At 38.1% G+C, this 72,089-nt stretch overlaps 1 protein-coding gene across 1 annotated transcript; it reads left to right on the top strand.

Annotated features, from left to right (window-relative positions):
* The first annotated feature begins 31,819 nt into the window (after positions 1-31,819).
* LOC149257255 (germin-like protein 1-1) lies at positions 31,820-60,509 on the top strand. Its single transcript, XM_089367150.1, has 4 exons — positions 31,820-31,937; positions 32,118-32,207; positions 59,683-59,733; positions 59,971-60,509. The coding sequence occupies exons 1-4, from the start codon at positions 31,820-31,822 to the stop codon at positions 60,507-60,509; spliced, it is 798 nt and encodes a 265-aa protein (XP_089223276.1).
* Positions 60,510-72,089: the final 11,580 nt, after the last annotated feature.

Below are 72,089 nucleotides of genomic sequence, written 5' to 3'. Positions count from 1 at the left end.
CAGCAGCAACATGTCAAGCAGTGTGGATGAGAAGAATGTTGAGGAGCTTAGGCCAAGAGCAGGCAAAAGCAACAACGATTTTTTTGTGTGACAATAGCTCAATATTGCATTATCTAAGAATTTGGTGTTTCATAAGAGAACGAAACACATCGACACAAGGTTTCACTACATTAGGGAATTGGTAAGCAATGGAGAAATTGTTTTACAACATTGCAGGACTCAGGAACATGTTGCAGACATTTTGACAAAGCCATTGGACCAGAAAAGCTTTGAATTTTTGAGGAAATTTTTGGGTATGAATGAATGCCCAGCAGTTGAAATTAAAGGGGAGTGTTGGAATATTAATTCCAACTGTCGTGCAACATTGCCAGAGGCTGCCTGTAAACGGCGACTGCAAAACCATTGAAGAAAACCACGAAGACTTCTCTGCACCGCTTATGCCGAAGAGTGGTATTCTTTAGAGGGGCTCCGAACACCCCGACCAATTGACACGTGTCCAGTGTACAACTCCGAAACCACCAATTCCCCGGACATTAAACTTCGATTAAGTTGAGTGGCTTTAGCTTGCGAAATGCGTCCGATCAAGTCAACGGACATGGATCTTTGTCAACCTGCCTGAACTTTTGTCTGACCGTCCACATGAAGAAATTAATGTGATTCATGATGTTTCATAAATTGCAGGTAAAAGTTGGTAAACGTTTTCAAGTCTTGTTTGCACGAAAGCATGGCGAATTTAAAGAATGGTATGGGCAAGTCAACACCCTACCTTTAATGCTTTTGGTATATGTTTCTTGTGCGTGCTCATTTACATATGAGTTTATTGCACATGGGATGAAAAGAGAAGGGGCTCGCGGCAGCGAAGGAGAAAAATAGGAGAGCACAGCAGTGCGAAACCAGTGCAATGAAAAATTGAAACCAGAGCAGGGATGAAATGAAGAAAGACTCCCAGCAGTGAATGAAATTTGGGATTCTTCTTACAGGTGCTTGTAGCTGTTCGTTGAAACGAATGGGAATGGAATGTAATTTTTTTATTTATTGAATATGTAATGTGAAAACCCATGAATGTAATGAAAAAAAATTTCACTCAGAAGTGAATGTGAAAGTTTTTTTTTAGCAGTAAACCCATGTAAGGAATTTTTATTTTTACAGCAGTCAATGTAAAAACTTTTCACATAGCAGTGAATGAAGATTTTACACAACAGTGTAAAATTATTTGTAAAAGAGGCAGAGTAATTTTTTTTGTGGAAGTTCTTGGTGAATCCCTCTAAGAAAGAGGATGAAATATGTAACAGGCAGTTTAGTAATGAATATGAAGTTTTTATGGGTGTGAAAAATCTTTGTTCTTAGAAAATAAGTTAGCTTCCCTGTGTAAAAGATCCTGTGGCAGAAACAAAGCATTTTCTCTGTTCTTTTGTGTTTGAAATTACCAGAAATTTCCAACAATATGGGTGTTTGAGATTTTTATCATGTTATAGTCATTTTCATTTACACCTTTCTCTTTCTGTTTAATGGACACAACACTGCCTAATATCTTCTTCATGGATCCCTGCACGGTGCATCTCATCTGATGCAAACAAAATAAAAGTATCTGTATTTGAAATTGAAACACTCTTATCATTGAAACAAATCAAAATAAAAGTATTTATAGAAACACTCCTATCATTAATCAATCAGTCCGTACTGGTGTTTGTTTGGTAGTGTGAAATTTTCGTGCTTCCTCTTCACTGTTTTGTTTAACTGACACAACATATATCATGACCTCAATACATCAACCAGGGCATCATGCCTCTCTCCCAAACAAAACGAAACACATATATGGCTGACGTGAAAAAAACAAACTCACATTATAACACATACTGCATTCATTGTGTAATATATTCGAGTAAGCAAGCAATCCGCGTCTCTAAATTTAATTTATTTGTCTCTGGTGGACGATGTGAACTTAGATTTTGTATTCCAAATCATAAAAAAAAGATGTGAAGTATTCCAAATGATAAAAAGGATATGTAGTTCCATTTTGTATTCCAAATGATAAAAAGAGATATGCTGTTCTATTTTGTATTTGAAATTATCAAAAGGATATGCATTTTGTATTTGAAATGATAAAAAGATATATGAAGTCATTTCAAAAGAAATAAACATATCACTATGCTGTTTTTAACCACATAGACATGACCATATTATTTTTAACACCAAATAATAAAGATACATATACTTATATTATATTATTTTAAAATATATACATAAACATCACCCTATTATTTAGTGAAGACTCTATAGATTATTTACTATATCTATGTCCATGTATGTTGATATTACGCATCTGTAAGGAAAGCAAGATTTTGCATGTTATTCCTTTTCACGGGTGAAATGAAGCCTTATTACTATATCCATTTTCTACATCACTTTTTTGTTTCTTTGCTTTCCCAAGATAGTAACATTAAATATTTGATGCCACAATTCTACAATGGATAAGACTTTTGTTTTCACCTCTAATTAAAAGAGAAAAGATAATGATATGAGATTGAACAACTTATTTTGGTTTTGGGAAGTCACTTTTAATTTTCCAAAAAGAAGATAGCTAACAACCAAGTTATACACGCAAGCACATGTTTTCCATGTAGCCCAATGTATCTCTACAAGACTTTGAAAATAATTCTTTAAGGTGCATATTAATGTTTTTAGATTAAGTACATTCATTATTTTCAAATTTCTTTTCCGATCTAATAGGAATCCACTTACTGAACGTTTCCAAATCAATCCTTTCATTAATTACAAAACCTTTTTTCTCCCGGACTCCTCTACATCAGTGGATGGAGTTTTCATTAATAGCTTCCTTGCATCTTTAAATCTATATTTTCAACCATGTTTATGCTTTCATTGTAAATTTAGTTCCAGCCGGATTAACTAGATGTGGGAGGTGTAGAGAAAATTAGTGCTGTTTGTTGTTCTATTACAGTAAAAGTTTCATAATCAAAAGTGTTGGATCAGACTAGGGCAACCAAGTTTAGAGAGGGGAAGGGAAGCTTTTGTACATATTTAATTAGCACCTACTTGTTCACTTTTAATATTTAGGGCCTACTTGTTCCTATTAAATCATGGGAATAATAACTCAAATGTTTCCTAGTTCTATTTTCTTACTAAGGTCTGAATTAAATCTTATTGCAATCAAATATAAATTGGAGGATGAATACTTCCCCAATTTCTGAAATATAACACAAAATAATTTCTACAAGCCATCCATATGAATAAGAATCTCTTCCAAGGGCACAACTTATGTAGTTCTAGACCACTCTACCTAGTAGGTAGGTATGGGCACAATGTATGAAATTATAAGACATGGGATTGTTTTCTTATTTAATATATTTAACTATAGTGTTTTTATTAAAGCATATAAGACGAGAAACTCTCAAGAAATCCTAAATATATACATCTTCTCTTAAGTTAAAAGAATTTAAAACTTGAGTTTAAAATTAAAGATTAAACACATTGTATTACTATTAAACAAGTAAACTCTAATACTATATTTTACATTGAAAATTTAGACTTGGAATATTTTAGAAATTAGGTTTTACATTGTGTATATTTTTAGTAAACATTTTTCTATATCAATACATTAATGTTGATTATTAATGAAAAACAGATGTTACAAATATATTAATTTATTACAAATTACTAACTAATATTAACGAAACTAATGTTAGCTATTAAAATCATTTGAGTAATAATAATAATCACATCATTACTACATCGTTTTTATTATTTTTAAGGTTAGTAATAATAATATTATTTATTAAATAACATTAACATTAAAATAACATTTAAGTATTGATATTAACATAAATAACGTTAATATTATTAACATTGAAATTATTAGTACGAACATTAGCATTATCAATATAAATAGTACTAACTGTAATATTCATAAATATCATTAATAAGGATCCTCGAAAAGGTGAACGGATTAAGAATAATAACCTTTCTAAGACAAGAGAAATAAACAAGCTAGTGGTAAAAAAAATGATTGGGCGCTACACCTTTGATGGAATTTGTGAGAGTTACACGCAAGGTAGTTGACAAGTTGCAACTAGACCATGCTTTGGTTATTGAAATAGATCCAACAAAGAGAAATAGGGTTACCTCCGCTTTTGAATAAGTTGCAGCTCATGAACTAAATGTTGCTAGGGCTTGGGACTTCAATGATGGCCGTCACAAGGCCGAGACTTCAACGATGGCCAGCACAAGGCATTGCAGACTTCACCTGGTGTATATCATGAACAAGTCTTTCAGGGCTTAGACATTGTTGTCTATGAGGCCAACAAGTATGGCATCACACTTCGGCACAAAGATTTTTGACATGGTTTGCATATGATTGCATATGTATGTTAGGATATTCCGACACATAGGAAATAGTTAAGTTCAACTTGGTCTAGTATAGAGTTAGGTATAGATTTAGGTAAAGTGTGTTTCTTTGCCATTGTACATTTTGTAACTTACAATCCGACGGTCACGATATGTAGTGATTCGACGGTTCACTCTCTCCTCGGTATTACCGACACTTGATCCGTGGCTTGACACCCGATTGGTCCATGAATTCTATTTAAAGCGCATGGAGGGTCATTGTTCGGGTAATCCGTGCATGAGAGAAGCTTATGTAAATTTTCATTCTTTGATTAATAAATTGCCTGTAGTAGCCACTTTGGCGCAAGCCGTGGACTGTTTCCCTCTTTGAGGGTTTTAACCATGTCAAAAATACTGGTGTATTGATCTGTGATCTGGTTGTGAGCGGTGTCCTTTTGGTGTTCTTTCTGAGGAACTTACCCTGTAAATTCCTAGATGGTATCAGAGCTATTTGAGGGCTGCGTCCATTGGTGATCCAAATCTGAAGCCGGTAGAACTGCATCCGACTGCCGTTTCCTAGATCTGCTATTTCTGACTGCTTTCGGGCCGAGAGGACTGCTCTGTTGTGTTCGGAGCATCTGTTCCAGTGAGGAACCCCTTTCGTTTCACGCGAAAAGGTTTCCGGTAGCCCTAGCTGCGTCATTTTTAAGATCTAGAGGTATACAGTCTTTATTTGCAGTTTACTGTTATTTTCTCTCTGCTCATTTCGGTTTCGGTTTATTTAGCTTTTTTTTAACCTGATCTATACCTTTCATTTCTGCGTATGCTCTTTGCCCTGCGACTCTGTGCGATCTGGGCAAATCAGAAACAGAAAGGAAGGATTTTTCTCATGCGTATGTTCTTTTCCCTGCACCTTAGTGTGATCTCGGAAAATCAGAAACATTGAGAAAAATATTTAGTTTTTCGGCTAAAGCTAACTTTGAGCCGCAAGGTTCATTTTTTAGAATATCTAGTTTTTTGGCTAAAGCTAACTTCGAGCCATAAGGTTCGTTTTCTTTGCATGTCCGTGTTGGGTTTTGTGTTTTGTGTTTTGTAGGGAAAAAGAGCTTTCTCAAGGCAAGCACGCAAACCAAGGCCCTCCCCTCTCTCTCTCTCTCTCTCTCTCTCTCTCTCTCTCAAATTTTTTGTATAGATCAATTGGTTCAAAGCTATTTTAAGAGAGTTGAGGTCTTTGGTTCAAGTCTCCATTTTGTGGGGGCGGATTTTTTCATTTCCGCATATTCGCGCACTTTGCCGGCAACTTCAACAATTTTTTTTCAAAAAGCCATAACTTCTTCATCTGGAAGCCTTTTTCAGAGCCATTTTTTTTAAAACCGCCTAATTTTTCGAGATCTATCCATTGGACCACTTATTTTCAGCATATTTAGCTTCAGTTTTTTAAAAAAAATGGAAAGTCCATGCCAAGTCATTCTTGACAGCACTAACTACTTCCAATGGATAGCCTACATGGAAGATTTACTTAGAAGTAAAGGTCTCTATAGAATAGCCACAGGCCAAGAGAAGAAACCAAAAGATGAAGACAAGGCTGCAAAATGGGAAAATAGACAAGATCAAGCTCGTGGTTTGATAGGGATGTCTATTTCTCCTGATCTTAGATTCCATATTGCAGAACTGGAGACTCCTCATGAAGCATTGGATCAAATCACTAAAGTTTTTGGGATTAAAAATGAAATTAGAGCCCATCAACTTGAAAATGAGTTGCTTACATTGGATCCTAATAATTTTTCTTGCATTGAAGATTTCTTGTCCAAATTCAAGACCCTTAGATATCTCTTGGAAGGTGTTAAGTTTAAGAAAGAAGATAGTAACCTTATTTATTCCATCCTTACTAAGTTGGGACTAGCCTACTCTGTATTTGTTTCCACTTTCCATTCTACAAGGGAAGCTTTCATTTGTCAAGGAAAAGACTACAAGGCCCCTTCCTTTGACTCTTTTTGTGATTCTTTAATAAGAGAACAAGAAAAACTCTTACACCTTGGTCTTCTTAATCTTGGAAACTCTTCCAAGAAAGCGTTAGCCGCCCAGAAGCAACCAAATTCAAAGAATCCTAAGAAGTCCTATCCTAAAAAGAATGGTCCTAAACCAAACAAGGGTCCTAAGCAAACTCAGCCTCAAACTGAAAGATCATTTCAACAAAATGATAAGACCAATAAAAACAAATGGAAGAAGACTGATAGACATTGTAACTTTTGTAATCGAGATGGCCACTTAGAATCTAAATGCTTTAAGAAGATGGAAGCCTTGGAAGCCGCAATGAAGAAACATAACATCCATGTGGAGCATACTTCAACTTCAACTTCAGGAATGGCACTTTCTGCATGTCGTTGTCAATCATCTCAGTCTGGTTATGCATTAAATGTATCTTCTTCTTCTCATTCTCATGAGTGGCTCATTGATTCTGGAGCCTCTTATCACATGGCCAAAAACCAAGCCATGTTTTCTTCTTTAAATGATTGTAACACCAAAAATATATATGTTGGTGATGATAGATCTCTTAATGTTGTAGGGACTGGAACTGTTCATCTAGACAATGGTCAGTTTAATGATGTATTATGTGTTCCAACCTTATCCTGCAACCTTCTATCTGTATATCAGATAACTCATTCAGGTGAAGGTAAAATTGTTGAATTTTCACCTCATGATGTTGTAATCAAGGATCTGAGAGATCCTAAACAGATTCTAGCTACTGGTATTGCTGATGATTCCACAAGGTTGTATAAGTTTCACAACTTTGGGTCATCAAATCTTCCCTCAGTATTTGTTGCTCATAATGATGAAGTGAGCAAACTTTGGCATGAGCGATTTGGTCACTTAAACTATCGCTCCCTTCAGCATCTATGTAAAGAAAATATGGTGACAGGTCTTCCTATGGTATCTTGCAGAGATGGTGTTTGTTCCGGATGTGTACTCGGAAAACATCATCGGGACAGTTTTGAAAAACGTGCCTCTTGGCACGCCTCAGCCCCTTTACAGCTTGTGCACAGTGATTTATGTGGTTCACTTCCTGTTGCTTCATTCTCTGGCTGCAAGTATTTCTTAACTTTCATTGATGATTTCTCCAGACGCACTTGGGTATACTTCTTAAAACTCAAGAGCGAAGTATTTAACACATTTTTGGCCTTCAAAGCCTTTGTTGAAAAACAATCTGGACATCAAATTCTTAAGTTAAGAACTGATAATGGTGGAGAATATGTTAAAAACACATTCATCAACTTTTGCACCGAAAATGGAATTCAAATGCAACATACTGTTCCATACACTCCTCAATAAAATGGTGTAGCTGAAAGGAAAAATCGCACCTTAAAGCAAATGGCTAATTGTATGCTGCAATCTAAAGGACTCAGTCTTAGTTTTTGGGCCGAAGCAATTAATTGTGCAAATTATATAATCAATCGCACTCCTACTAAGGTTCTAAAGAATATCACTCAAGAAGAAGCTTGGAGTTCCATTAAACCAGATGTAAGTCACTTTCGTGTTTTTGGAAGTGAAGCATGGGCCCATATTCCAGATGAAAAGCATAAAGCTTTAGAACCTAAGAGTGAGAAATGTACTTTTGTTGGATATTCTGAAGATGCAAAAGGTTATAGACTTATTCCATTTCAGTCCAAAATTGTTATCATTAGAAGAGATGTAAAATTTGATGAAAATAAATGGCCTGCGAGCCTAGTCCGGCGGATGTGCCACCTCTTCCTATCTCTTCTACTTTTGAAAACATTTCTTCTTCAGATGATGAAAGTGAGGATGACAATCCTCCCCCACCTTCTCAGGATCCTCAACTTCCAAGATGGGTCCGTGCTACCCGAGATGCAGCAGGTGATCTTGCCGGTGATCCTACAGATCAGCGACATACACATTCTCAGTTTGAAAGAGCCTCTTCTTTACTGGCTCAAGCTCCAGTAAATCATGATCCTGACACTTTTGCAGAAGCTTCAGGCCATCCACATTGGGAAGCAGCTATGAATTAAGAATATCATTCATTGTTGGCAAATGATACATGGGATCTTGTTGCTCTACCAAAGGGACGCAAACTTGTTAGATGTAAATGGGTTTACAGAACCAAGTATGGACCAGATGGGAAAGTAGATAAACATAAAGCTCGTCTTGTTGCTAAGGGCTTTTCACAGGTTGAAGGAATTAACTACACTGAAACATTCTCCCCTGTTTCCAAAATGAACTCTATCCGCCTTGTTCTTTCCCTTGCTGCCTCTTTAAAATGGGAAGTCCATCAGATGGATGTTAAATCTGCCTTCTTGCATGGGGACTTGCATGAAGAAATCTATATGGAACAACCCATTGGCTTCACCCAAATAGACTCCATCCTTGTATGTCGACTTAAGAAATCCCTTTATGGTCTCAAGCAAGCTCCTCGGGCTTGGTATGCCAAAATGGATAGCTTTCTTTTAGAATCTAGCTTTTCTAGGTGTTATTTTGACAATACTGTCTACACCAAGAAAGTGGGAAACTCTCTTATCATCCTTGTTCTTTATGTTGATGATCTTATTCTTACTGGTAGTGATCCCAACCTTATAAACCATGTGAAGTCCAGCCTTAAAAAGAAATTTGAAATGACAGACTTAGGACACTTACACTATTTTCTCGGTCTTCAAGTCTTGCAATCCAAGGAGGGTATTTCCCTTTCCCAGTCCAAGTATGCTTGTGATATTCTTCGTCATTTTCACATGGAAGACTGTAAGCCAGCCCCTTCTCCCTTTCAGTCTGGAGTCAAACTTTCAGTCTCTTGTACTTCTCCTGAAGTTGATGCTACCTTATACCGTCAACTTGTAGGAAAACTCTTGTATTTAACCCATACTCGTCCTGACCTTTCCTTTGTTGTTGGCCTTGTTGCTCGTTTTATGCAAAACCCCCGTGAAAGTCATTGGAAAGCAGCTAAAAGAATACTTTGTTATGTTCGAGGTACAGTACAGTTTTGGATTCATTACAGTGCCAAAGCAGCTCCTCTATTAGTTGGTTTCACTAATTCTGATTGGGCTGGTGACCCTGATGATCGGAAGTCTACTGCCGGTTATGTCTTCACTCTTGGTTCAGGACCTATTACATGGGCTTGTAAGAAACAGGCTGCCATTTCTCTTTCGTCAGCAGAAGCAAAGTATCGTGGTGCCGTGGAAGCTAGTAAAGAAGCCTTGTGGCTTCGTCAGATCCTATCAGAGTTTGGCTTTGAGTAGCAGCATCCAACCACACTTTGGTGTGATAATCAAAGTGCCATTCAGCTATGCAAAGATCCAGTCCAGCATCAGCGCAACAAACACATTGAACTACACATGCACTTCATCAGAAAGCTCATTCGTGACCATGTTCTTGAAGTGAAATATTGTTCAACAGATGATCAGGTTGCAGACATCTTCACAAAGGCTCTCACAGAGGCGAAGTTCACTAAACTTCGATATATGCTTGGAGTTCAGGAAGTTGTCACTAAGGGGGGATAGGCTCTAGTGCCTCCTTCCTTCTCCTATTGTGTCATATTTGTAAATCCTTCAATCCTATCCCAAGTTGTTCTTAAGGGGGGATGTTAGGATATTCCGACACATAGGAAATAGTTAAGTTCAACTTGGTCTAGTATAGAGTTAGGTATAGAGTTAGGTAAAGTGTGTTTCTTTACCGTTGTACATTTTGTAACTTACAATCCGACGGTCACGATATGTAGTGATCCGACGGTTCACTCTCTCCTCGGTATTACCGACACTTGATCCGTGGCTTGACACCCGATTGGTCCATGAATTCTATTTAAAGCGCATGGAGGGTCATTGTTCGGGTAATCCGTGCATGAGAGAAGCTTATGTAAATTTTCATTCTTTGATTAATAAATTGCCTGTAGTAGCCACGTTGGCGCAGGCCGTGGACTGTTTCCCTCTTTGAGGATTTTAACCACGTCAAAAATACTGGTGTATTGATCTGTGATCTGGTTGTGAGCGGTGTCCTTTTGGTGTTCTTTCTGAGGAACTTACCCTCTAAATTCCTACAATGTATTAGTTGATGCAGGAGATTCTTGGGAAGTGAAATATGTTTGCCTATATGGTGGCTATCTACTATATCATGTAATTTAAACCATGTCACTAGAACTCATAGATAATTATGAAGTTTTATTGCCTTACCTTCAAGTGAATTTTACATTCACTCAGATAGCAAAACAATGTCATTCTGAAGAACATTTAGGTTTAGAAAATGTTTAAGAGGTTCACTACAAAGACACGGGTTTCTACAATTTGGGTTGTATAATATTGGGTCGAGAAATTGGAGTGGGGGTTAGTTTATTGAATTCGTTTATTTCTAGTTCAATACCAAACCAACTTCACAAAGATATCATAAAGATTTCCCGGAAAAAGCATCTCATGACATTATATTGAGTGCCAAAAAGGTCAATCTCTTTGCATGGTGTATTCCTATTTGGGTAACATGTTTAATTTATGCGGCTGTCTTTGCATGGTGTTCTACTTTCATCATCAAACTAGCATCACAATGGTTAGTCATACTATTGGACATATTAATAAAGATCCATCATGCGTCCTTTCAAAGTTTCATATTCTTGAGTATTCTTGTGTTATGCCCATGTATAATTGGATCTTTGTTACACTAGCCAAGACATTTACAAGTCTCAGGCACGACATGAGGATGCTCCAAAGGATAGCATTTGGGACATTCATTTACGTTCTTGGCATGATAGTTGTGTCGCTAGCAGAACTCGGAAGACTTAAACCAGACTCTTCAGATTTATTTGATTTATACAATCATTCTTTCTTATCTCTTTGAATCTTAGTTGTTGATGAAAAAAAATTGTTGTCATAGGTAGTTTTACAATGCATCCACCAAGTATTTTTCTCACTTAAGTCACATCTTTCATGCATTCCTATTTAAATTAATTGTTACTTACATCTTTGAAAGTTGACCCTAACCAGGGAAAAATATTTATTGAGCTCACCTTCACTCTTGATTGTTTACAGACAGTCTCAAATTGAGTCTTGAGTGTGTTGATCATCTCAGAGTACACATATTTATTAATTCGGTAGAAGCATATATCCATTAGGGACACCCCGTGTGACTAGAATAATATCAATCAGATTGGAGAAACATGCCAAATATGACAAGGGTTGGTTTTCTTATAATTGTTGAGCGGAATTCCTTGTATGGGTTTGCATGACAACAACTCAATAATTGGAAAATTGCAAAGGAACACAAATCATTCCTCCAACCTTGCCCACAACACCTAAAACCTTGAATCTTTACATGACTCAAAGATTTAACTAAGCACTGATTGAATGCAAAATTTTAAATAAAATATCCACAACTGACTAGCACATGCCAGTGAGAGCACAACGAGCATAACTTACACGCAATAAACCACACAGGTTGATGATCTAAGCATAAATGCCTCAAACAAAATGAAAACCCCCTTTCAAGTTGAAAAGACGAAATTAACTATTACAATAAAATTTGTCACCATGTGATCCAGGTGGATATTGGTGGCCACCTGCCAGGTCCACCTGGACCCCCACCATTGTCTTTCTCAGCATTTTCAGTTTCCTTAATTGTAGCACAGTTTACTATTTTTAGCAGTTTTTCGGGTCCTGAACTTCCGGAGCCGTTTTGAGGCCCTAAACGACGTTTTTTTGGAATTCTGGGGCGACCGAGCCCTATGTTGCCTCCCAAAGTGGTAGTACTCGGATAGATCTTTCTAACGAGCTATCGTACGCGTCAAACGGAGATCGTATGCCAAAGTTACGACCCCGGGAAATTGATGTACCAATTTACCCAAACGGGGCCCACAATTTGGCGTTTCATCTTCTAGGGTTAGGTTTCGGTATGTGAAGGGTTTTCCATTGTTTCTCAACAATAAATAGGCCTTCGAGCCTCATTGTAATACAATTCAGAACAGTTCAGAGGCATGTAGCCATCACATCTCTTCTCAGAGATAAGCTACCATCGCCCTAGCTAGTTTATTGCCATTTCTGTTTGTAAGCATATGTCAGTATTTTCCATTAATGAAATGAAGTATTATTTCCGCTGCATCTTTGTGTATATGGTTATCTCTGTAATTTGTTGCGTTCCTGTTTAAATCTGGATCAGTGGTATCAGAGCGGTCTGCTTTTTCTCTGTTTTTCTTTGCATGTCCCCAACAAGGTCGGGATATAAGGAGTTAGGGCTTGAACTGGTTGAACCTTTGCAAGACCAGCCTCGCAAATCCCGACGGCCTCCCATGGCGGACGAGAAGAAAGACGAGGGGGCAGGAGATCCCATCAAAATCTTGCTCGAAGAAGCGCTCGAGCGACAACGGAACGCGATGATGGACAGCTTTGCGCAGATCCTTCAGCGGCTACCCAGAAGCGGCGCATCGGCTTCCAGCAGCTCCTCTGGAAATGCCACACCCTTTAAGGTACAAGTTAATTTTGAAATCCCCATATTCGAGGGTCAGATAGACGCCGATGCCGTAGATAAATGGTTAAATCTGCTAGAGGGTTATTTTTCTGTTCATGAATTTTCGAGTCGGGAAAAGATTGTTTTTGCTCTTCTCAAAGCAGCCCCCCACGTCAAGGACTGGTGGGAAACCTACTGCGAGCAGAAGGATGAAAGTACTGGCTCACTATTTTCAGCCGCACCCACCTGGGATTCGTTCCGGGATGCCATCAAGGAGCAGTACTACCCTGTCGGAAGCTATGAGGATGAATACATAAAGTGGACCACGCTGCGGCAGGGAAGGGACCAAGATGTGCCGGAGTTCACCAATCTTTTCCATACCCTTCGCACAAAGTTGGGTATCAAGGATTCGGAGCAACATTTGATACTCAAATACCGTGGCTGCCTGCACAAGTACATCCAGGAAGAAATACAGTTCCTAAACATCCCCTCGCTCGGCGCAGCATACCGGTATGCCGTCAAAGTCGAGCAGAAGTTTAAACAAAAGAAGCGAGACTTTGGATCTGCGAATCCAAAGCAGGGGAAAGGTGCCCCTAAACCACAGAACAAAGGACAAAGCCAAGGCGGGACAGCCCAAGACAACCAGCTGAAGCTGCAAGCAAAGAGCAACGCCGCGAAGCCGAGAAAGGACACTGGAAAATGGTGCGAGTTCCATAAGAGCTCCACTCACAACACAAGTGAGTGTCGGGCCAAACAGTCACTGGTGGCTGAGCTAAAGGTTTCAGAATCAGATGCATGTTTCGACTCTGAGTCAGAACCCGATAAGGGGTATGAAAAAGGGAAGCAGATCATTGATGCGGATCCCAGCGCCACTGTTGCTACCGCAAAGATCCAGAAAAATGAACCCGAAGATCCAGAGGAGGAGGAGCGTCTCTTCCACTCCCAGATGTGGGTCAAGGGCTCCCCGATACAGTTCATTGTTGATAGCGGGAGTCAAAAGAACCTCATTTTGGCAGAGGTCGTGAAGCGGTTGGGCTTACCGACCACAGCACATCCACAACCATACACCATTGGGTGGCTTTACCAAGGGCGAGATCTTCGCGTGAGCCAGCAGTGTCGCCTTCCATACAACATCAAGCCCTTCACGGATGAGGTATTGTGTGACATTGCTCCCCTTGAAGTTTGTGATGTATTACTAGGACAACCATACTTGTGGAAGCGACATGCTGTGTATGAATCAAGGCCCCGTGCTGTTATTATTACATTGGGAAATAAGTTGTTCAGGATACCAGAGGTACCACCACCTGCCGCCATCTCTTTGATTACTGCAAAACAATGCAGTAAGATCATTTCCAAAACCAGGAAATTTGTTTTCCTGATGATACGCCCTCAAGGGAAGAAGAAGACAGTGGCCGCGGCCTCCAAACGAGGTCCCTCTGCACGGCAGCTACAAATGGACAAGATTGTGGAGGAGTACAAAGACATCTTCACCTCCCCGGCAGGGGTTCCTCTGCACTGTCAAGTCAAGCACTCCATTGATCTGACCCCAGGTGCGCCGCTACCCAATGGACCAATTTATCGGCGCTCCGTTCTGGAGAACAATGAAATCAAGAGGCAGATTCAGGAGCTCCTACAGAAAGGTCACATCCGTCCGAGTTCTTCGCCCTGTGGGAGCCCGATAGTGTTGGTACAGAAGAAGGATGGGACGTGGAGACTCTGTATTGACTATCGGGCGCTGAACAAGATCACTGTCCGTAATAGGTACCCGATCCCGCGGATTGATGACCTCCTAGACCAACTAAAGGGGGCGAAATATTTCAGCAAGATCGATCTGAAGTCAGGATATCACCAGGTACCAATTGAACCCTCAGATGTGTGGAAGACTGCCTTCAAATCCAAGGAGGGCCTCTTCGAATGGTTGGTCATGCCTTTCGGATTGACGAATGCTCCTGCAACCTTTATGAGGCTAATGGATGACATCTTGCGGCCATTCACCAACTCCTTTGTAGTAGTATACTTGGATGACATTCTGATCTTCAGCCAGAGTTGGGAAGAGCACCTCCACCACATCCGACAGGTTCTCCAAACACTGCGGCAACACAAGCTATGTGCCAATTTGGAGAAATGCACTTTTGGCATGACCGAGGTCCAGTATCTGGGATACATCATTGATGAACAGGGGGTGCATGTCGATCCAGCCAAGGTCCAAGTCATTCGGGATTGGCCCTCTCCAACCACTCTAACAGAGCTCCGCAGCTTTCTAGGTCTTGCCAACTTCTACCGCAGGTTTGTGTTGGGATTTTCTCATATTTCTTGGCCCTTGAGTCAAGTCACCAAGGGCGGGGCGAAAGCAAAATTCTTTTGGTCTGAATCTCAACAGAAGGCATTCAGGGAGTTGAAGGATCGCCTCTGCACGGCACCAGTGCTCGCGTTACCAGATTTACAACAACCATTTGAGGTCGAGACAGATGCCTCTGACTATGCTATTGGGGCAGTCCTTACTCAACATGGACATCCAGTGGCATATCACAGTGAAACACTTTCAGACACAGTCCGGAAGTACCCCACTTATGATAAAGAGATGTATTCCATTGTACAGGCCTGCCGACAATGGAAGCATTACATTTTGGGGAAGGAAACGGTCATCCACACAGACCACCGACCTCTGCAATTCATACAGACCCAAGGGAAATTGCAGAATGATCGCCATCAGAAGTGGTCTACATACCTGCAACAATTTCACTTGAATATCAAGTATAAAAAGGGCAGCACCAATAATGTTGCAGATTGCCTCAGTCGACCACCGATCATGGCGCTAACCACCGTGCTCAACTCTTGCGGGCACGAGACTTCTGATTGGCCACTTCTCTACAAAAGCGACCCAGAATTCGGCCACACATACTAGACACTCTTGGAGGGTCGGCAGGTTGCAGATTTTCACCTCCAGGATGCCCTATTATGCCACCTCGGTCACCTTTGTGTTCCTTCAAGCGAGCGTGCCAAGATGATTTGGGAAGCACACTACAGTCGGGCTGCTGGGCATTTCGGGGTCGAGAAAACAGTGGCAGTACTGCAAAACTATTTCTATTGGCCGAATCTTCGACAGGATGTTGGGAAGTACATCCGATCATGTACTGCCTGTGCCATTGCCAAACCGACCATTAAGAAGCAAGGCCTCTATACCCCGTTGCCTACCCCTAGTCGACCTTGGGAATCCATCTCCATGGATTACATGTCAGGCCTTCCTTCCACTAAGCATGGAAATGACTGTGTTTTTGTGGTCGTCGACAGGTTCTCAAAGATGGCCATTATGATGGCCTGCAAGAAGAATATCACAGCAGAAGCCACTGCTAAACTCTTCTTTGAACGAGTGTGGGTGCACTTTGGGATCCCACAGTCTATCATCTCAGATCGGGACAGTCGGTTTCTCAGCACATTTTGGTCCAGTCTCTGGTCAATGCTGGACACCAAACTCACGAAGTCCACAGCCTTCCATCCTCAAACTGATGGCCAGACAGAGGTTGTCAACAGGATGATTGTGCACATTCTGCGCATGTATAACTCAAAGCATCCACGCACATGGGACGAGAGCCTCCCCTATGTTCAGCACAGCTACAACCGAGCTCTTCACAGCTCCACTGGCCATAGCCCTTTTCAGGTGGGTTTAGGATTCCAGCCACTATGCCCCATTGATGTGGCCATGCCACTTGCAGCTACTCACATGAATTCAGCTCATGTCCAGTCCGAAACAGATAAGGCCACCAGCTTCATTGAGCGCATCCAACATATTCGCCAGCAGGTCCATGACATTCTTGAGAAATCAAATGCCAAGTACAAGCAGCGACATGATCAACACCGGGTGCCACACAAGTTTCAGGTGGGCGACAAAGTCTGGTTGCATTTGCAAAAGGAACGCCTTACTGGAGCCTATCGGAAATTGAGACCACTTCGATATGGTCCTTACACCATTACTAAGGCTATGGGAGACAATGCATTTGAGCTCAGCATTCCCCCATTCCTTGGCCTGCACCCAGTGTTCAATGTGGACCGCCTTCGGCCATACTTTCCACCATTGCTAGACACATCCGACATTGCAGAACAGCTCAAACCCACAGAATTAAATCCAGATTGCATGGAACAAGCTGCAACTGATCGGATCATGGACACACAGATCAAGAACACTTGCCGACAGCATATCCAACTGTATCGAGTTGTCAAAGCAGGCCAACTCCTTCAGCAGGGCAAGTGGCTCACCAGGGAACAAGTTCAGCAGAGGTTTCCTCATCTCATGGAGGAGCTCAACGCAATGGGGACCATTGCTTCCTAAGGGGGGAGGAATGATCCAGGTGGATATTGGTGGCCACCTTCCAGGTCCACCTGGACCCCCACCATTGTCTTTCCCAGCATTTTCAGTTTCCTTAATTGTAGCACAGTTTACTATTTTTAGCAGTTTTTCGGGTCCTGAACTTCCGGAGCCGTTTTGAGGCCCTAAACGATGTTTTTTTGGAATTCTGGGGCAATCGAGACCTATGTTGCCTCCCAAAGTGGTAGTACTCGGATAGATCTTTCTAACGAGCTATCGTACGCGTCAAACGGAGATCGTATGCCAAAGTTACGACCTCGGGAAATTGATGTACCAATTTACCCAAACGGGGCCCACAATTTGGCGTTTCATCTTCTAGGGTTAGGTTTCGGTATGTGAAGGGTTTTCCATTGTTTCTCAACAATAAATAGGCCTTCGAGCCTCATTGTAATACAGTTCAGAACAGTTCAGAGGCATGTAGCCATCACATCTCTTCTCAGAGATAAGCTACCATCGCCCTAGCTAGTTTATTGCCATTTCTGTTTGTAAGCATATGTCAGTATTTTCCATTAATGAAATGAAGTATTATTTCCGCTGCATCTTTGTGTATATGGTTATCTCTGTAATTTGTTGCGTTCCTGTTTAAATCTGGATCACCATGACTATTTGCAGTCAGTATGGCTCCATCAATTGTCATACTGTCCTCCTTGGCAAGCCTTATACCTCTGCTCCTCATGTCAAACTCCAAGAAAGAGAGAAAGTCTTTAAAAAGTCAATATAACTCTGGTTACGCAGTTTCTCTTACCCTTACCTGCGTGTACGCACCTCAAGTTCATAATACCTGCGTACTTGTACGCTCTGTCTGTAAAGCGGTGGGTGCGTACTCCTGTAAAGGTCCAAAGGCGCAAGTTTTACTTCAAAAAAGTTACTTGTGGTCGAATCTAGAGCATTCTAGAAGATGGTTTGACGTGGATTGAGCGCCTCCAGATGGTTCATGCATCCCAATGAAAGAGGAACTTATCCCATGAAGAGGGGAGCTATCCCTTTGAAAGAGGTGCTTATCCCATTCATGGTAGACCTGATTAACTTCCTCCAAAGCATTATAAATACAAGCATTGGGCCAGAGGGAGGGGAGGTTGAAAGCTGAACATTCCTAAGGGTAGATGTTGCTGAAATAGGGACTCCCTTATAGAGCTTGAGAGGAGAGATTCCAATCCTTTCTTAGCTTCATTTGTAAGTGGGTGAGCTGATCAAAGTAAAGGAGAACTCTTGCTGGACCCTGGGAGGGACCTGCACTACACCAAGGCACTGGTTGTAATGGTTTCTTTTGGTTCCAATTAATACAATTAAGTTCATTTTTCTCAACAAGTTGTTATATATAATTTGTTTCATAAAATCCTTGGTCTTTATGATGAATATGTTTTATTATATGAGTTATTCAGGTGCTATGTAATCGTTTTCTTGTTAGTGAATGCAGGCTTCAAGGAGAAGGAGGAGCTCATCTGGATCGGAGAGGCTTGGCTGCTACAAACAGCGTTGGACTAAAGGTAAGACTTGAACACCTGGTTGTTTTTATTTTAAATGCATATTTAGGGAAAGATAGTGCTTGATTGTCTTGTTTGTCACTAGAAAGCCTTAGCTTCTAGGGAGGTCGGTTTTGTCCGCAAAATTGACTCTTTCCGCATGACAAAATGGCGACTCCACTGGGGAATCCATGGATTTGATTGATTTCTCTTTTGATTGATACTTTGATTTGAGAAACGTTGATTTCTTTCTAGTTTTTGACTGATTGACTGTGAATTTGGGTGGAATAGCTTAGGGTTGAGTTAGTTTTTATTTTTCTTGGTTTTGAGAGTAGTACGCACCCTCTACGTTAAGCACAGTGCGTACCTGTACGCACTTCTGCTTTGTACACAGAGCGTGGCCGCACCTGTGCAAACAGGCTGCCTGCGTACCCTGTCAAAAGTTTAGAAAATTTCCATTTTTTCCTTTTTACCTATTAGATTTTGTTTATAGCTTATTTTTTGCTACCCAGATCCATTGGTTACCTGTCAAAAGTTTTCATCTAAGCTTGTTTCGTTAGCATCAAGGGTTTTAGTGAAGTTCATAGAAATTCTAGCCCTAGGTTTGATTTTTGTATTGGTCTTGTAGTGGCTTTGGCTTTAGAAGTTGTAAAAACCTTGGATATCCCTGGTCTTTTCAGTCCTCTTAGGAGTCGGACCTTTCGTAAAATCCACCTTTATGAGAAACCTACCTTTGTGTTGTCTCTTTGCGGAATTTCGAGAAGGCTTGTTGGTTAAGTTGTGAATTTCATTCTTAAGAAAAAGAACAAAAGATTTTTATTTTTGTTTTTGACTGGTTTATGATTCTGCACGAATTAGTCCTTGGTTGAATTGTAACCGAGTAAAACATCCTGGAATTATATTTTGTAGGATTTTACCTCATTAGATTTGCTTTTAGGTAAATTTCTCTTAGATTTGCTTTTAGGTAAATTTCACCATTGGGATGGTCTTAGTTCAGGAAGACGAATATGGAATGGAACATGTGATATATTACCTTAGTCGGACATTAAATCCAACTGAGCTAAAATATTCACATGTGGAGAAATTGGCATTGGCAGCCGTTCAAGCTGTCCAACGTTTTCGTCACTACATTTTACTCCGTAAAACTACAGTCATTTCGGATTGCAACCCTATGATCTACATTTTGACCAAACAATTGTTAGGGGGCAAGTACTCTAAATGGATTGTTATCCTGCAGGAGTTCGACTTGGAGTTTGAGAAATCTAAGTCTAAGAAATCTTTAGATTTCGCGGAGTTAATGTGTGACTTCCCGCGTGCTGACACGGAAACTGTGGCAGAGGAGCCCATTGCGGACAAATCTTTGTTTCTAATCAGCACTTTAGATCCGTGGTATGGGGATATCATCGTCTATCTCCAGACCCAATCCTTTCGGCCCGATGTTTCAAAGTCAGAACGTCGGAAAATTCAATTCCAGTCCCAACAATACAAAATTATTGGAGATACTCTTTATCGCCGTGGGGCGGACTCTATTTTTTGACGTTGCTTAACTCACGAAGAGGCTGAGAGGGTTCTAAATGACTGTCACTCTGGAGCGTGTGGCGGTTATATGTCTGGGTATGCCACAACCCAAAAGATATTGCGCGTTGGCTACTTCTGGCCGTCCTTGTTTAAAGATTGTATTACTACGGTCAGAAAATGCCACAACTGTCAAGTGTTTGATCGAAAGATGCGCACTCCACCTGCTCCTCTCCACCCTATAATTGTCGTTGGTCCTTTTGCCAAATGGGGTATCGATTTTATTACATGTAACCCTCACTTGGCCAGGGGGCATGCGTATATCATCCTTGCGGTAGATTATATTACTAAGTGGGCCGAGGCGATGCCTACATTCGAGGCAGACGGCAAGACAGCTGCAATTTTCGTGTTCAATCATACAATTGCTAGGTTTGGTGTCCCACAACCGATAATCACTGACCATGGGCGCCATTTTCGAAATGTTATGATGACAGAACTTACATGCCAGCTTGGTTTGCATCACGATAGCTCAACTCCTTATTATCCACAAGCGAATGGTCTGGTTGAGTCCATCAACAAATTTTTAGTTATCATGATCCGACGAATCATTGGTATTCATCGGTCGAATTGGCACAACATGTTATTTTCAGCACTTTGGGCATACCGAACCTCAGTGAAAACATCAATAGGGTTCACTCCTTTCCAACTAGTTTATGGTTTGGAAGCTGTGCTACCCATTGAATGCGAAATCCCGTCACTACAAATGGCCATCGAGTTACTTCCAGCTACTTCCGAAGAGGAAAAGCGTTTATTATACTTAGCTCAATTAGATGAGAATCGACGTGATGCCGCATTGGCGATCGAGACTCACGCAACACGTATGAAAGCTCAGTATGATCGAAATGTGACCCCTCGAAATTTTTCAGAAGGAGACCTAGTGTTATTATATGATCAAGCTAATGATAAATTAGGTGCTGGAAAATTCGTTACTGTGTGGCATGGGCCCTATATTGTCAAGCGAAAGCTGGCAAAAGGGGCCTATGAGTTGGTAGACTTTGACGGGGACTCTTTGGGTAAACCCAGAAATGGTATTTACTTGAAGAGGTATTATGCTTAAATGATGGGTATGGAGAATTTTTAGTTAGGTTAGTTTTTCTTTCTAGCTGGTGTGTTTGTTAGTTTAGACAATGTGCTTAGCTTAAAGAGTGTGTTTTCGTCGTTATTCTGGCTTATCTTGGTTTTACTCTTGATATTGCAGATGTCGATGCCTCTCCAAACATACATTGGATTTGCTGATGGTGCTTGTCGTAGTACACGGAATATCTCTTCCGTTGCTTGGGTTATCTATTCGCCCTCTGAAGAGTTAGTTTCTATGCATGGGGTGAGCCTCGGTCAAACAACAAACAACATTGCCGAATACAGTGTAGTGATTGAGTTATTGTCTGAATCTATTTCATTTGGGATTCAGAGTTTGATAGTGAGGTTAGATTCTGAACTCGTTGTGTTACAGCTTAATAGAGTGTATGCCATTAGAAATCCAGTGTTATTAAGGTTATTTTTGAGAGTGCGTCTCTTGGAACGTGAGTTTGATTACATCGAATATCAACATATTCCAAGGTCTTTAAATACATTAGCAGATGCAATTGCTTCTCGAATGTTAAATAGACATTTGCAATAATCATACATGTAAATTTAAAAACATTTCATCACACATGTTTAACAAGATAAGCCGGTAATAATGATATATATAGATAGGAGTGTGCCAAAAAATACATCGTCTTCGATCATAGGTTGAAAAACACCTTATGATCGGCAAAAATGATAAGTACAAAAAACCAAAATGTCACATGTGTCTACAAGGATGACCATCCAATCACTGGTGATGATCTCTATATGACACCACTGCATGGGCCACCCTACACAAGAACCTCCTAAAAGGTCTTAGGACCCCGACTACATAGCGCTGAAGCCTGATAGGAATATCATCTATGGTAGTCTCTGGTATATCTGCTGTAAGACGCTCTAGGTCATGTTCCAACTCAACTAAAGTCTCTGTGGCCTCGTCCTGTGGGGCCGGTACCGCTGCAACTGGTAGTCTCCTCTCGAAAGGCCGGAGATTGGTTAGACGACATGGGCCTACATCTGCATTTTTGAAAATTATTACTATCAGTTTTCAGACGATATAAAAACAAACAAAAAATAGATAGTTTAAAAACTTGTGGAAAATGAAGTTATCTGTATCATCCATTGTTCTCCCGGTGGAAGAACCATGTCCGGATCTCCACGAAAATCAACTCTGGCATAAGGAAAATCTTGTATAGAAAAGACCTGGTCCTCTAACCAGTGAAAGTACTCCGGAATAAATTGAACAACCTCCGTCCCCTCGTCAGGATGACGGGCCATAACTACAACCCATCGCATCAATTTGGGCTCTCGAGGAAGCCCAACACCAACAGTGAGCTGCTGCGGGATCAACATCGGAACCCTCTCTAAGCCAAAACTCACAACTAAAGGCCCATAACCAAAAGTCTTTAGCTGTCCGTTTCTGGCTCTAGTCAGTTGGCCTTTGATATTGGCGAACACAGCATCACACCAATTGAAAATGGTACCTCGATAGCAATCAATCACCATCCGCATCTGGGATCCAGTGGAAATGTGTAAAGCGGCAGCCCCGCAAAGTCTGGTAACTGTAAAGGCAATCACCATAAGTTCAGGACGGGATATAGTTTTGATCTCTATCCCCTTCTCCTGAGTCTGAGTGTTACACCACTCTAATCGGAGACTGGCGATGGACTGGCCACCCGGCCTAGTCCCGAATAGAGTCAAGTGTTCGCCTCTCTTGGGCAAACCAGTGAGAAAGTAGATATCTGCGGGCTCCATCTCGAGCTGGTGCCCTCCAATATAAAAACACTGGTCCTGAACGTTCCGTCTTTCTACCAGCCACTCTAGAAATCTCACTTGGGCCCTCATGCCAGGTATGGCCCAGTATTTATAAAGGCCGCATGCCTTCAAAGCATCAATTGACGATTGATGATTAATGGCGGCCAAATCAACATCTTCGTGCTCTCTCTCGTGCCAATCAGGCATGGTGAACAATCTACACACCAGAAAACATCCATTAGATTCCATAAAATCAAAAGTTTTTGGTCCATTTTGGAGAATTTGGGGTTTAAAAACTTGTTGCGCGGAGTACGCACCCCGCCTTTAGGAACAGAGCGTGGGTACGCAGGTTCCCTTAAGGCAAGGTGCGTACTCCTGACATTTTTCTAATTGAAAAAATTTCGGGGCACGCGGGTCCCTAGTGTGATGCCTGCGTACGCCGAGAGGCGGTTTTTGAAACCCCAAAACCTCTAAAAAATGAAATCTGGGGCCTAAAAAAGAATTCTAAACGGATGAAATTGAAGAGGAGGATGTTCAAAATTACCTGGAAGAGACGGCGTTCGATTTCGACGGTCGGATTCTCCGCAATGTCCACGAGAAGTTTCTTGCCAAAAGCCCTTTTTCTCTCCTCAACAGTAAAATGGTAAAAATGAATTGGTAAAAGCCCTTTTTATAGGTTTTTTGGGTAAATAAATGGTAAATTTCTTTATTTTTCACCATGAAAAGGTATTTTTCAAAGTATTTTTATCTATCTTCAACAGGTATGAGTAATGTGTTGGTTTTTGTGCAGGATAAGGGATTTTCAGGGAAAATTGTCATTTTTTACAAACAAAAACATCAGAGTCATCTTTAAGCCCTTTTCTGACTCCTAAAACATGAAAAGATTGCCGAGCGTTTCTTTTACACTCGTTAAAACGGAATTAAAAGATGGTCCTCTTACAACCCTTTTCTGACCGTAAAAACACGAAAAGATTGCCGAATTTTTGTCGTTTCAAATTCGATATTGGAAATAAAACGACATGTCCTTGATCGCTTTTTACTTTTCAGATCAGAGACACTAATCATGAAAGTACTCCTTGGTCGTAAAGATCAAGCGGTTCTCTCAAGTATTATTTTATACTTTTTCGGGCTTGGGAGACACAAATTTACGAAAAAGGTCAACCCTGGAGTCTTCTTAAGTTTTTTTAGACTCTCTAAAATTGAAAAACGCCGAGTTTCTCCTATACTGGACTCGTTAAAATTTCACAGTAAAGGACCTGTTTGATTACAAACAGGAATGGACCACTCCTTCTTAGGGTTCGAATCTAAACTAAGTTGGACTCATCCAAAGGATGAGCTTATAATCAAGCAAATGTTATCCTCCTCAAGCTTGTAAAAAAATAAAGAGGTACTTGCCCTAAATGGTGGGGGAAAAGAGAGAAAAATGAGCCTATTTGTTATCCTTTGTCTCGGAAAAACCTTATCACCACTCTTGAACACGACACTTTTCATTCACCTGGGTTGGGAAATCCTTTGCCTAACAGTTGATCAAACCACATTGAAAATCTTCAGCCGGTTTCTGGGTATTAACTTTGGGTCAATTGTCACCAAGCCATCTGTTGTGTCGTTATGTGTTCAAGAGGTCACTGCAAATAAACCATTCATCTGCAAAATACCTGTCATCCATCTTGACCATCCTTGAGTCAGTCCTTACAGCTACATTTCTTCAACTTGATTTATGATTTCGTGTTGTGGGCTTGCCTGCAATGGATCGCTTTCTATCGACATCAGCACATTATCTAGACAGATGATCTAGAAATCGTCAGTACCTTGAAATTTGCATGCATCAATGGCAGGTTTCTCGCCTTTGATGACAGTTTACATCATTGACTTTTGATCGAAGGATTCTGTGACATGTTCGACATCAACACATTCATTCACATATCATGGATTGTACTGGGTACTTTGAGAACCATTGACATCACTGGTGGTCTCTCTCACACTTGTTAACAGTTTACATCATTGACTGGTAATCAAGTGGTTTCTACCATGTTCGACATCAACTCATTTATTCGCATGGATAGAATCGTACTATTTCGGGAAATAGAAATGAAGACCCTAGATCTAGTTTCCGCCATCCAGGCTGCGAGGAGTTTTGTATTCATTATATAGTAGACTAATTATAAACAGATGGCTGCGTCCATACTGTGTCTACATGTGTCTATGATTATGATGTACTGCAAAATCATTCCTATATCAGAGCAGTAGTTAGTTTGTTAGTTAAGTTTTTGATCTGAGTATGGGAATGCCTACCTCAGCGATGATATGATCTCATATATGTATTTTGTGTTGAATATTTGTAGGTTCCGACCGGGCTCTCCACAAGATAATCCTTGAAATGATAAAGTACTTCACCCTTCCTAGATGATATGAAACCCTAATCTACTACAGGCTTCGCACTTTAGGGGGCAATCTGTTACACTAAAATTTGTCACCATGACTATTTGCAGTCAGTATGGCTCCATCAATTGTCATACTGTCCTCCTTGGCAAGTCTTATACCTCTGCTCCTCATGTCAAACTCCAAGAAAGAGAGAAAGTCTTTAAAAAGTCAATATAACTCTGGTTACACAGTTTCTCTTACCCTTACCTGCGTGTACGCACCTCAAGTTCATAGTACCTGTGTACTTGTATGCTCTGTCTGTAAAGGGGTGGGTGCGTACTCCTGTAAAGGTCAAAAGCCGCAAGTTTTACTTCAAAAAAGTTACTTGTGGTCGAATCTAGAGCATTCTAGAATATGGTTTGACGTGGATTGAGCGCCTCCAGATGGTTCATGCATCCCAATGAAAGAGGAACTTATCCCATGAAGAGGGGAGCTATCCCTTTGAAAGAGGGGCTTATCCCATTCATGGTGGACCTGATTAACTTCCTCCAAAGCATTATAAATACAGGCATTAGGCCAGAGGGAGGGGAGGTTGAAAGCTGAACATTCCTAAGGGTAGATGCTGCTGAAATAGGGACTCCCTTATAGAGCTTGAGAGGAGAGATTCCAATCCTTTCTTAGCTTCATTTGGAAGTGGGTGAGCTGACAAAAGTAAAGGAGAACTCTTGCTGGACCCTGGGAGGGACCTGCACAACACCAAGGCACTGGTTGTAATGGTTTCTTTTGTTTCCAATTAATACAATTAAGTTCATTTCTCTCAACAAGTTGTTATATATAATTTGTTTCATAAACTCCTTGGTCTTTATGATGAATATGTTTTATTATATGAGTTATTCAGGTGCTATGTAATCGTTTGCTTGTTAGTGAATGCAGGCTTCAAGGAGAAGGAGGAGCTCATCTGGATCAGAGAGGCTTGGCTGCTACAAACAACGTTGGACTAAAGGTAAGACTTGAACACCTGGTTGCTTTTATTTTAAATGCATATTTAGGGAAAGATAGTGCTTGATTGTCTTGTTTGTCACTAGAAAGCCTTAGCTTCTAGGGAGGTCGGTTTTGTCCGCAAAATTGACTCTTTCCGCATGACATTAAAATAAAGCCAACAATACATCAACAAAGAGGCCCTAAATGGCCTATAGAGTCCAAAAATAATCATGCTACAACAAATAACTAATACTACATATCATCAAAATCATTGCCTATATTAGGATCTTCATCGTCAATGTCACCCTCTAAAGCATTAAAATAAGATAGATAAAGCTTAGCATGGCCAATCGAGATTATATTTGAGTGACGGGTACATTTATACTAGGGTCGTGATAGATGATTTCAATGATCACTGCCACTAACATCGAGGTACGTAGAGGGATTGATCCTCTTAATTAAATGTTATCATTGTTATATCACCTACGTTAAAATTTCCCTAGGGCTTGATATAGTACAAGAAAAAAATTGCATTATTCTAGGATCACGGAACTATTTTCAAATCTTACAAATAAGAATAATGTTAATTCCAATAACGAAAGTAACCAGCGTTCAATTTCATCAATAACTCAGGCACATGATACCATTCCAACAATAAAAAATGGTTTATAAACCCAATCCTTCACATTACAAATTTAGGTCCAAAACATATGTTAACGACCCTACTACCCTAATTTTGTCCTTCAATAAGCTTCATTACCAGAAAATCAATAAAAGAAAGTATGGTACAACAAGACATTTTCTCGCAGGTAAAAAAAAATTATTCAAAGAGTGACAATGGTCATTCCTCTCTAATAGAGCATTGCTATCAATGCACCATTCAAATTTCAGAGTAATCTCTAAATAGTAAAATTAATGTGCCAAAAAAATTTATGTGGGATGTAACAAAAGAAGGATTGGTATCTACTACCCATGCTAAATATCTCAAAACCAAAGAAAGAGGATGGGGTAAAATAAGTGTTCTAGGAACCAAGGCTCCAACAACCAACCTCTTCTCGAGGATCCCATCTGGATCAAATACTTTGTGGAATATGATAATGCAAGGAAAACATCTTTTAAAAAAAGTACTTATGAGATTCTTGTTGTGTGTGGAGCATGATTGTTCGGAGGTCTTTGTTTCAGCCGGATGTATACCCCAGGAAATTTGTACACCCCTCCACACGGGGGGGTGCGGGGGGGACTTGTCCCCCCCGGCTGGGGGTCCGAGGGCCAGCGGTCCCTCGGCGGGGGTTAAGGGGCAGCGCCCCCGAAGCTAAAAATAGTTGTAAAATTGCCTTGTAAAAGTATAGTAATTTCTATTCAATCTGGGCCGTTCATTAGGCAGATGATCTGACGGTAGAACTTATGTTTAGTTTAGGGTTTTTTGCCCTAGAAGGAAACCCCTCTCTTTGTATGAGGGCATTGTATTGGAGGCTGAGATATAGATGTGTATTCTGTGAGCGAGAAACTGAGAGGTGAGACTGTGAGAGAAAACAGAGGATATTACATCGGATTTGCTGTACGTTGTGTCTCTTCATTTTGCTGGATAATAGAAAGGAAGGACTGGCTGTTCGGGGTGGACGTAGCCCAGACTGGGTGAACCACATATATCTGTGTCTCTCTTGTTTTATGCGTTCTCTGTGTTTATATTTCTGCAATATTTTATGTGTTCCATTGCTCCGTAATATATAATTTTCTAACAATTCTGCAAGATAAGAACTTCCGAAGGGATCTTCAATCGGGAACAACATTGTCAAAGGATTTTGGTGCATAACAGATAAATTGTCTTAGAAGATTGGAGAAGGAGAGGAGGTGTCATTTTGGATAAAGATTATAATGGGAAAACACCATTTAAAGAAACCGAAGGATCATCAAGAATCAAGGAAGCAATAATCAGTACAGGATGAATGAAATCCATTGGAAATATGCCATAGATTATTGGTCCCTTTTCATGAATGGAAGAAGACTAGAGAGTAGACTATTGCGGCTAGTGAGGAGGAAAAGATAATTTTGGTTAAAAACTTATATTGTAGAAGAATTTTTATAAAGGAATATAGTGATTCACTTAGATGAAACAAGGATGGGGCGAAGAGTCATAACATCTGAGAGTATTACAAACCAATCTTGAATCAAGAGATCTCCAATAAATAAAAACTTCAGAAAAAAAAAAAATTCATTCCCAGCATTTGGAATACCTTCTAGGATAACCCAACTTATCTTTGGTTATAAATAGAAAACATCCTAGTAGAAAAGCTCTGAAAATGAGGGGGGATATTGGGCCAACAAGCTGAAACAATCCATGAGAGATGTTAAAATCAGCCAACACCTACTGTTGAAATGCGAAATGATCAATAAAGTATGGTACTTTATTGAGACTGGTGAAAAAAAAAGGGTTTTCAAGGACTAATCAGGTGAAGTATCTCTCAAAGAAAATGAGGGAAACCTCCCTCAAAATCTCCCATTTTGAAAACAGTTTTTCCTTGAAAAATCATCCGAGGATTTGTAATCTCATTCAGTTGAAAAGATATAAATGGTGGGATGTTTGAAGATTAAAATCTATGCCCATGAGATATTTGGTTTTAGGTCAAGAAAGTGATAGTAGAGACATCCAAATCTAATAAGAAAATCTCCTTGGCCATAATCCTAGCTTATTTGAAAATTTTCCTCGGAAAAGAAATCTCTATTTAGAAGAAAATAGGAAAAGCAATATTTTAATAATAAGAGCAGCGGTAGAAATCATTACCCTCGGTATTCGTAAAAGTTAATATCGAAGGGGATTTTAAAGGAAATCTAGGAATATATAGCATGGGTGGATTTATCAAAGATAAATCATTAAATTGTTGGGAGATTTTTGCAAGTGTCAAACTATAAGGATGAGAGGCAAGCGCTAATCAAAAGAATAAAATGTGTTAAATAAAATGAAATATTCCAAAGTTATCACAAAAGGAAACTCGAAGCTCCTAAAAAATTTCATGAATGAACACGTTGTAAGCATTTATTGGGAAAATCACATGTTGTGTGGAATGGTGCTGGAAGTAAAAGAAATCATTTCAGAGTATTGAAGTTGTTCATGTTAGAGGAGAACCCAACCGGATGTTGGATTGGCTAGAAAACATTGCAATGAAGAAGAAGATGTGGGACACAATTGACATGACATAGGAATCATGATGATGTGTCAAAAAAGTTGGAAAGAATGTCTGGAGAAAGTACTTTTGGAGAAGTTCAGATAGGGATCAGCCATAAATGATGAATGTTTTGGGAGAAGAATAACACAACTATGGATTGTCGACATATGTATCATTCATACCTCATAACTCTAATACGAGGAGAGCAAAAAACGATTACATCCTAACAGTATATTTGATGGCACAAAGATAGTTAGGTGTTTGTGTAATTAAAGCTCAAATGAGGAAATTTCCCCTCCCAATGAATTTAACCTTGTCATAGATATGGTGTTTCCTCCTTTCAGAAAATGAATGTCTTTGGCCAAGATCTATAAGACCCTCTCATTTAAGGGAAGGACTCAACAAAAGACAACCTCTAGCTATTCACCTACGACAGACTCCCTCTTTCCTATCCTTAGATTATAGGAGATGCTTTCGCACTCCTTATGTATGTCACTAATGGATTGTCCTTTTGGGTTCCAATGAAATTGGCCATTTATAGACATTATTAAAATTATATTATCTTAGCAGTTAGTTTCAGTCCTTTGAGCTTTGCTTATAATTATGTTCCAAGTATAATCTATGTTTTTGCTTGATAGCCTTAAACTGAACATGATATTTACAGTTTTTTTGATGTGTGGGTAGCTTAGAATAGGGAGAATTGATGAAGGATTACACTATCTCCATAAACCCGAAGTAAATCACCACACCTTTATTTCTGTAGTAAATGTAAATTGGGATCCCATTGATACAGCGAGTCATAAATAAAGAAAAATAATTGGGAGAACTGAGCGAGTAACTTCCGTGCAGAAAAGAAAGAAAAATATAGTAAAACCAAAATCACACATGGTTTCAAGCAAACTTAATTTATGCGCAACCCAACATATGGGAAGGAAAAGTTAATTAATCAGGGATTGTCGTAAGAGTATGGGCATAAGCTATGCATGAAAATTGTGGTGGGGTTCTCCTGACAGGAAACTCAAGAAGAGACTATTTGAGGTCTCTCTCATGGGCCTCACAAATTAACTCTGCAACATCGCAGATACTCGTTATACCATTGATAAATTGCTCTTGGGCTTTATTCTACAAGAGGAAATGGGGATGACAAACCCATTAAACCTATCTGAGAAAAGAGAGAAGTTCGACATTTAGTAGAGAAGGGAGTAGAGAATGTGTAATACATGCTTCATTATCTCCCTAAAGATGCATTTGCGAGCATTCCACATTTGCGAATGAGGCGTAGATGAAGAAGATGGTATTGGGTCTTTAATGGAGGTGATTGCGGATGTACATCATCTATGCAACAATTGGGAAAGTGATTCCCAATTGTTTTAAATCAAATTATCTGCCTAACACACATATTTTATCACAAAAATATTAATTTAAATTTTACAAATTAACTCTAAAAAACATGAAAATTTTAAATAAACTTAAAGTAAAACAAAATTGAAATGTGAATACGAAAGATAAATTTGCAAATTATTTTTTTATCACGGAAACAATTTAAATTTAAAGATGACAAAATATCCATAGAAACCACAAGCCCCGAAATGAAGTTGTTGTTTTTCAAAGTAAGGATTAGGGTAATTTGCGTAAACCGTGGTTGTTTTTATCTTATTGAACAAAGTTTGAACGGCTCTTCATACCGATATATGTTATGTTTGGAGATGGGAAGATGGAGATTGTTTGGGCCACTAGATGCGCGTGATAAATACATAATAGTATGTTAAACATCACATCGATTGATAAATATTGCTTTTTTCCCCTGGTGGAGGACTTGCTGCAATGTTTATATATAATTTATTTAAAAGAAATATTTCTAACGAAATACTATTCTATTCTGTTTAACAAATAAATGAAAAACAGAGACGAGTAGACAGAGTGACCAAGTCTGCTCGAAGAAACACGAAATTGTTGACAGCATCTAAAACATATATCCCTTCAACCAATCTTGGTTGAGACGCAACCAGAATCAGTATCAATGAGGACGCGGTCATATGTGGCAGACCGGATTGGGTAGCTAATGACTGCGTCATTTTCAATTTTAATTTCTGAACAGACAACCGCGTCCAAGTAGAAGACGGAGTCCATCAAGCAAGCAAATTTAGCTCAAGAACTTGGCGTTGGCGTTGGCGTTTGTGTTGTTATAAAAAGGAAGAATGCTCTTCATATTTCACCAAACTCCATCTATCATATCATCTAAGGATCTGATCAGATAAGAGAGAGCATCTACTCGAATCGAATAGAACCGAAGGATAGTTGCCTGAGTTAGCTGCAGTCCAGTCATGAAATCCTTTCTAGTGCTAGCGCTTCTAGTACTAGTGGCGCATAATATTGTTATTGTGCGTGCAAGTGATGCAGATCCTTTACAAGACATTTGCGTGGCTGACAAGACGAGCAGAGGTATGTAAGACTTTGAGTTTGAGGCCTTGATCATGTGTTTGCTAATCAGGGTTTCGTTTTGTTTCATACGATGTGAATAACAATATAATATGATCATGCGATTAGGGTTTCGATTCGTTTCATGTGATGTGAATCTGATCATATATATATATATATATGTTTATTTGACTATAATTGCAGTTAATGTGAACGGGTTCCCGTGTACGGATGCAAGCATGGTTACTGCAGATGACTTCATGTTCAGGGGCCTAGATATTGCAGGGGATACAGGTAAGATGATGGGATCCAACGTCACTCCAGCCAATGTAATGCAGATACCAAGCTTAAACACCTTGGGAATCTCCTTGGCTCGGATTGATTTCGCTGCTCCTCTCGGCCTTAATCTCCCTCACACTCATCCGCAGGCCACAGATATCTTGGTGGTCATGGAGGGTACTCTCTCATTCGGCTTTATCACCACTGCCAATAAATTGTTCAACAAAACGCTTGAGAAGGGAGACGTGTTCGTGTTCCCAAAATGTCTGGTGCACTTCCAATAGAACGTGGGCTATGGCAACGCTTGTTGGAAATTTCTGGTAATTTCAAACACAAATTAACTGAACACAGAGCAATGCTCTGTTTTTCTCCTCAGGATCTTTTGCACAGGGAAGCCCCAAAATAAATTTGAGCAAGACAGAGTTTCTAAGCCAAAACAAACTTGTATTAATTTATAAATTGCTTAATACAATTTTCTTCCTCTCTCTCAGAGGGATTCACCAAAAATAAATACTCTGCCTCTTTTACAAATGATTTTTACACTGCTGTGTAAAATCTTCATACACTTTTACTGCTGTAAAAGGAGCTTTTACATTTACTGTTGTAGAATAAATTTACATGGATTTACTGCTGTAAAAGAAATCCTTCACATTCACCCCTGTGTGAAATTTTCATTACATTGAAGCTCCTGATCATTCACATTACATATTCAATTAAAGAAAAATACATTTGGGCTAGCACCATACATTTCTTTTCAATGCATTTCAATGCATATTCTTTTCAATTTTTTGTTCGCACTGCTGTGCTCTCCTGGTTTGTTATTTGTTGCAGCTGCAACTCACCTTCATCCCCATGTGGTTTTTTTCAAGTTTTTTAAGTCAACACTTCAAAACCAAAACATATCACTTACGATACCTTACCCATACTTCCGTAAATTAAAAAAAAAATAAAAATTAAAAACGTTTACCAACTTTTACCTATGACTATGACAGTGCATTAAATACATTAAATAAAAAAAACGACGGTAAAAACAAAACTAATGTTCTGGCAGGTTGAATAAGATCTTTGTCCGTTGACCTGATCGGACGCAATTCGCACACCAACCTCACACAAGCCAAACGACTTTTAACGTCCGGGGAGTTGGTGGTTTCGGAGTTGTACACTGGACGCGTGGCAGCAACGGATTGTGTTGGAGTCCCTCTGACGAAAACAACCTTTTGCGAATAGTGGTGCGGGGAATTCTAGGTGGTTTTGCCAAACCACGCTGCAGTAAATGCGGTTGAAATTAATATTTCAACACTCCCCTTTAATTTCAACTGCTGGTTTATCAGTCATACGCAAACATTTTCTCAAAAATTCAAAACTTTTATGATCCAATGGCTTTGTCAAAATGTTTGCTACCTTTTCTTGAGTCCTGCAATGTTCTAAGATAATTTCTCCATTGTTCACCAATTCTGTGATGTAGTGAAACCTTGTATCAATGTGTTTCGTTCTCTTATGAAACACTGAATTCTTTGACAATGCAATAGCTGAGCTATTGTCACAAAAAATCACTGTTGCTTTTGCCTGCTCTTGGCCTAAACTCCTCAACATTCTTCGCATCCAAACTGCTTGACATGCTGCTGCTGTAGCTGCCACATATTCAGCCTCTGCCGTAGACAATGCTACAATGGACTGCTTCTTAGAAACCCATGAAATGTCTCTTGAACCCATGTGAAAAACATAACCGGAAGTGCTTTTCCGATCATCTACACTTCCAGCCCAATCACTATCAGTGTATCCAACCAAATCTGAATGTTCTGAGACAGTATATAAAATGCCAAACATTTTGGTACCTTTGACATACCTTAAAATTCTTTTTGTTACCTGCCAATGTGCCTCCTTTGGCCTCTCCATGAATCTGGAAATTAAACTAACAGCAAACATAATGTCAGGCCTAGTAGCTGTTAAATACATAAGGCTGCCAACAATACTCTTGTACAAAATAGAATCAAAATCCTAGCTGTTGTCCTCTCTGCTGAGTTTTAATCCCATTACTGTGGGAGTGATCGCTGCTTTGCATTCTTGCATGTTAAATCTTCCCAACACTTGATTTACATATCTAGCTTGTGAGATAAAAATTCCTTTTTCATTTTGATCTACTTCTATGCCTAAGAAGTATCTCAAGAAACCCATGTCAGTCATTTCAAATTCCTCTTTCATGACTGATTTAAAATTCTCAATGAGCTGATCATCATTACCTGTGAAAATAACATCATCAACATATAAGACAACAATTAAAATTTTACCATCTTTTCCTTTGATGTAGACGGTGGGTTTTCCTTCGCACTTGTCAAATTCATTATCCAATAGATAGGAATCTATCCTGCTGTACCATGCTCTTGGTGCTTGCTTCAGCCCATAAAGATCCTTCTTCAATTTGCACACTTTGTGCTCTTCACCTTTCTTCTCATAGCCTAGAGGCTGTTCAACATAAACCTCTTCCTTTAACACTCCATTTAGGAATGCTGACTTCACGTCCATTTGGTAGACTTTCCATTTGTTTTGTGCTGCTATGGACAGCACTGCTCTCACGGTTTCCATTCTTGCAACCGGTGCGAAAGTCTCCTCATAGTCTCTCCCATATTGCTGCTTGTACCCTTTGACAACCAGCCTTGCCTTATGTCTTTCTATTTTGCCTTCAGCATTGCTCTTGGTCTTGTAAACCCATTTAACTCCTATGACCTCTTTACCTTTTGGTAGCTCTACCAAATCCCATGTTTTGTTTCTCTCTATGGCATTCATCTCCTCATCCATAGCTTCTATCCATTTCTTATCTTTAATTGCATCTTCGAAATGAATAGGATCATCAACATGACAATACAAGGCAAATAAGGAATTCATTCCTTCATCATAAATGTCACTTAGATTTCTAAATTTCTTACCTCTTTCACTTGGTGTGCAAGTGCTTGAAGATGCACTTGAATTTCCACCTTCTGGTGTGCTTGGAGAAGTACTTTCATTTATCCTCAATGGTGTTCCTTGCTGTCCTTGTGTTGGCGCTGCTGTTTGGGGATGTATTTCAGCCACTTCCTCATCATCTTCTTCATGAGACAAACAATTTTTAACATTCACTGTTTTCTCTATGCTTCCATCCCAAGCTTCCTCTTCAATGAACTGAGCATCTCTGCTGAAAAAAAAAATCTTGGTGGATGGGATATACAACCTGTAGGCTTTGGATTCCTCACTGTATCCAATGAAAATACATTTCTCCCCTTTGCTGTCCAACTTCCTCCTTAGCTGATCCAGAATGTGTGCATAGGCCACACATCCAAAAACTTTCAAGTGGGTGACACCTTGCTTTCTCCCGCTCCATGCTTCTTCTGGCACTTTGTTCAACACTGCTTTTGTAGGACACCTGTTCAAAATATACACTGCACAATTTACAGCTTCAGCCCAATAATCATTTGGCAAATGCTTTGCCTTCAGCATGCTCCTCGCCATATCCATGATGGTCCTGTTCTTCCTTTCAGCAACTCCATTTCGCTGTGGGGTGTACCTAGCTATAAATTGTTTGTGAATTCCATTTTCTCTACAAAACCGTAGGAACTCCTTGGAGATATACTCACCTCCTCTGTCAGTTCTCAAAACTTTTATATGCAGCCCGCTTTGGTTCTCCACAAGTGCTTTGAAATTTCGGAATTTTTCAAACACTTCACTTTTGTTTTTAAGAAAATATACCCAAGTTTTTCTTGTAAAGTAATCAATAAATGTTAGGAAATATTGGCTGCCTGCTAATGATGGATTTTGTATTGGTCCACATAAGTCTGAGTGGACAATCTCTAAGGGTGCCTTTGCCCTTATGCTTTTACCTGATGGAAAACTTTCTCTATGTTGTTTCCCCAAAATGCAACCTTCACAAAGGCTGTCCAGTTTCTCTATCAATGGTAATCCTCTTACCATTCCTTTTCTACTCAACAAGTTAAGGCCTCCAAAGTTGAATGTCCAAATCTCAAGTGCCACAACCAATTTTCATCCTTTGGCACGATTTGGAAAGCCTCTTGGGTGACTGCTGCAATTTCTCCTTTGTTTTTCAAATCTGCCCTTATTCTAAGAGGGAACATCCTGTTCCTTGTCATCTTCACTTCAACAATGCATCGTTTTCTGGGTGCTATATCCATGATGGTGCACACATCATTCACAAAGAAAACATTATAACCCCTTTGAACAAGCTGTCCAATACTCAAGAGGTTACATCTCATTCCAGGGACATAGTAGAAATCTGCTATGGTTTTCCTTTCTCCTTGCTTTGTAAATATTTTTACCTCTCCTTTTCCCATAACATAAATTTTGCTATCAGTTCCTAGTGTGACTTCTGATTTCATATTTTTATCTAGGGCAGAAAAGAGGGATATGTTTCCTGTCATATGGTTGCTGCAACCTGAGTCTAAAAACCATATGTCCTCACTGTTTGTTTTAGCCATGTTACAAGCTAACAACACATTATCTTGGCTGATGTTTTCTCTAGTGACATTTTCATTTTGTCTTTTACTCATATCATGTTGCTTCTTCCTACATTCACTGGCATAATGCCCATATTTTTTACAATAATAGCATTGGACATTGGATTTTTCATACCTTTGTCCTTGAGCATGATGTTGTCCTCTTTGTTGGCTGCTGCCTTGGCCTTGGTTCTGATTTGGATTGTTGCCTCTTCCTTGAGCATTTCCTGGACTGTTCCTTCCACCTCTATTCTGGCTTCTGCCTCTTCCTCTCTTGTTTCCTCTGCCTTGACCTCTTCCTCTTCCAAAAGACATATGGGTCTTAAAGGCTTGCTCTAGAGATGAGTTTTCATTTCTACTCAACCTCTGCTCATGTGTTATCAGTGATGCATGAAGCTCATCAACTGAAAAGTTTGAGAGATCCTTTGTCTCTTCTATGGTGGCGACAATCGCATCAAACTTTGAGGGTAGGACCCTCAACAGTTTCTCCACAATCCTCCTTTCTTCAAGGGTTTCTCCATGAGTCCTCATCTATGTGACCAGACCAATTACATGTGTGAAAAATGAGTCAATGGTGTATGACTCCTTCATGCTCAGATTTTCAAAATCTTTCCTCAACAGTTGTAGTTTTGCTATCTTCACTTTCTCCATGCCTTGATAGGCTATTTTGAGGGTTTGCCATGCTTCATTGGATGTCTTAGCTGCTGCTATCCTTGGAAACACACTCTGGTCCACTGCTTGATACAACAATACAATGGCTTTTGCATCCTTCTTCCTATTTCTCTTCAGCAGATCTCTCTCTCCCTGAGTTAAGTTGTTAAATTGATTTTCATCTGTTGGTTCTTCAAACCCAGATTCAACTAATTCCCATAAATCTTGAGAGATAAATAAAGCTCTCATGGTTATTGACCAGTAGTCATAGATCTTCCCATTAAACTGTGGGAACTGGGTATTAAACATACCCATGCTAGTGCTTGTGCTAGCCATTCCTTGCATCCTCAACTATGCTTCAATTTCTTGACTGTGTATTTTAAAACACTGACTGTTTCTTCAACAATAACTCAAAAAAAAACTTTGAGGAATACCTGAATCTTTTGCCTAAGACTTCACTTTGCTGGAGAAGATTTGCTGCTGCAACAAAAGACTCCTCCCTTCAGCTTCTTGAACACCTTCAAAGAGCCTAAGCCTGCTCTGATACCACTGTTGGAAATTTCTGGTAATTTCAAACACAAATTAACTGAACACAGAGCAATGCTCTGTTTTTCTCCTCAGGATCTTTTGCACAGGGAAGCCCCAAAAAAAATTTGAGCAAGACAGAGTTTCTAAGCCAAAACAAACTTGTATTAATTTATAAACTGCTTAATACAATTTTCTTCCTCTCTCTCAGAGGGATTCACCAAAAATAAATACTCTGCCTCTTTTACAAATGATTTTTACACTGCTGTGTAAAATCTTCATACACTTTTACTGCTGTAAAAGGAGCTTTTACATTTACTGCTGTAGAATAAATTTACATGGATTTACTGCTGTAAAAGAAATCCTTCACATTCACCCCTGTGTGAAATTTTCATTACATTGAAGCGCCTGATCATTCACATTACATATTCAATTAAAAAAAAATACATTTGCGCTAGCACCATACATTTCTTTTCAATGCATTTCAATTCATATGTTTTTCAATTTTTTGTTCGCACTGCTGTGCTCTCCTGGTTTGTTATTTGCTGCAGCTGCAACTCACCTTCATCCCCATGTGTTTTTTTCAAGTTTTCAAGTCAACACTTCAAAACCAAAACATATCACTTACGATACCTTACCCATACTTCCGTAAATTTAAAAAACAATAAAATTAAAAACGTTTACCAACTTTTACCTATGACTATGACAGTGCATTAAATACATTAAATAAAAAAAACGACGGTAAAAACAAAACTAATGTTCTGGCAGGTTGAATAAGATCTTTGTCCGTTGACCTGATCGGACGCAATTCGCACACCAACCTCACACAAGCCAAACGACTTTTAACGTCCGGGGAGTTGGTGGTTTCGGAGTTGTACACTGGACGCGTGGCAGCAACGGATTGTGTCGGAGGCCCTCTGACGAAAACAACCTTTTGCGAATGGTGGTGCGGGGAAGTCTGGGTGGTTTTGCCAAACCACGCTGCAGTAAATGCGGTTGAAATTAATATTTCAACAACGTTGTGGTCGTCTCTGCACTGAGCAGCCAGCTTCCAGGAACCCAATAGGTCGCCCAATCCTTGTTTGGAGCCTCTCCCCCGGTTGATGCCTCCCTTCTGGCCAAATCTTTCCCGATCGACGCCTCCCTTTTGCAACTTCTCCAAAGGAAATTCTTGGCTTGATGCCCACTCATCTAATTCATTCATTCATTCATGCCACGAGTGAGTCACTCACCAGTCATTTGGCTGTTATGCGGTTAACCGAATAAATAGATAAAACCACTCTTTCCCTCACATGTATAGTGATCTATATGCAATAAAGTAAAATTTTAGGAAAAATTCTCACCATTCCAATATGGATGTTTGAGATTTTTATCATGTTATAGTCATTTTCATCTACACCTTTCTCTTTCTGTTTAATGGACACAACACTACCTAATATCTTCTTCATGGAGCCCTGAACGGTGCATCTCATTTGATGCAAACAAAATAAAAGTATCTATATTTGACATTGAAACAAAACAAAATAAAAGTATTTATAGAAACAGTCCTATCATTAATCAATCAACCCGTACTGGTGTCTGTTTGGTAGTGTGAGATTTCCATGCTTCCTCTTCACTGTTTTGTTTAACTGACACAACATATATCATGACCTCAATACATTGACCAGGGCATCATGCCTCTCTTCCAAACAAAACGAAACACATATATGGCTTACGTGAAAAAAACACACTCACATTATAACACCTACTGCATTCATTGTGTAATCTATTCGAGTAAGCAAGCAATCCGCGTCTCTAAATTTAATTTATTTTTGTCTCTGGTGGACGATGTGAACTTAGATTTTGTATTCCAAATCATAAAAAAAGATGTGAAGTATTTCAAATGATAAAAAAGGATATAAAAAAAAGTATGTGAAGTATTTCAAATGATAAAAAGGATATGGAGTTCCATTTTGTATTCCAAATGATAAAAAGAGATATGCTGTTCTATTTTGTATTTGAAATTATCAAAAGGATATGCATTTTGTATTTGAAATGATAAAAATATATATGAAGTCATTTCAAAAGAAATAAACATATCACTATGTTGTTTTTAATCGCATAGACATCACCATATTATTTTTAACACCCAATAATAAAGATACATATACTTATGTTATATTATTTTAAAATATATACATAAACATCACCCTATTATTTAGTGAAGACTCTATAGATTATTTAATATATCTATGTCCATGTATGTTGATATTATCCATCGCTGCAAGGAAAGCAAGATTTTGCGTGTTATTCCTTTTCACGGGTGAAATGAAGCCTTATTACTATATCCATTTTCTACATCACTTTTTTGTTTCTTTGCTTTCCCAAGATAGTAGCATTAAATATTTGATGCCACAAGTCTACAATGGATAAGAATTTTGTTTTCACCTCTAATTAAAAGATAAAAGATAATGATATGAGATTGAACAACTTATTTTGGTTTTGGGAAGTCACTTTTAACTTTCCAAAAAGAAGATAGCTAACAACCAAGTTATACACGCAAGCATATGTTTTCCATGTAGCCCAATGTATCTCTACAAGTTTTTGAAAATAATTCTTTAAGGTGCATATTAATGTTTTTAGATTAAGTACATTCAAGCATATGTTTTCCATGTAGCCCAATGTATCTCTACAAGACTTTGAAAATAATTCTTTAAGGTGCATATTAATGTTTTTAGATTAAGTACATTCATTATTTTCAAATTTCTTTTCCAATCTAATAGGAATCCACTTACTGAACGTTTCCAAATCAATCCTTTCGTTAATTACAAAGCCTTTTTTCTCCCGGACTCCTCTACATCAGTGGATGGAGTTTTCACTAATAGCTTCCTTGCATCTTTAAATCTATATTTTCAACCATGCTTATATTTTCATTGTAAATTTAGTTCCAGCCGGATTGACTAGATGTGGGAGGTGTAGAGAAAATTAGTGTTGTTTGTTGTTCTATTACAGTAAAAGTTTCATAATGAAAAGTGTTGGATCAGACTGGGACAACCAAGTTTAGAGAGGGCAAGGGAAGCCTTTGTACATATTTAATTAGCACCTACTTGTTCACTTTTACTATTTAGGGCCTACTTGTTCCTATTAAATCATGGGAATAATAACTCAAATGTTTCCTAATTGTATTTTCTTACTAAGGTCCGAATTAAATCTTATTGCAATCAAATATAAACTGGAGGATGAATACTTCCCCAATTTTTGAAATATAACACAAAATAATTTCTACAAGCCACCCATATGAATAAGAATCTCTTCCAAGGGCACAACTTATGCAGTTCTAGACCACTCTACCTAGTAGGTAGGTATGGGCACAATGTATGAAATTATAAGACATGGGATTGTTTTCTTATTGAATATATTTAACTATAGTGTTTTTATTAGCATATAAGACCAGAAACTCTCAAGAAATCCTAAATATATACATCTTCTCTTAAGTTAAAAGAATTTAAAACTTGAGTTTAAAATTAAAGATTAAGCAAATTGTATTACTATTAAACAAATAAACTCTAATACTATATTTTACATTGAAAATTTAGACTTGGAATATTTTAGAAATTAGGTTTTACATTGTGTATATTTTTAGTAAACACTTTTTTTATATCAATACGTTAATGTTGATTATTAATGAAAAACAGATGTTACAAATATATTAATTTATTACAAATTACTAACTAATATTAACGAAACTAATGTTAGCTATTAAAATCATTTGAGTAATAATAATAATCACATCATTACTACATCGTTTTTATTATTTTTAATGTTAGTAATAATAATATTATTTATTAAATAACATTAACATTACAATAACATTTAAGTATTGATATTAACATAAATAACGTTAATATTATTAACATTGAAATTATTAGTACGAACATTAGCATTATCAATATAAATAGTACTAACTTTAATATTGATAAATATCATTAATAAGGATCCTTGAAAAGGTGAACGGATTAAGAATAATAGCCTTTCTAAGACAACAGAAATAAACAAGCTAGTGGTAAAAAAAATGATTGGGGGCTACACCTTTGATGGAATTCGTGAGAGTTACACGCAAGGTAGTTGACAAGTTGCAACTAGACCATGCTTTGGTTATGGAAATAGATCCAACAGAGAGAAATAGGGTTACCTCCACTTTTGAATAAGTTGCAGCTCATGAACTAAATGTTGCTAGGGCCTGGGACTTCAATGATGGCCGTCACAAGGCCGAGACTTCAACGATGGCCAGCACAAGGCATTGCAGACTTCACCTGGTGTATATCGTGAACAAGTCTTTCAGGGCTTAGACATTGTTGTCTATGAGGCCAACAAGTATGGCATCACACTTCGGCACAAAGAGTTTTGACATGGTCTGCAGAGGATTGCATATGTATGAGTTGATGCAGGAGATTCTTGGGAAGTGAAATATGTTTGCCTATATGGTGGCTATCTACTATATCATGTAATTTAAACCATGTCACTAGAACCCATAGATAATTATGAAGTTCTATTGCCTTACCTTCAAGTGAATTTTACATTCGCTCAGATAGCAAAACAATGTCATTCTGAAGAACATTTAGGTTTAGAAAATGTTTAAGAGGTTCACTACAAAGACATGGGTTTCTACAATTTGGGTTGTATAATATTGGGTCGAGAAATTGGAGTGGGGGTTAGTTTATTGAATTCGTTTATTTCTAATTCAATACCAAACCAACTTCACAAAGATATCATAAAGATTTCTCGGAAAAATCATCTCATGACATTATATTGAGTGCCAGAAAGGTCAATCTCTTTGCATGGTGTATTCCTATTTGGGTAACATGTTTAATGTATGCGGTTGTCTTTGCATGGTGTTCTACTTTCATCATGAAACTAGCATCACAATGGCTAGTCATACTATTGGACATATTAATAAAGATCCATCATGCGTCCTTTCAAAGTTTCATATTCTTGAGTATTCTTGTGTTATGCCCATGTATAATTGGATCTTTGTTACACTAGCCAAAACATTTACAAGTCTCAGGCACGACATGAGGATGCTCTAAAGGATAGCATTTGGGACATTCATTTATGTTCTTGGCATGATAGTTGTGTCGCTAGCAGAACTCGGAAGACTTAAACCACCAAAGGATAATGGTTTAGTATACATAACTAATTAAATGATTCCAATGACCATCTTTTGGTTGCTTCAACCATACATTCTTAATGGTCTATCAAAAATATTTGCAATCAGGTCAAGTACAAGCAACAATGAAGTTTATGGAATTTGGGGAAAAACCAAAAGCCTTCTACATTAAAGAAGCTACCAGAGGCAATGGAAAGGGGAAACCTTATATACAAGATTTATATCTTATTCAAATCATGCATCTTTCATGATTGGAAGGATTCAATCATCACGTTGCATACAACCAAGGCTCTCTTCCCTTCATCTAAAGATATTTAAATTGTTAATTGATGCATTAAAATAATTGCATGCTTAGCAATGGTGGATCCGTCAAAGGTAAAATGGTATTACAACCACATTATTGGAAAAAATTATTATAAGACATCTGATAGCGTTTTGAGCCCTTCATTTAATGAACTTCATATCCCGAGATACTACTTTTCTCCAAAAGAGTGGTGGGCAAAAGATATTGATGAGCTAAAAATAGATTTGTATTGGAGAGTTATGTTGGCCATCAAAACAGCTTGCAATGTTTTTTCTCTATTGATTGGAGAAGCATTGTGAGTGTACACGTCACGTTGGTTGTGGGGTATGTCCAAGGAAAAATCCAAGGCAGAAAAGGGAAATGCAAATGAAAGGAATGATTAGAATGATAAATTTGCAGAGATTACTACAGAATATTGGCATTTTTGGAGACAATTATGTCTTTGTTTCTAACAGAGAAGAGTTCAACCTCATGCGAGTTTTTAATCAAGTTTCTCCATGAAGCAACCATTTTAGAAAATACTCGAGCACTTAGTGTTGAAATAGTAGAGTTCTCCAACCAGCCCATTCCAGCAAAGACATAAAAATGAAAAGAGGATAACGTTGTCAGCAGAAATCCTAGAATTTGAAGAAAGTAGAATATCATCTTCTACAACACACAACCTAAATCTTAAAAGTTATAAATTTTATTGATGCATATTTGGTAAAGATTGTTAGATATGTGAATCTATCAATTTCAAGATTCACCTCACTTACAGAAGCTATTAACAAGTATCAACAAAAGCATTGACATGGGTAACAATGCCTTGACTGAGCACTCAGTTGAACATGGGCGATCAAGGTAAACTCAAAGGAACAAAAGATCTATATTAATTCAAAGATATGTGTGTTGGAAGAAAGGATTGAAGTCAAAAGGAAAGAAAAACTAATCAAATAGGTGGCAGGGATTCCTCATATTATACGAAGCTCAGGATCAAGAATTCCTTGAAGCTGCACCGAAATTTTTCCAAATAAAAACAATGCACCATGGAAGGGAGAGAAGGGGGCAGCTCCACTCCCTCCTACAGTCATGTTGTATCAAATTGCTTCAAGAAGCCCATGGAAGGCGAATCCGGGGATACAGAAAGAGGAAAACAGGAAACACCAGAGCACAGAGGCAGGCAAAAACGCAGGAGGAATGCAGAAGAGAGAAGTGTAAAGGAGTAGACATTCAGAAAACTGACACCAATAGTCGGACAGGAGCATGTAAACATAAGGCATCCATCACACCCCGAGTGGTGTTAAGTGATCCAGCGCTACAGGCGCACCGGGAGCACATGGCGACTTATGCAGTGATATGTAAATTCATGGGGTTTTGGCCAATGGAGAAAGCCCTACACGTATGGATAAAGAACCATTGGAAACCTAAGGGAGAAATAGATTTACATCTTGGATCCAAGGGTTTCTTCACAGTTGTGTTTACAAACCTAGTAGATAAAGACAGGGTGTTTGAAGGAGGACCTTACTTCTATGCGGCTGCAGGCCTCTATATGAGGCCATGGGTTATGAACTTTGTTCCAGAGTGAGAAACATTTACTTCGGTGCCGGTATGGGTAAGACTATATTCCCTACCTCTAGATTACTAGTTGCCAGAATCATTAAAAGCCATAGGTAATAAACTAGGGCATTTTTTTAAAATATCAGAGGCCACTCTGCGTAGAAAATATACCTCCTTTGCTAGAATATGCGTGGAAATGGACCTTTCTGGAGCTTTGCCAAATGAAATAATTCTAGAAGTATATGATGAAGAATGGGTACAGGCAGTGGATTATGAGCACATACCCTTCAGATGTCGCAAATAACATGAACACGGGCACCTCTTCAGAGATTGCCCTTTAAGAAAAATGGAGACCAGTATCAAAGCAGCCTCAGGTAAAGAGACTGAAAGCTTTACCAAGGTGGGGGGTAGAGGAAAAGGAGGAAGGAAAAACCAAAAAAAAATCTATGAGGAAAAATAGCCTAGTCATAATAGGTTCAAGATATTAGAAGAAGAAGAGGGGGATGAAAGAATGAATAAAGTAATGAAGGACAATCCTTTAGAGAAGGAAAAGGATGACAGCATGGAGGATAGACCTGATAAAAGCTAGAAAAGGGAGGATCAAACAAGCACTATGGAACTTGATAGGGACCAAGAAATGACCCCAAGCGAAGTGGGAACGGAGGATAATGAACTACAGGACATACTGGAAGGGGAGCATCTCGATCTAGAAAAGTTCATAGAGGAAGGAACAATCAAAGGAGTGGATTTGCTACCTCCGGATGAATTTAACAGAGTATAACAGCTCTTCCTCTAGATAACGTAGGAAAAGGGTGTAGGAGTCAAAAGAAACTATGATAGTTAGGATAATGGAGGGGTTAAAACTATGGAGGCAACCGGAGGACAACCTCCCAAGAACCCAAGAAGGAAAAGAGGAAGGAAAAAACAGAATGAGTTGCTAATTGAGTGTGGAAAACTCATGATCAACTCAGGTAAGATGAAATACCTCACTAGTTACTCATTTACAAATTTTTATTAATGAAGCTTACAACATGGAATATTAGGGGTCTAGGAAGCAAAAGGAAACAAAGAAATCTCAGCAATAGAATGAAAGAAGAAAAACCAGATATGATATTTATCCAGGAAACAAAATGTTCAATAGACAAAATAAGAGAAATACATAGCACATGGTTGATTAAATATGAATATCTAGAAGTTAAAGCAAACAAAACAACAAGAGGAATTCTCACACTTTGGAACCCTCAGAAACTAGGAATCCTAGATGCTGAAGCATCTAGGAACTACCTATCAGTGGTTATCCAACCTTTGGGGGACAAGGAAATTTATTTGATCAGAAATGTTTATGGTCCACAGAAGCCTGAAGACAAACTCAGGCTTCTTACCTCACTGGAGGAACTAAGAGACAGACATTTGGGCATCCCCTGGATTTTGGGAGGGGACTTTAACATGATCAGGTCCCTGTCCGAAAAAAAAAAGGTGGAACCAAATCACTAGGCAGATATTCCATAGCATTTTATAATTTTATAAACAATATGAGACTAGTAGACACAAAGACAAGTAATGGTATCTTTAGCTGGAATAATAAAAGGGGAGGAGAGTCTCAGGTGGCCTCAAAACTAGATAGATTTATTATCTCGGAGGACCTTATCCTTATAGGCCTTGACTTATCAACTATGATACTTCCTTTTGGTGGCTCGGATCACTGGCCTGTTCAACTTGAAACATCCTTCATAGGAACTCCAAGAAACAGACCTTTCAGGTTTGAAACATTTGGCTTACCCATCCTGACTTTATCAGCAATATTGAAAAATGGTGGACAGAGGATATGCAAGTTCAGGGCACTAAAATGTTCCTCCTGCATAAAATATTGAAACACATCAAACTCAGGCTTAAAGATTGGAATAAGAATGAGTTTGACAACATTTTTGAAGCCAAAAAGGTTGTTGAATGGAAGATACATGAAATTAACTAGATCCTCATTACATATGGCTTCAATGAGGAAAGAAAGGAACAAGCTGACTACCATCAACGGGAATGGGAAGAATTATGCAAGCAAGAGGAGATATTCTAAAAACATAAATCGAGGGTACAATGGTTAAAAGAAGGAGAAATGAATACAAGGTTTTTTCACAAATCTACCATGGATCGCAGGTCTCATAACAAGATTTCAAAAATCAAATATTCTCGAGGAAATCAACTCAATACCCACAAGGAAATAGAAGCTGCTCTGGTTCAACATTTCCAAGGCATAGATGAGGAACCTCACTTAGACAGATCACAGTCCATCAATGACTTTACAAAGCACATTCCTAAGCTTGTGACAAGAGAAGAAAATCATAATCTAAACAGGCCAGTGAATGAAGAGGAGGTCAGCAAAGTCATCAAAGAGATGCAAAATGGGAAGGCGCCAGGTCCGGATGGTTTTAATGTTGACTTCTTTAAAGCATGTTGGGGAATAGTCAAGCATGATATCCTTGATGTGGTGGAGGACTCAAGGAAAAACAAAATTGTTTTGAAGGCACTCAATACCTCTTTCATATCCTTGATTCCAAAGCAGGATAATGCTATGATACCAGACAGATTTAGACCAATAGCATTATGCAATGTGGTGGACAAAATTATCTCCAAAATAATTGCCAACAGGTTTAAGACCCTTCCTCCAACTCTCGTGTCTGAGGAACAAACTAGATATGTGGAACGCAGGCAAATTCTCAACAACATAATTCAAGCTCACGAGGCGGTTCACTCACTTAAGAGAAATAGGCAGGCAGGAATGATTATGCAACTTGACCTAGAAAAGGCTTATGATAAGCTAAGTTGGGCTTACATCAGGAGAGTTCTTATAGCATATGGCTTTGACCATAACTGGGTAAGATGGGTAATGGCCCTTGTAACTACCTCCAATTTTTCAATCATGTTAAATGGTTCACCATCCAAAACCTTTAAACCTATGAGAGGACTCAGACAAGGAGATCCACTCTCACCCTTCCTCTTTATTCTCATGATGGAAGGGCTAAGAAATGCTATCAAATCTACCAAAGTAGAAGGAAAAATCCAGGGTCTCAAACTCACCATGAATGGAGATGCTTTGACCCATCAACAGTTTGTGGACGATACCATGCTGCAGGGTACACCCACGGTCAGGGAAGCTCTAGCCTACAAACAAATCCTGAAAGACTTTGCAATGGTTGCGAGTACCAAGGTAAGCCTTACCAAATCAAAGATTTTCTTTTTTAATACTGACATTGCTATATAGAGAAATATATCTAGAATTCTAGGCTTTCAAAGAGATATGCTTCCCTCCAAATATTTGGGAGTGTCGCTAACAGACAAACCTCTGAGCAAGAGTTGGGAAACTGTGACTAATAAGCTCCAGGACAAAATCCGGAAATGGACAAACAGGTCTTTGAATTTAGCAGGACAACTAGTGCTCACAAAATTTGTCCTACAAACTGACCCCATCTTTATGTTTTCAGCCCTTCCAGCTCCTAAAGGAGTCATGCAACAATGCAGAAATATCCAAAGAGATTTTCTTCGAGGCAAAGGGGAAGAGAAAAAAATGGGCCTTGGTAGCCTGGGAAAAGATCTGTAAACCTAAGACACATGGAGGTTTGGGACTTGATGACCCTGAAATGCTAATCAAATTTTTGGGGGAAAAACTATGGTGGAGATGGCTAAAAGATTCGGCTTCCCCTTAGGCCAAAATTTGGAAACAAAAATATGCAAACAATTGGCAAGAAAGGGATCATATTAGAATGTCTGAGCTCATCAAAAGCTCCCACATTTGGAACAAAGCTTGGGAGAATAGAGCCATTTTTCATAACACGGTTTCTGGGAAATCAAAGATGGGAACCTTGCTTGGTTTTGGGAAGATAATTAGCAACATGAACCTAAACTATTAAGAGAAGAATTGGCAAATCTTAAGAATGATATTGACAACAAAGGGTTACTCAGAGTAAATGACTTCTGGGATCAGGAAAGAAGCGAAGGAAAATAGAGAATATGGAAGAACCTGGTATACAGTGATGACTTCCCGTTGAAGGCACAGGCAAAAGCTTTAACAGCGATCCTGGAAGCGAGAAAGATTCTAACATCCGCAGATTCAGACCAACTAAGATGGGGAAAAAACAATGAAGGCACCTTTAACCTCAAAGAGGCCAAGCGCATAGCCCTTGGGCTTGACTTTCCAAACCCTAATTGGGTATGGAAGGACCTATGGCAGAACCAAAGCTGGATGAAAATCAAACTGTTCATGTGGTTAGTGCAGCATAAACAAATTCTTACTTGGAAAACCTTAGGAAAATAGGGGTATCTGGTCCATCTAGATGCCAACTATGTGAATTACAAGAAGAAACTATGGATCACCTACTCAACCTCTGCCCATTCACATCCACCTTGTGGAATTGGATAGCTTCAATATTCAGACAAACAGACAGGGACATGGGCAACATTACCAGCACTTTGAAGAAGTGGAGGAAAAATTTCTCTGATAATGAAATAGTCAACAAAGCTTGGGCTTTAGCACCAGGCTTTCTAATCTAGGATGTCTAGAAATAACGAAAAAACAGAATATTCAAGAACAGGAAAGGTTCTTCCCAGAGCATCATGGCTCAGATTTTAAGACAACTCAATGAGACGGTAGGAACCCTCATTAAAAACCCCCCTGAGGACCAACCTAAAGATACGGATGTGCAGATACTACTACATTTGGGTCTTCAGGGGCTTGTACCACAGGGCAAAAACAAGAATGCAAGTCATATAATAACTGATAAGGATTTCTGGCAACCTCCCCCTCAGGGTTTTATGAAATGCAATATAGATGGGGCCTCAAAAGGAAACCTGGGCATGGCTGGGTATGGAGGAGTGATAAGAGATGAAAAGGATTTCATAAAAACCATCTTTCATAGTCATTTGGGGAAAGACACTAATAATATGGCAGAGCTCATGGCCCTTGAGCAATGCTTAGAAATCTTGAGAGATTTAAACCTTCATAATACCATAATTGAAGTTGATTCCGAATTGATTACTAATTCGGTCAAGAAAATTTGTTATGGCTCCACTCCGGACAAAGTATCGAGACATTGGCAGCTTCTGCAAGTTTATCAATGGATTCAATCTCACCTGCAGAACATGAGAACCCTGAGTTTCACTCATGTGCGCCAAACAACGAACAAATTAGCGATATCTTAGCTAATGAAGGCGTACTCAGTGCTAAAAGCAACAAAAAATATGAATGGATAGAGACCCCCCAAGGTAGATTAAGGGAAGAGTGTCTCAGACAGGCGAACACAGACAGGGAGTTCTATCAGAGCAGGGGAAACTAGCAGGTTGTAGACTAATGGAAACAGAAGAATTTTGGTCTATATGGTGCAGCAGTGCAAGGATATATACGTACGGGATGTCCGGTCTTTGGGCGGGAATATGTACCTAGAACTCTACAAACCCAAGGTTCTCGGGCGGGATTCAATATATAGAACAAGTCTTTTCAAGAATATGAAATACACTACAGATCGCCTTTTCATTGGCTATTAAGGGAGCTTTGTTAAAGTGCGGGCAGATAGACAAAATAGAGGCAATCTTACTAATTTCGCGTGGCAAATAGCAACGTGGTTACCATGCCAAATGGACACAAAATTAACTTTAATGGTGGCTTTATTAGGCTAGAACCCATAGATAATTATGAAGTTCTATTGCCTTACATTAAAGTGAATTTTACATTCGCTCAGATAGCAAAACAATGTCATTATGAAGAAAATTAAGGTTTAGAAAATGTTTAAGAGGGTCACTACAAAGACACGGGTTTCTATAACATGGGTTATATAATATTGGGTCGAGAAATTGGAGTGGGGTTAATTTATTTAATTCGTTTATTTCTAGTTCAATACTAAACCAACTTCACAAAGATATCATAAAGATTGCCCGGAAAAAGCGTCTCATGACATCATATTGAGTGCCAAAAAGGTGAATCTCTTTGCATGGCGTATTCCTATTTGGGTAACATGTTTAATGTATGCGGTTGTCTTTGCATGGTGCTCTACTTTCTTCATGAAACTAGCAGCACAATGGTTAGTCATACTATTGGACATATTAATTAAGATCCATCATGCGTCCTTTCAAAGTTTCATATTCTTGAGTATTCTTGTGTGTGTGCCCACGTATAATTGGATATTTGTTACGCTAGCCAAAACATTTACAAGTCTCAGGCACAACATGAGGATGCTCCAAAGGATAGCATTTGGGACATTCATTTATGTTCTTGGCATGATAGTTGTGTCACTAGTAGAACTCGAAAGACTTGAACCACCAAAGGATAATGGTTTAGTATACATTTCTAATGAAATGATTCCAATGACCATATTTTGGTTGCTTCAACCATATATTCTTAATGTTGAATCAAAAATATTTGCAATCAGGTCAAGTACAAGCAATAATGAATTTTATGGAATTTGGGGAAAAACCAGAAGAATTCTACATTAAATAAGCTACCAGAGGCAATGGAAAGGGGAAACCTTATATACAAGATTTATATCTTATTAAAATCATGCATCTTTCACGATTGGAAGGATTCAATCATCACGTTACATACAACCAAGGCTCTCTTCCCCTGATCTAAAGATCTTTAAATTATTAATTGATGCATTAAAACAATTGCATGCTTAGCAATGGTGGATCCATCAAATGTAAAATAGTATTACAACCACATTATTGGCCAAAATTATTATAAGACATCAGAGAGCGTTTCAAGCCCTTCAATTAATGAAATTCATATCCAGAGATACTACTTTTCTCCAAAAGAGTGGTGGGAAAAAGATATTGATGAGCTAAAAATAGATTTGTATTGGAGAGTTATGTTGGCCATCAAAAAAACTGGCAAGGTTTTTTGTCTATTGGTTGGAGAAACATTGTGAGTGTACACATCACGTTGGTTGCAGGGTATGTCCAAGGAAAAATCCAAGGAAGAAAATGGAAAAGGAAATGCAAGGAATGATTCTAATGATAAATTTGTAGAGATTACTACAAAATATTGGCTTTTTTGGAGACAATTATGTCTTTGTTTCTAACAGAAAAGAGTTCAACCTCATGCTAGTTTTTAATCAAGTTTCTCCAGGAAGCAACCATTTTAGAAAATACTCGAGCACTTAATGTTGAAATAGTAGAGTTCCCCAACCAGCCCATTCCAACAAAGACATAAAAATGAAAAGAGCATGACATTGTCAGCAGAAATACTAGAATTTGTAGAAAGTAGAATATCATCTTCTGCAACACACAACCTAAATCTTAAAAGTTAGAAATCTAATTGATGCATATTTGGTAAAGATTGTTAGAGATGTGAATCTATCAATTTCAAGATTCACCTCACTCACAGAAGCTATTAACAAGTATCAACAAAAGCATTGACATGGGTAACAATGCCTTCATTGAGAACTCAGTTGAACATGGGCGATCAAGGTAAACTCAATGGAACAAAAGATCTATATTAATTCAAAGATATATGTGTTGGAAGAAAGGATTGAAGTCAAAAAAAAGATCAACTAGTCAAATAGGTGGCAGGATTCCTCATATCATACAAAGCTCAGCATCAGGAATTCCTTGAAGTTGCACCAAAATTTTTCAAAATAAAAACATTGCACGAGGTAGTGATAAAAGATTGCACAATTACAAAACTACAATAAGCACAAATATATGTGATCTTTAAAAAAAAGAGGCATTGGAATTCAACACGCAGTGAAAAGGCACAAGTGGCAACATTGACTTAAGAAATATAGAAAAGATTGTCACCCAATTTATAATACAAAATGGTGAAGAAAAAAATACACCAATGTGTGCATTTAAGTTTTATGAAAAATTTTAGAACAATCACAAGTCAAATTTGCACATGATACTAGTTGGAATTCTGCAGAAAACGTATAAAATTTATACCTGGGTACATTATGGATTAAATTCATAGCTTCTTGTAATCGATACATTTTTGAACAATTGTACCACAACTAAAGATTCATATCTATATATATATATATATATATATATATATATATATATATATATATATATATATATATATATATATATATATATATATATATATATATATATATATGATGATGATGATGATGATGATTTACGTACCTTCAAAAGTTAATTTTTACACGTCTCTTGTATGGTTTGGAGATGATTTTGTATGCCACTGTCAAAACTGTTGTTCAATCATAAACGCTTATAGGGTTGGATCAAGTTTTTCATATTTTTCAAGTTTCCTTTATCCACAAAGATTTTATATGTTTCTTTCAATGGATGTAACCTTATTTTACTATTTCAGAAGCTCAATGTCATGTTGAGATATAATAACATGACCTAGGGAAAAGCAACATTTTTCCTGAATTGATTAAGACAACAATGGGAGAGTCATGGCACTTACATGAGATACAATATACATATAACTTTGAATAAAAAGGGCTCTAAATTTATATTGTTTTCTAGTGTTTTAGCATTAGCATATTTGTTGTAGGGATTATGATGATTATGTTTCACTTACATGAGCTCCTTTAGATATATGAAGATGGATATGCTTTTAAGTTTCAACAGACCTATTTATTGGATAGTATCTACCCTTGCAGCATTAAAATTTAGATAAGAAACTCGAATTTTTAATAATAATCTTCTTCGGAAAACATGTCAAATTTAGTATTATCAGCTTGCTATAACAACAACACTAGTCTTTTCTTGAAATTGTAACAAAAAATATTTGACAGTGTCTTTCAAATAATGAAAAAATAATAAATGTCATGCACAATCTATAAAAACAAAGGACTTATTCCCAAGTCATTAAAAGTAAATATAATAAAAAAGAGATTGAAAAGGATTACATACTTCTTCTTGTGTTTGACATTTTGTCATATTGTATCTCGCAGTAGGATCTGTGTCATTTATAACAATTTCTCTAACTAATATCTATAAGAACGAATAATTGAGTCAAACCCCTTAGTAAGAACACTTGTTAACTCTAAAAACAGTTATAAACACAAGTAGTGGGGGGATGAAAGAAACAACAACATCCCTAATTCATCCTTTGGATAGTAGTTAAACTTGACATCAAATAGCAGGTTGACAACTGGTAAATTAAGGAAAAAACAATTACTTAGAAACAGTTAGAAGAGGTTGATCCTCTTGTTTTGGATAGGCATCATGCTTGACGATTTTTTTCCATAATAATCATGACAATGCTGAAAACATTAGCCTCAAAAAAAAAAAAAGTTTCAAAATAGCAACAGAACTCGGTTGTCTACCATGCAAAGGATGACCAAAATGGCATGTTTTTTTGCTTCCCTTCGAAAGAAGTAGGGAAAATTCATCCCCTTAATGGTCTTCCCTTTATATACAGGTTTGAAAGGAGGTCAAAAGGTTGTATATTGGTTTTCTCTAGACAATGTAGTAGCAGCAAAAAACTCTTCATTCTTTCACTCCTTCGAACCTCAGACCACTGCCTTCACTGCAAGTAAGGCTTCATCTGTAGCCTGTCATTTGTGGCTCACTATGATGCAGCCAGACTCTTGAGATTTATTTGATTTATAAAATCATGCTTTCTGATCTCTTTGAATCTTAGTTGTTGATGACAAAATTGTTGTCGTGATAGGTAGTTTTATTATGCATCCACAAAGTATTTTTCTCACTTAAGCGACATCTTTCATGCATTCCCATTTAAATTAATTGTTACTTACATCTTTGAAAGTTGATCCTGACCAATCAAAATTATTTATTGAACTCACCTTCACTCTTGATTGTTTACAAACAGTCTCAAAGTGAGTCTTGAGTGTGTTGATCATCTTGGAGTACACATATTTATTAATTAGGTAGAAGCATATATCCATTAGGGACACCCCGTGTGACTAGAATAATATCAGTCGAATTGGAGAAACATTCCAAATATGACAAGGGTTGGTTTGCTTATAATTGTTGAGCGGAATTCCTTGTATGGGTTTGCATGACAACAACTCAATAATTGGAAAATTTCAAAGAAACACAGATCATTCCTCCAACCTCCCCCACAACACCTAAAACCTTGAATCTTTACATGACTCAAAGATTTAACTAAGCAATGATTGAATGCAAAATTTTAGATAAAATATCCACAATTGACTAGCACATGCCAGTGAGAGCACAACGAGCATAACTTACACGCAATAAACCACACAGGTTGATGATCTAAGCATAAATGCCTCAAACAAAATGCAGACCTCCTTTAAAGTTGAAAAGAGGAAATTAACATAAAGCCAAGAATACATCAACAAAGAGGCCCTAAATGGCCTTAGAGTCCAAAAATAATCATGCTACGACAAATAACTAGTACTACATATCATCGAAATCATTGCCTATATTAGGATCCTCATTGTCAAATTATGTCACCTTCTAAAGCATTAAAATAAGATAGATAAAGCTTAACATGGCCAATCGAGATTATATTTGAGTGGCAGGTACATTTATACTAGGTTCATGATAGATGATTTCAATGATCATTGCCACTAACATCGAGGTACATAGAGGGCTTGGTCCTCTTAATTAAATGTTATCATTGTTATATCCCCCAGGTTAAAATTTCCCTAGGGCTTGATATAGTACAAGAAAAAATTGCATTATTCTAGGATCACGAGACTATTTTCAAATCTTACAAATAAGAATAATGTTAATTCCAATAAAGAAAGTAACCGGCGTTCAATTTCATCAATAACTCAGGCACATGATACCATTCCAAAAATAAAAAATGGTTTATAAACACAATCCTTCACATTACAAATTTAGGTCCAAAACATATGTTAACAACCCTACTACCCTAATTTTGACCTTCAACCAGCTTCATTACCAGAAAATCAATAAAATAAAGTATGGTACAATAAGACATTTTTGCACAGGTAAAAGAAAATTATTCAAAGAGTGACAATGGTCATTCCTCTTTATTAGAGCATTGCTATCAATGCACCATTCAAATTTCAGAGTAATCTCTAAATAGTAAAATTAATCTGCCAAAAAAATTTCTATGGGATGTAACAAAAAGAAGATTGGCATCTACTACCCAGGCTAAAAATCTCAAAACCGAAGAAAGTGGATGGGGTAAAATAAGTGTTCTAGCAACCAAGGCTCCAACAACCAACCTCTTTTGGAGGATCCCATCTGGATCAGATACTTTGTGGAATATAATAATGCAAGGAAAATATCTTTTAAAAAAAATACTTATAAGATTCTGCAAGATAGGAACTTCCAAAGGGATCTTCAATTGGGAACAACATTGTCAAAGGATTTTGGTGCATAACAGATAAATTGTCTTAGGAGAATGGAGAAGGAGAGGAGGTGTCATTTTGGATAAAGATTATAATGGGCAAAACCCATTTAAAGAAACCGAAGGATCATCAAGAATGAAGGAAGCAATAATCAATACAGGATGAATGAAATCCATTGGAAATATGCCATAGATTATTGGTCCCTTTTCACGAATGGAAGAAGACTAGAGATTAGAATATTACGACTAGTGAGGAGGAAAAGATAATTTTGGATAAAAACTTATATCAGAGAAGAATTTTGATAATGGAATATAGTGATTCACTTAGACGAAACAAGGATGGGGCGAAGAGTCATAACATCCGAGAGTATTACAAGCCAATCCCGAATCAACAGATCTCCAAAAAAAAAAACTTCAGGAAAAAAAAATAAAAAAATAAATAAAAAATAAAATAAAATTTCATTCTCAGCATTTGGAATAACTTCTAGGATATCCCAACTTACCTTTGGTTGTAAATAGAAAAAATCCTAATAGAATAAGCTCTGAAAATGTGGGGGAATATTGGGCCAGCATGGTGAAACAAGCGCATGAGAGATGTTGAAATTATCCAACACCTACTGTTGAAATGTGAAATGATAAATAAAGTATGGTACTTTATTGAGACTGGTGAAAAAAAAAAAAAATTCAAGGGCTAACTAGGTGGAGTATCTATGCAACAATTGGGAAAGTGATTCCCAATTGTTTTAAATCAAATTATCTCCCTAACACACATATTTTATCACAAAAATCTTAATTTAAATTTTATAAATAAACTCTAAAACACATGAAAATTTTAAATAAACTTAAATTAAAACAAAATTGAAATGTGAATACGAAAGATGAATTTGCAAATTATTTTTTAATCACGGAAACAATTTAAATTTAAAGATGACAAAATATCCATACAAACCACAAGACCCGAAATGAAGTTGTTTTTCAAAGTAAGGATTAGGGTAATTTGCGTAAAGAGTGGTTTTTTTTATCTTATTGAACAAAGTTTGAACGTCTCCTCATATCGATATATGTTATGTTTGGACATGGGAAGATGGAGATTGTTTAGTACACTAGATGTGCATGATAAATACATAATAATAATGTTAAACATCACATCGATTGATAAACATTATTTTTTTCCCATGGTGTAGGACTTGCTGCAATGTTTATATAGAAGAAAGAAAGAAAGAAATTATTTTTACATCCACGAGGCTAAAGATAGCCTATGGGACAAATTGCTTCTTCATCTGCTAGATGTATTCAGCCCTTTTTCTGTGAATCTTCACAATAAATGCTTCCAGTTTCTCGACAAACCCCTCACTAAATAGATTATCCCAAGAGCTATTTTCTAGCATATCTGCATAAATTTCCCTGTTGTCTTTGAAGGCCTCACATTCTAAAATGAAATTTTTTTTTGTTTCCACTTTTCCAGAAGAACAGACAATGCATACCCTTTCCTCCCACGCTTCCTTTGGCCTTTTCCAACGCCCTGTTTCACAACGGAGTTGATGAGAATTAGTCCTTAGCTGAGCAATAAGAATTTTGGCTCTCCAAGAGATATTGGCCTCTATGTATGCTTTTGGTCGATGATTATGAGTGGGATTAAACACTTTAATATAGTAATTTTTCTTTCTTCCTAGCTCCTTATCCCAAGTACGTTTGTGGAACTTTTCCATAACAAAGGCGTTTATCTCTTTGTTGTTTATAGGGCACGCATTCAAGCAAATACCCCATTACTAAACCATTTGTTATTTTGTTGCATCCAAGTTTTTTTTCTCTTGCACAATCTATCATTAAAGACAACCTTAGGCAATCTACCCTCTTCCATTTGCTCAATTTTTTTAAATACCTTATCACTCGCACCATAGCAGTTGCTTCAATAGGAAAAGTCATTGTTTCACTTAACAAGATACCATAAGGAACTTCACTTTTAAACTTAAATTTGTTTGTAATCAAACGCTTCTGAATTTTCTCAATTTGTCTCCACTGCATGTTGGAGGTACTTCTAGCCCACAATTCACAACCATAGAGAATCACCGGAATCAATAGAAGCCCAAAAAGAGTTTGAGTGGTCTTCCAGTCCCATAACTCTGCCCAAATGGGTTTTTTATTAGCATCTGAAACGTCATAGAAAAAAATTTATAGCGCAAATGCCATGATGACCTGTTTGGAGCAGTGAAACCCTAGAATCCAAAGCTCTGATACCAAATGTTATGAAACCAGCTCACAAAAAGATAGAAAAGATCAACGCCTTAGAATTCAGTCTCTTCGAGGGGGCAACCTCCTTTACATTACATAAATGAACAATTCTTCGATGATACAAATGACAAGACCTCCTTTCTATATATAGAAGTCTAAGGGGTCATAATATAATCAGAGCCGAAATAACAATAACAATGTAAGGGCACAATAATAACAATAGTGGGCTTCTATGGGGCACAATAGTAACAATATGGGGACTACATGGGTACAACAATATAATAAGGGGGTTGTACTAATAACAATAAGGGGTTACACTAGTAGTATAGGGGCCTAACATTTTCCAATACCCAACTTCTTGATACCCATCTCTACCTCTTGTACTGTGAAGAGTTCAATATCAGTGTTGTCCAAGGGGGCAGGGTCAACCTTGGGAACCTGCTCATAGAGTTGTCTTGCATAGTCAAACCATTTAGAATCTGTAATATTATTTCCAATTTGTATCTTTTTTGGTTGGAGTTCCTTCCAAACTAATATAGGATTATTTTTTCCGATGAAGATTAGTTCTTCCCTCCTTGAAACCATGAAATCAGCCTTTTTCTTGCTTAATAATTGCTTGTAAGATTTGAGCTTTATCTTATCCTTGTTTGACTCTTTCCACATTCTCCTTGCCTTTTTGCATTCCTCGTCAATCAAGCATTAACTAGAGAACATCAATTTGTTTCAGACTTCTTAATTTTTGTTGTTAATTTATTTAAAAGAAATATTTCGAACGAAATGGAAAAGGTGCGCTCACACTGCTGTTTTTGTGTGTTGTGCATTACTATTCTATTCTGTTTAACAAATAAATGAAAAACAGAGACGAGTAGACAAAGTGACCAAGTCTTCTTGAAGAAACATGAAATTTTTTACAGCATCTAAAACATAATCCCTTCAACCAATCTTGGTTGAGACGCAACCAGAATCAGAATCAATGAGGACACTGTCATATGTGGCAGACGGGATTGGGTAGCTAATGACTGCACGTCATTTTCAATTTTAATTTCTGAACAGACAACCACGTCCAAGTAGAAGACACAGTCCATCAAGCAAGCAAATTTAGCTCAAGAACTTGGTGTTGGTGTTGGCGTGTGTGTTGTTATAAAAAGGAAAAATTCTCTTCATATTTCACCAAACTCCATCTATCATATCATCTAAGGATCTGATCAGATAAGAGAAAGCATCTACTCGAATCGAATAGAATCGAAGAATAGTTGCCTGAGTTAGCTGTAGTCCAGTCATGAAATCCTTTCTAGCACTAGCGCTTGTAGTACTAGTGGCGCATAATATTGTTATTGTGCATGCAGGTGATGCAGATCCTTTACGAGACGTTTGCGTGGCTCACAAGACGAGTAGAGGTATGTAAGAGTTTGAGTTTGAGACCGTGATCATGTGTTTGCTAATCAAGGTTTCCTTTCGTTTCATGCAATGTGAATAATAATATAATCTGATCATGTGATTAGGGTTTCGATTCGTTTCATGCGATGTGAATAATACTCTAATCTGATCATATATATATATATATATATATATATATATATATATATATATATATATATATATATATATATATGTTTATTTGACTGTAATTGCAGTTAATGTGAATGGGTTCTCGTGTACGGATGCAAGCATGGTTATTGTAGATGACTTCATGTTCAAGGGCCTAGATATTGCAGGGGATACAAGTAACATGATGGGATCCAACGTCACTCCAGCCAATGTAATGCAGATACCAGGCTTAAACAGCTTGGGAATCTCCTTGGCTCGGATTGATTTCGCTGCTCCTCTCGGCGTTAATCCCCCTCACACTCATCCACGGGCCACAGAAATCTTGGTGGTCGTGGAGGGTACTCTCTCAGTCGGCTTTATCACCACTGCCAATAAATTGTTCAGCAAAACGCTTGAGAAGGGAGATGTGTGCGTGTTCCCCAAAGGTCTGATGCACTTCCAACATAACGTGGGCTATGGCAACGTAGTGGCCATCTCTACATTGAGCAACCAGCTTCCGGGAACCCAGCAAGTTGCCCAATCCTTGTTTGGAGCCTCTCCCCCGATTGATGCCTCCCTTCTGGCCAAAGCTTTCAAGATCGACGCCTCCCTAGTGCAACTTCTCCAAAGGAAATTCTTGGCTTGATGCCCACTCATCTAATTCATTCATTCATGCCACGAGTGAGTCACTCACTAGTCATTCAGCTATTATGCGGTTAACCGAATAAATAAATAAAACCACTCTTTCCCTCACGTGTATAGTGATCTATGTGCAATAAAGTAAAATTCTACACCACATGTATAGTGATGTATACGCAATAAAGGGAAATTTTTCACCATTCCAACATGGGTGTTTGAGATTTTTATCATGTTATAGTCATTTTCATTTACGCCTTTCTCTTTCTCTTTAATGGACACCACACTGCCTAATATCTTCTTCATGGATCCCTGCACAGTGCGTCTCATCTGATGCAAACAGAAGAAAATTATCTAAATTTGACATTGAAACACTCTTATCATTGAAACAAAACAAAATAAAAGTATTTATACAAACATTCCTGTCATTTAATCAATCAATCTGTACTGGTGTCTGTTTGGTAGTGTGAAATTTGTGTTTCCTCTTCACTGTTTTGTTTAACTGACATAACATATATTATCACCTGAATACATCAACCAAGGCATCATGCCTCTCTTCCAAACAAAACAAAACACATATATGGCTAACGTTAAAAAAACACACTCACATTATAACACCTACTGCATTCATTGTGTAATCTATTCGATTAAGCAAGCAATCCGCGTCTCTAAATTTAATTTTTGTCTCTGGTGGACGATGTGAACTTAGATTTTGTATTCCAAATCATAAAAAAAGGATGTGAAGTATTTCAAATGGTGAAAAAGATATGTAGTTCCATTTTGTATTCCAAATGATAAAAAAATATATGCTCTTCTATTTTGTATTTGAAATGATCAAAAGGGTATGGATTTTGTATTTGAAATGATAAAAAATAGGGATATGAAGTTCTCTTTTGTATTTGAAATGATAAAAAGATATATGAAGTCCTTTCGAAAGAAATAAACATATCACTATGCTATTTTTAACCACATAGACATCACCATATTATTTTTAACACCAAATAATAAATATACATGATCTGTTTATGAGATCTTAGACTAATATTAAGGTATTACAGACTCATGTGCATGGATTTGCCTATATCATTTAGTGCAACGTATCAATAAGATTGCGAATAATATAGACCATGACATAATAGACACACACACACATAACACAACAAAATAATCAAGGAGTTCACCCAACACTCCTGGGCTACGTCTCCTAGTCCAGTCTTTAGTGGTAACCTCTCTATTATGTCTTCAAGAACATATTTTTACAAAAGTGAGTTCAATTTGAGTCTCACACAATAGATACAAAACAACAAGGCTTTACTTGGATACACAGACTCTCCTCACTGACTCTTTGTCTCTGTTTTCTCTCTGTTTCAGCACTTCTTGCCTCTGTGTCTATCATTCTGTGGCTTTTAAGCCAATCGGCACTGCCTGTTCGTTTCCTCTTCTGGGCTCTCTGGCTTTCGCCTCTGTCCGCTCAGATCCCCTCTGAGCGTTAAGTAATCATTGCTAAACGTCTTCAGGAATGGTAGTCGTCTGTTCTGCAACAAAAGGGACCATTGGCGCTTTAGAAATCCCCAAAACAATCGTTCTCTGTTTACATAGAGAAATACACAAAAACACAGGAAATCTGTCCAAATCTCTTTTCTCGGACCTGAAATATTATTAATTATGCCTTTATAATCCTTTCAGATCCATCTTTGGGCGCTAAGTGATCGTCAATCCAACAATTATTATTGATTTTGGGTGGCTCATGCGCCCGAAGGTTACCTGCCCAAAAAGGGTGGTTTTCTCTCTCCGGCGCCTAGCCATGTGGAAGCCAATGTATGGGCTCAGGCGGAGCCCGGCCAATACCACTTACCGCGTACGGCCCTCTCGAAATCCCGCTCTTTTCAGAACTCAAAACATATATCGTTGTGTCTAAAAACCCTTTCAAGTCCGTTATATCGCCCAATTCCCATTTCCTTTGGTTTTCATTTATTTAACGAAAACGCAAATTTACATTAAAAAACGCTTTTTTACAGAACTCAAAATATATTAAATTTCATCCATAATCCTATCAGGTCTGGCTATCACAGTCGCACTTGTTATTGGCCCCTTGTAATGTTGCGATGCGATATTGCGATCGCATATCGGTGATCCTTCGGGCCGCGGTTAAGTCTATATCTATAGAGAGAGAGAGAGAAAGAGAAAGAGAAAGAGAAAGAGAGAGAGAGAGATATTAGCGAGGCGATAGCACGGTTGAATCTAGACCGTTGATCTGTGCGCATAGATCAATGGCCCTTGTTTAATCGTACTTCCCATAAAGCCGCCTCCCATAGACTCTGACTATCATCGCCGATTGCGATATGCCAATCAGATCTAGACCGTTGATCGGCTAGATCTGACGGCTCATGTGCATTGTTCCTTTGACCTCCGATAACTCTGTTTTTGGCCATTTCTTCATGTTTTTCACTCCCAATAGTGTAATCTGCCTTTGTAAGGCCTTTCCTTTTGCGATAGTTTTTGGATTTTGAAGACTTAGAGGGTTTTTAGGATCCATTTTAGATCAATGCATATACTTATATTATATTATTTTAAAATATATACATAAACATCACCCTATTATTCATTGAAGACTCTATAGATGATTTACTATATCAATGTCCATGTATGTTTATAATATGCATGGCTGCAAGAAAAGCAAGATTTTGCATGTTATTCCTTTTTAGGGGTAAAATGAAGCCTTATTACTATATCCATTTTCTACATCACTTTTTTGTTTCTTTGCTTTCCCAAGATAGTAACATTAAATATTTGATGCCACAAGTCTACAATGCATAAGGCTTTTGTTTTCACCTCTAATTAAAAGAGAAAAGATAATGATATGAGATTGGAAAACTTATTTTGGTTTTGGGAAGTCACTTTTAATTTTCCATAAAGAAGATGATAAAGCCTTGGTTAAGCTAACAACCAAGTTATACACGCAAGCATATGTTTTCCATGTAGCACAATGTATCTCTACAAGATTTTGAAAATAATTCTTTAAGGTGGATAGTCATGTTTTTAGATTAAGTACATTCATTATTTTTAAATTTCTTTTCGGACCTAATAGGAATCCACTTATTGAACGTTTCCAAATCAATCCTTTTGTTAATTAGAAAGTCTTTTTCTCCAGGACTCCTCTACATCAGTGGATGGAGTTTTCACTAATAGCTTCCTTGCATCTTTAAATCTATATTTTCAACCATGCTTGTATTTTCATAGTAAATTTAGTTCCACCCAGATTGACTAGAAGTGGGAGGTGTACAGAAAATTAGTGTTGTTTGTTGTTCTATTACAGTAAAAGTTTCATAATGAAAAGTATTGGAAAAACTAGGACAACCAGGTTTAGAGAAAATTAGTGTTGTTTGTTGTTCTATTACAGTAGAAGTTTCATAATGAAAAGTATTGGAGAGACTAGGACAACCAAGTTAGAGAGGAGAAGGGAAGCTTTTGTACATATTTAATTAGCACCTACGTGTTCACTTTAATATTTAGGGCCTACTTGTTCCTCTTAAATCAAGGGAATAATAATTGTGTTTTCTTACAAAGGTCCGAATTAAATCTTATTGCAATCAAATATAAATTGGAGGATGAATACTTCCCCGATTTCTGAAATATAACACAAAATAATTTCTATAGGCCATCCATATGAATAAGAATCTTTTCCAAGGGCACAACTTATGCAGTTCTAGACCATTCTACCTAGTAGCTAGGTATGGGCACAATGTATGAAATTATAAGGCATGGGATTGTTTTCTTATTGAATATATTTAACTATAGTGTTTTTATTAGCATATAAGAGAAGAAAATCTCAAGAAATCCTAAATATTTACATCTTCTCTTAAGTTAAATTAGAATTTAAAATTTGAGTTTAAAAATAAAGATTAAGCCAATTGTATTACTATTAAACAAATAAACTCTAATACTATTATTTACATTGAAAATTTATACTTGGAATATTTTAGAAATTAGATTTTACATTGTGTATATTTTTAGTAAACAAATTTTTTATATTAATACATTAATGTTGTTTATTAATGAAAAACAGATGTTACAAATACATTAATTTATTACAAATTACTAACTAATATTAACAACACTAATGTTAGTTATTAAAATCATTTGAGTAATAATAATAATCACATCATTCCTACATGGTTTTTATTATTTTTAATGTTAGTAATAATAATATTATTTATTAAATAACATTAATATTACAAATAACATTTAAGTATTGATATTAACATAAATAACATTAATATTATTAACATTGAAATTATTAGTATGAACATTAGCATTATCAATATAAATAGTACTAACTGTAATATTGATAAATATCATTAATAATATTTCAATCCTAATCATTAAAAAGGATGACGATGATGGGGGGATTCTGATTGCTAAAAATGCCTTTGGGGGGGAAGGTATTTTGAGTATTCCACGGCTATATGAAACAAAATTCTAGTATGTTCATCAATGTATGGTTGCAAACAATGACCTCTGTCATTAACAATATTTTGGGCACTCTCTAAAGAAAATTTCAAATCCTCGAAAAGGTGAACAGATTAAGAATAATAACCTTTCTAAGACAACAGAAATAAACAAGCTAGTGGTAAAGAAAGTGATTGGGTGCTACACCTTTGATGGAATTCGTGAGAGTTACAGGCAAGGTAGTTGACAAGTTGCAACAAGGCCATGCTTTGGGTATGGAAATAGATCCTACAGAGAGAAATAGGGTTACCTCCTCTTTTGAATAAGTTGTAGCTCATGAACTAAATGTTGCTAGGGCCTGGGACTTCAATGATGGCTGGCACAAGACCGGGACTTCAACGATGCCCAGCATAAGGCATTGCAGACTTGACATTGTGTATATCGTGAACAAGTCTTTCAAGCCTTAGACATTGTTGTATATGAGGCCAACAAGTATGGCATCACACTTCGGCACAAAGATTTTTGACAAGCTCTGCAAAGGATTGCATATGTATTAGTTGATGCAGGAGATTCTTGGGAAGTGAAATATGTGTTGGAAATAATACTGAGAGGGGGGGGTGAATCAGTATTATCAGATCAATAAAACTTTTTCAATGCTCAGAAACATATACGCTACTTCAGTTAAGTGAACCAGCGTGTACACGCTACTGTGTCTAAATAAACCAGCGTATAACCTTAAATCTTATAATTCAGTTAGTTTATCTTCAGTTAAATGCATCAGGACATTATTCATCATATTAAGAGTAAACAGATGCAGTATAGCAGAACAGATCATCACACAAAAGCCACACACATGAACACCATGATATAAGGTGGAAACCCAATGTGGGTGAAAACCACCTGCTGCAAGTCGTCTCTATCTTTCTTTAATAAGAACTTCAGTTTACAATATTTTGTACTGGTGCAGCCTTATACCAGTACGCAGGCTACAACCTGCAGAAGGCTTCAACCTTCTCTCGTTCTCCAAACTTCCTTGGAAGGGAGCTCCAACCCCCTTTGCTCTTGTACTAGCTAAGATACTAGTACGTAGGTGTTTGCCTACAATCTTCTTTCCTTCAGGTACCACTTTTCATCAATTTTCAGAATGGATACTCCTGAAGCACAACATTACAATCTGAAGACCATGATTCTTTCACAAATCATAAAACAACCAATACTAGCATCATCAATCTTTGAATCACTGAACCACTGAAACCCTGTCAAACCCAGTCACCAGAACACAGAGCAGACTGCAGAACTCTGCAATAACAGTCAGATCCAACTGCAACCCAAAAATCAAGCTCCAAAAGATATACGCTACTATAATGAAGGCAACCCGCATATACACGCGGTTTTACCGAAGACAACCTGCGTACAGATCTAAAAATAATTTTTCATAACTTGCAACTGTACCAGATTTCAGTTATACCCAGAACATAACATTGCGTCAGTATGCAGATCTAGAAATATGGATAATCAACCATATAAAGATAGTTCATTTCAAACCATTTGATCCCGATCTCTCCTTAGATCTAGTTCTCCATCAACCGGTGAGATCTCTCCTTAGCTCAGATCAAGCAATACCTCATCAACCAATAACCAGCATACTGGATCTAATACTTCATCAGATATTCAAGACCTTTTCAGATTCACTTGCCTAATGATTTCCTTCTCCTTATATAGCCTTAGGCCTTGTTCAATACCAAGAGCCGAAACCATAGAAATCCAATACCATCATCTTCAAAACTAGGGATCAACACGTCCGTCGAGACACCAAGGTCCAAAACCATAGGCACAACTTCCAAGGAATAACCGCCGTGGACCAAAGATAAGTTTTCCACATACACGCGCTTTTACTGAAGCCAACCAGCGTGTACACGCGACTTGGTATATAGCGAAGCTGCGTATACGCGACTTGATATATAGTGAACCTACTTGTGTACGCGACTTGGTATATAGTGAACCAGCGTGTATATATTTTTCTTCATACTTGTAGACTGATCATCAATTCCTTGCTGCTATCCTTCTGCACTATGATTTGTTATCAGTGTGATTTGCCATCAAGGACAACACTTGTCTCATAATGCCAACAATCTCCCCCTTTGGACTTGATGGCAACAACACCAAATCAAATCACTCTCCCCCTTTGTCATCAAGGGCAAAGGGCTGTGCTCCCCCTGAGTACATGTTGATATCTTTGCTTGGCTGTGCTGAAACATGCTTCCTCTGACTGTAGCCAAGATCTGCAAAAGATGTTCTTCAAAGGAACCAAGACTTATACACCATAAGGGACCTTCCTATTACCAAAAAGACTCAATACATACATCCATACTCCCAACCAAGAGGGGATACATCAGAAACAACCAATTATATTACATCATTCATCCCAGGCATAGTGGGGAAACTAACATAGGCTGTTACATGACCTTGACACCATAAAAGAGATATCACAGAAGAGATAGAGACAACAAATCTAGACCAAGACTTATGAAAGTCACAAGCAGCATCTGATACACCTCTTTTTAGATCAGCATCCAAGATTTCCTTCTGAGCTCCTTCTCCTGAAACCAACAACAGTTGTGTACTAGAACCAAAAGCATCTAAATGCCAACAATGCTCTATGAGACTTTAATCTGCTCCCCCTGAACCTGTGCCTGCTGCTCCCCCTGACCCTGTGCCTGAAGAATTCTGGCATACCCATCTCAGCCCTTCTCCGACCAGAGTCTGCCCTTGCTGTTCAGAGCTCCATATACGTGACTTCTCCTGCAGAAAATGGTGTATGCACGCGGATATGCTTTCTGCAACACGCGTACACCATACACGCGACTTTCCCATTATAAATCGGCGTATATACACGGATATCCCTTATGTAACTTGCGTATACCAAATTTTCTGTAGAACAGACAAGCTTCAACAGCAGGATGAAGCATCAACTACTCCCAGCTTTTGTCTGAGATATTCAAAAGTTTCCCTGGGCAGTGGTTTTGTGAGAATATCAGCAACTTGTTCCTTAGAAGGAACATACTCCAACTTGATCTTTTGCTCAAGCACTTGTTCCCGAAGAAAATGGTACTTGATTGGTATGTGCTTGGTCTTTGAGTGCATGAATGGATTCGTTGAAATGCTGATTGCACTTGTATTATCACATAAGATAGAGACTGGTGAAGTGCAAGTGATTTGAAAATCCTGCAAGGTCTGCATCATCCAAAGAAGTTGTGTGCAACAAGATGCCACAGCCACATATTCTGCTTCAGTTGTAGATAAGGCAATCGAACTATGTTTCTTGCTGAACCAGGATACTAATCTGGAGCCCATAAAGAATGCACCACCACTTGTGCTCTTCCTGTCATCCACGCTTCCGGCCCAATCTGCATCTGTATAAGCATGAAGTGTGAGATCTGTATCTCTAGGATACCATAATCCATAATTTTGTGTCCCTTGAAGATATTTGAAGATTCTCTTCACTGCCTGAAGATGAGTCTCCTTTGGATTTGCCTGAAATCTCCCAACTATTCCGACTGCATGCATGATGTCTGGTCGGGTACCTGCTAAATAAAGCAAACTCCCAATCATGGATCTATAAGTTGGTTGATGAACTACTGCTGATTCATCATTTGCACTGAGGCTGCATCCTGTAACCATGGGTGTACATACTGGCTTTGAATCTTCCATGCCATACTTCTTCAAGATCTGCTTGAGGTACTTGGTTTGAGACAAGAAGATGCCTCCTTCATTTTGTTGGATTTGCAATCCAAGAAAGTATGTCAATTATCCAAGTAGTGACATTTCGAATTCTTTCTGCATAACCAAGGCAAAGTTTTGACTCATAGTCTCTTCATTGCTGCCAAAGATAATATCATCTACATAAACAACAAGAATTAGCAATTTGTTATTTTCAATTTTTATATAAAGATTGCTATCTGCTGATCCTTTTGAAAAGCCTTGTTGGTGAAGATATTTGTCCAATCGATAGTACCAAGCCCTTGGAGCTTGTTTGAGACCATAGAGAGCCTTTTTTAATTTGCATACAAGGTTTGGATCATTCCCAAGAATGAAACCATCTGGCTGCTCAATATATACTTCTTCTTCTAAGTCTCCATTCAGAAAGGCTGATTTTATGTCCATTTGAAATACCTTGAAGTTTTGAAAGCTTGAGAGAGCAAGGAACATTCGGATGGCCTCAAGTCTTGCTACAGGAGCAAAGGTCTCTTCAAAATCTATCCCTTCGTGCTACGCATACCCTTTACAAACAAGTCTGGCCTTGTTTCTAACTACTTCTCCATTTTCATTCAATTTATTCTTGAAGACCCATTTTGTCCCTATGACATTCTTATCTTTTGGTCTAGGAACCAGTTCCCAAGTGTTGTTCTTTTCGATCTGCTCAAGTTCTTCATCCATTGCTTTGACCCAACATTCATCTTTGCATGCCTCTTTCACATTTTGTGGTTCAGTGGAAGAGAGTAATGCCAAATAGCTTGAAGCTTCTGCAATTCTTCTTCTTGTTTGTATTCCTGCTTCTTTCTGCCCCACAATCTGAGATTCTGGATGATTCTTTTGAACATATCTGGATGGATTCTTCTCTTCTATTCTTGCCTGCTCCTCTGGTTCTTCTTGAGGTTCTTCTTCTTCATCATTCTGCCTTTGAGTGTAGCCTTCATCTTCTTCAATGTCTTCATGATGAACTTGCCTAGGAATATATCCCTTCTCATCAACCACTACATCAATGCTGTCAACAATTCTGCCAAGTCTTTTATTGTAGCACTTGTATGCTTTGCTATATGGAGAATAACCAAGAAGAATGCCTTCATCTGCTCTTGGTTCAAGTTTTCCAAGTTGCTCATCAGTATTCTTAATATAACATTTTCTCCCAAATATTTTGAAGTGCTTCACCGAAGGAGTCTCACCACTCCAGAGCTCATGAGGTGTTTGAGTGATGTTTACTCGGACATTTGTTTTGTTAGGAATAATAACTGCAGCATGTGCAGCTTCACCCCAGAAAGTTGCGGGAGTACCTGATTCATCAAGCATAGCACGAGCCATTTGTTGGATTGTTCTGTTCATTCTTTCCACCACCCCATTTTGCTGAGGAGTTCTAGCTGTAGAGAATTCTCTTATTATCCCATGTTCTTCACAGAAATCGAAAAATTCGTTTGAGGTAAACTCCCCACCTCTGTCAGATCTGAGGCACTTAATTTTGTGTCCTGTTTCATTTTCAACCAAGGCTTTGAAGGATTTGAATTTTTCGAATGCTTCATCTCTGTGCTTCATAAGTCCTAACTAGACAAACCTGGAGAAATCGTCAATGAATAATATCAAGTATTCTTCTCCTCGAGGTGTTCTTTTTCTGAATGGACCACATGTATCTGTATGTACTAGCTCAAGAGGCATGCTAGCTGATCCTTCCTTCTCTGGAAAGTTAGTTCTGGTTTGCTTTCCAAACTGACAAGATTTGCATATAGTGTTGTCTGGAATTTTGATATCTGGAAGACCACGAACTGCCTGATATTTGCATGCTTTCCTTATTTGTGAAAAGCTTAGATGCCCCAACCTTCGATGCCATAGCCAGTGTTCATCATCCTTGCTAAAATAGCATTGTTGTGGTCCTTCTTCAAATATGTATAGATTATTTGGAGTTCTTCTTCCTTTGATCACTGTTTTACCTGTATCAAGATCACGAACACAACATCCATTTGATCTAAATATTACCTCTGTCCCTTGATCGCACATCTGACTGACACTCAGAAGATTATGCTTCAATCCATCAACATACAAAACATTTCCAGCTTTGACCTTCTCTTTCAATGGAGCCACACCTTTTCCTTTTATGGCTGCAGAGATATCGTTTCCAAAAGAAACTTTCTTCCCCTTTTCTAATGCGGTATATGACTCAAGCTTTTCTTTGTCCCCTGTCATATGCTTCGAACATCCGCTGTCAATGTACCATAGACTTTCTTGACCTTCTGCATAAAAGGCTATCCCACATCTTTCTGGTTGTGGTTCCTTTGTTCTCCATGTTCTGACATTTGAGTTTTGCTCCTTCTGAATTGTCTTCCGGAACCTGCTCCTGCATTCAGAGTCTTCATGACCAAAGTTATTACAAATAGAGCATTCAACTTCATTTTCAAGAACCGAAAAGTTGTTATAAGTCCTTTTCATGGTTTCAGTCATTCTCCCTTGCTTTTGAGCTTCTCTAGTCATGATTGTCTTGTATGCAACACATTGAGCTGCTTTGTGACCGAAGTTATGGCAAGAAAAGCATTGGCCATTAAAGAAACTTCTGCGATAATCAGATCTATCATCCAACCGATTGTAGGTTCTATTTATTCTTGGAGCAAATTGGGAAGATTTTACCTGTGGCAGATTGTAGCTTCTGTTTGTCCTTAAGGCAGTTTGTCCCCAAATTTCTTGATGGTCTTTATTTTTTCTTGAGGTAAACTGTCCCTGATCCACCTGATTACTTTTATTTGGCCTTTGCTCGCTTTTCCTTGCTGCATCAAGATAACTTTTAGAGGTAGAGGCTTGAGATGTTTCTCCATTATATTTAAGACCTGTCTTGATCAGAGGAGATCGCTGCACATTGATAATCTCATCCAAGGTTTCAGATCCTTTAACAAATTTAAGATTAATAGCTTTTGTTTTCTCAATCTCTTTTCTAAGACCAACAATTTCACCTTCTAGTTTTTCAAGATGTTTTTCCTTTTCATCAATTTGAAATTGTAGAGTATCAATGATCATATTCTTTTCTTCTATACATCTCTTGAGTCTAGTAATTTCATCATAAAGGTTATCCACATCTATAGCATCCATATAATCATCATCTTCAAATGCCATTAACAACTTATATTCATTACCTCGTTCATCTTCATCACTATTCGATAGACCATAACTATGTTCATGAGTGTAGTAGCTTTTCTTATTTGCACTCTGTTTCTTGTTCCATCTAGCAGGTTGCTTTCCTTTATCCTTATAAGGACATTTTGCAGCATAATGACCTACTCTTCCACAAGCAAAGCATTTAAAAGGTAACTTACCTCTGAACCTTCCAGAACCCCTTTGAAGATTTCTGACAAAATTTGATTCTTCTTCCTCTTCTTCTGGGATG

This window comes from Pinus tabuliformis, chromosome 6 (assembly GCF_031772625.1).
Source record: "Pinus tabuliformis cultivar Carrire ecotype Pingquan chromosome 6, CPIR1, whole genome shotgun sequence".
Classification (NCBI taxonomy): Eukaryota; Viridiplantae; Streptophyta; class Pinopsida; order Pinales; family Pinaceae; genus Pinus; species Pinus tabuliformis.
The sequence above is the reverse complement of the archived record's forward strand: the minus strand, read 5'-3'. Positions and strand labels throughout refer to the sequence as shown.

Excerpts from the sequence above, each read along its gene's own strand:
- LOC149257255 (XM_089367150.1), top strand. The coding sequence starts at position 31,820 with ATGAAATCCTTTCTAGTGCTAGCGCTTCTAGTACTAGTGGCGCATAAT. Across the intron at positions 32,208-59,682 it reads AGATATTGCAGGGGATACAG|GTGATGCAGATCCTTTACGA; the intron begins GTAAGATGATGG and ends TTGTGCATGCAG. Across the intron at positions 59,734-59,970 it reads GGCTCACAAGACGAGTAGAG|TTAATGTGAATGGGTTCTCG; the intron begins GTATGTAAGAGT and ends CTGTAATTGCAG.